Below are 72,089 nucleotides of genomic sequence, written 5' to 3'. Positions count from 1 at the left end.
TACTTCCTGAGGTACACCTGTTCCTTGATAGTAGAAGGCTGTACTGCTTCTGTAGTGTCAGGGAGGGAAGCGTCCACTGCTGCGACCATGCTCTATTCATTCCATGAAGGATGGAAGCTTGCACTAATGCCCAGGCTGTATGTGTTCCATGAGGAATGGAAGCCTGTACTGCTGATGGCCAGCTGTATGCTTTGCTGCACTTCTGTGTAAATGGGAAGCTTTTCTACTGATGCACAGTGTGTATCTATTCAATGACATAGTAAAACTTGAACTCCTAATGCCTGGCTGTGCCAGTTCTGTGAGTGAAGCTTGCACAGCTGATGATGTGCTGTACCTATTCTGTGAGGGAGGGAAGCTTGTACTCTCATGTTTCAGGAGCATTAATTATTCTCACCATGATTCTCCATCTTCTTTGAAGACCGACAGTAAGGGCTGTCACCTTTCTCAGAGAAGAATTCTCAACATTACTCTTTAAGCTGAGTTTTTGGAAGGGTTTGAAGATGGTTCTTAAATAGCAGTTTATTTAAAAGTCTCTTTATTCTTTTTCCTTAACATAGCAATTTTGTTTGCATTAAAACTACTTAGGAATAGTCTAGATAAGTCTAAAATACCTTTGACATGTTGTCATCTTGTAGTTGCTGCTTTATATGTCAAAGGAGAAAATACTGGGGGGCTTATTTATGAGCCCCTTGCTCATCCGGTGTGTCACACTGTGACATATTTACAAAGTGACTCATCTAAGCAGATGCATCACTTTGTAACCCCCTGCACTACATTATACCTGAGTCAGGTATAATGTATGCACGGTGGGCGGTTCCCAGCAAAAAAGGCTCGTAGAAGTGGCGCAGTGAAATTTATCCGATTTCACTGCACCATTAGACCACTCTGCCCTACATTTCATGAAGAGGAACTGGACTAGAGTGGACAATATAGTCCAGACTATCTCACGGTGGGCTTACATTGACTAGCCTTTCTTTTCAAAATAACTGAAAACGAACGCTGTCATTCCCACCGTCCACCAGCCTTTTCCCGCCCTGTCCAAGTAGTTGCGTATACCTCATTGTTTGTTGGGAAATCACAGACTCACACCCCCTAACATTATTGTCTAAGCTACGCCATTGTTCTCAGGGGAGACTGGAGGTACAAAAGTGCTATGGGGAGTTCCTGTTATTGAGCTTGGAGTTGCATCCAGTCTTTGAGCACTGGACTGGTCAGGCTCAGCGTCGAGAAGGAGACCATTCTGTAACCACCAGAACTTCGGAAATGCTGAATGCATTTTTTCCAAAGCTGCAGCACTTAAAGAGACCATATTAACCCCTTCCCTGCGGGGGGGTTTTCACCTCCTGTGCGGGGTGGAGAGAGGCCGCGCGCGGCGCCGCCGTGCTGGTGGCGAGCTCAGCTCGTCATGAGGTGGAGTTGCACTCATGACGAGCTCAGCTCATCACGGCCACACCCGTTTTTCGAACGTTCAGCACAGCAGAGAAATTATCCCCGCGTGCGAACGTTCCAACGGCCGTGACGAGCTCAGCTCGTCATGAGTGCATCTCAACCGTGCCTCATGACGAGCTGAGCTCGTCAGTAGCACTCAACGGGTTAAAGAAACTGTGAAAGAATGGCAAATATCTTTATTTCTCCTTGTTACTGCCTCCTTCTATGTATGCTGTATCTTGCGGCACACATAGATAGAGGAACATGCCTCTCACTGTTGTTTTTGTCCACGAAGGCTTCCTGCACAAAAACGATCTTGCATGCAACACAGAGACCCTTGCACCCTAGTGCAAGGGTGTCTGTGTCGGCTCTCGGTAGCTAAAGGGGTGGCAGCGCTGGGACAAGGATAGAAATGAGCCAACGCCTTTTAAATACGGCCCATTCCTGCCCTTTTTCTCTAACACGGTGACTGGCTGTGCTGCTTCACATTCTCATAAATATACCATTCAGTTTATTTGATACACTTGTACCTAAGCACACTACGGAGACTGCTCCTCATAACGCACTGGTCCTCAGAAAGCCAGTGTTTGTCTGGTTCAGTCAGTGTTTCCCTATGCTATGAGCACCGATGCAGTACTGAAAGAAAAGCTTGTGTGGCCCTAATTTTGTATTTGTGACTCTCCAAATCCCGACAAACCCTCTCAACCAACATTCTCTTGCATGTTGTCAAGTTCATGTTTTGGGAGTTGGGGTCTGAAGTAGGCACTTGGTAACAGAGGGGGGAGAACCAATGAGGATTCCAGGCTGCTGCAAACCACAGGTCTGACTCTGGCTATGCCCCTGCCCCAAGGGACTGACAAGCCCTTTAGAAGCCGAGTGGAGCATGGAGTGCACTGCCTCCTTCACCCCCTCTCTTGTGTAGGTCGTAAAATATTATGTCACGGACATTTGTATATCTGGGAACAGGGGTCCTGCAAAAAACACATGAACCAAATAACAAGAAACAATTCAAAGTGCATATTTCTATAGGTTCTAATTAAAAGCTTGATTGAGCCACGTTCATGTTAGTGGGTAAAATCAGAGGGAACAGTATGATATTATTCTCAGGCAAAAACAAGTGACGGAAATAACATGTTTATGTAACAATACAAATGAACTCAAAACAGCCCAATCCATTCAATACAACCAGAAGGAAGGTCTGTGTGCTGTTGTGTATTAACCCCCGGTCCCAGGAATATTGATGCACTCCCGGTCCCTATATACCTGGGGGTTTCCCCTTGTTTTGTAATAAATTGGCATTTGTATAGCACACAATCTGTGGCGCATTGCAGCGCAAAAAACAGATCGCACGCAAAATGTAGCACCCAGTTAAACAAAGGTGCATACAATTAAGTGTACAATGCTTCATTTGCTTTAAACTGTTCCATTGAAATTGTAGTGTAAATGCAGGCCCTCTTAGTAAAGGCCTCCCTACAGCCTCCAGTTCTGCCTTCAATTCCACTGTGCGCTTGTAACCTGACAGCAAGCTCCACAACACATCTGACCTCTTTGTTTTGCTGATTTATTTACCTGCCTCCACTAAGGTGCCAGGCAACTCCTGACATTGTTTGCAAAGCCTGGGGGCCCTGACACTAACATGTAAATATAGTGCTTGTCTGTCTTATGTTTGTTACCTCGAGAAAAACACTGATGCATTTTCTTTTACTTTTCTTAATTGATAATTTTAATTGTCCATGAGAACAGCTGTAATGCAATACAGAGTACTCCACAAACTACACCAATCCAACATAAAAATAGGACCAATTGAGATCCAAAGAAGGGACAAAAGAACTCTAGAAAGAATGAATGAAAATAGAAAAATAAAATGCAATAAGGGACAAAGGAGCTATCTCGTTTAACAAATACAGTGTAAGCAATGCCTATGGTAGCCTTTCCCCAGGTTTGACATACACCCCACACACAGATGAATCAAATCACTACCCTTATTTTATCCCACACTCAGATCATAGATGGAAACGCTCCAATCGCCATTGCATGGATAAGAGTATTATACCCACTTAAGAGAAAGATTGTTAGAGTTTACAAGGTTCAAAAATGGACCCCAAACCTCGTTGAATACCTGGATTTGATCTTGAACCTTGTAAATCCTGTAATCATATGTGGCTAATCGATTAAGTTCAGCTAGCCACTCTTGATGTGTGGACGCCCGCGCTGTACGACAGTGCCGTAATGTGCAGATCTGAGCCACCGTAAGAGCCACCGGCATCCATCTATGCCAATGAGAAGTCGGACTATTCAAGGTAACACAATCATGTCACAAGGCCAGCTTGTCTGACTCTTCAACAGGAATAAAAGCAGCAGAGCGAAGGGTCATCCATATATGATGCCAATATATGCCTAATGCAGGACATGACCGAAGAACAAATCACACGCAACATCTGGACACCTCCAGCATGTGCATTAGGAATCAGACGAGCCTTATATCATTTGAAAGGAGACTCGTAACAACTATGGAGGGTTTTGAAATATTTGATTGGTTTTCGGTCCACAGTGACTCCTTCAATGCACCACAGTGGCGCACATTTGTGAACTGTTCTTTGATCAATTCTCAAGAGTCAGTGTTAATCGTTCCATGCATCCCATATTGCCCTTAAGGTAGGAGGACAAAGACGGGCTGTTCAAACTCTAGTATTATATAAAATTACCAATGTTTCGATCCCCTAACGCCCAATGAGGCTGATCAGCTGCTGGAATCATCGGACATGTAAGCTGCGATAAATGTTGAGCCAGATAGTAAAGCCGCATGCCAGGAAGGCGGAGGCCACCAGATCTGGTATCCGCATACAACTTTGAAGATTTGAGACATGGTTATCTGCCTGCCCAGATAAACCTCTTTATACTCTGATTTATAGTGTGAAGGTTACGCAAAGGAACAATCAAGGGCAGCATACCAAGCACACAGTTAAATCTGGTAGTCATCACCATCCTAATCATCTGTACTGTATCCCAAAAGGAGACATGCAGAGCAGACCATCTCGTGAAATCTTGTTCCAATCTATTCATCAATGGCTGGATATTGTCAGCCACCATATATCCAGCCACTTATTTATCATCAAACCCAACAAATTGAAACCCAAGCTCTTCCATTGAGAAGCCATAAAGCTTTTTGCGGAGTTCTACAAGCCATACACGTAAGTGACAACGCGTGGCACTGCGACCAAGTCATCTTATATCGACTCGATTAAAAACATGAGTTGGTGGATTGAAGAATCTGGTTCGTGCAGAGTCAATAAGACATCATGTGCATATAACAAGATTTTGCAAGTTACAACAGGCATTTCTATTCCCGTCCTAGGAGAGACACTGGAATTGTTGCCACTAAAGGTTCAATTGCTAAAAGGGGCAGTAGTGGTGACAGCGGGCAATCCTGCCTTGTGTCCAAATTAAAGCACCACCCTCCAGTTCTTTATAAAGCCAAAAAAGAAGTGGGATCATCAACTCTCTGCTAATCTTATAAAAATCAATCGGGGGAAACCATCACCTCCTGCAGGGCCAGACAGGGAAGGAAAACTGGCCCTGGCAAAGTGCTCGCCCCCCCTCCGCCCGTATGCTGCAAAAACGGTCATCCCTTGCGGCGCACCGGGGAATTGCCCGGTGCCCGCAATGGCCATACTGGGAATAGCCTCAGACATTTCCTCTGTGATCTCCCCTTCAGCGAGCTGGCTACCATGTTCAGACAAGGAGGAAAGATGAAGACCTCTCAGAAAAGCTAGCTCAGAAGTGGTATCAAGTGGAGCCTCCGTGCTATAAAGTGTTGAAAAGAAATGTGCAAATGCTTCTGTATATGCTTGGAGTATAACCAATCCTTTTTTCTCGCTATGGATTGCTGGAATGGCAGAATTTGCCTCTCATTAGAATGATTGTGCTGCAAGTAGCCTCCCGGCTTTTTCACCCTGCTCCATAATGGCACCATTTTATGCTGAGTAGTGTATATTCTGCTTGCGTTATAAGATGTGTATAGGATCATATTTAGATTGCTCCAACCGTTGAACGTTTGTAACCTGACAGCCAGCTCCACAACACTTCTGACCTCTTTGTGTTGCTGCTTTATTTACCTGTCTCCACTAAGGTACTTGGCAACTCCTAAAATTGTTTGCAGAGCCTGGGGGCCCTGACATTAACATGTCCACATAGTGCTTGTCTGACTTATGTTTGCAGTCCTGAGAACAACAGTGATGCACTTGTAAGCTTTCCTGTTGGCAGCGTTGCTTCTCTTTTGTGTTGTAGCCACGCTGTTAGTCATAGCCCGTTGCTCAACTCTCACCTGGAAGGATCTCTCGCGCAGTGCCAGACTGACCTAGCACATAACTGTCCTGTGTTGCAAGCCAGCTCTCTGGTACATAGTGTGCATATGTATGTCCCGAGGACAACCAAACACAGCGTTCTTTTGTGTTTAACTAAATAGAGGAGAGACTATTATCTAGTGGTTCAATTGCAGATTACGGGACCTATTCCAGTGAGTAAATGTAGTACTACACCTAGGTGTAAGACTACACTTTTTTGCTAGTCACCATTTCTAAGTGCAGATTTACACCAGGATGTAGACTGAGATGTCTCCAAGCTTTAAAAATATGGTGGGGAGGCAGTGGGGTGGGGGGTGGAAGTGGGGGGGGGGGGGGGGATGCGGCCACAATGTAATTTACAAACATATGGTTACAATTAGCAAAGTTTGACCTCATTTTGCATTTCACCTTCTTGGGGTACATGTCCGCATGCGGGGCAGATCCTCTGCATGCAGAGCGGAACCTCCACCTCAGAAATGGAGAAACCCCCAACACGAAGAAGACCTCCACATGGGATGGAATAAGGAAATTGTGTACACCTCGCCTAAATCATACACATTCACTTCAAACCACACAAATACAGACCACACCCTAGGCTATGATTTTTCCTCGTTTACTTTGTGAACCTGCAGCCATTAAGAACCCCACCCTGCCTACAGGACGCAGTCAATTCTGAAGAAGAATTTTACTGAAGAGGAGACAGACCTTGTAGTGAAAATTCTGGTAAAATACTAAAAAAAATCTAGAGGGACTCTTTTCATTCGCCCTCAGTGGAACACAGAAAGCAGCTACGTGGCATGATTACTGAGTCAGTTAATGAATTATCACAGGGAAAATCTGCAATATGTTAAATATTATTGTAAATACCTTTTATATTTAAAAAAAAAAATATCGAACAAAAGAAAAATGCTGCATCACTATGCGCTTATTTTTAAATACTTTAAATGAATGAAATTAAAATAACTTTTTTAAGTTTAAATTAAAAACTAAATTCCCATCTAAAGTAAAAAATAAAAAAATATTAAAAGTGGTGTATATAATTAATAAAAATTAATTTAATTATATTTGATTAAACTGTATTCTTACATTATTTTTAGATATTTTTTAACATGAAATAATATTTTTTTCTAATTTTACTATTTTAAATAATTTAATATAACATTATTTTGTATGTGATTTTATTTTAATTCCCTACCTCGTTATTTTCTTTAGGGTGGGGGTGGGGGGTTTGCAGTATCAGTGGCTAGCCATGTGTGGTGCTGGACTAACTACTGTTTCTTTTTAGGTCGAGCCGAGCAGCAGCATACATGTGCTGTTCGCTCTGCGAGGCATTCTGTATTAGGGTATGCAGTGGAAGCCCCGCCCACTCCCCACCCATATTTGTCATTGGCAAGTGTTATTGTCCTTCCTAAATGCTGGCTTCTGATTCGAAAATAGGCTTGTTAGTTCCGTCTTGGTACTGCCTTGTCGCCATTTGTTAGCACAACAACAATAGGAGAGGTAGGGAAAATCAAGGACACTCTCTCGATCCCCAGCTAGATGCAAATAACCAAAAACAGAGAGGTCAGATTAAATTCTGCAAACCACAAAAAATGGAGTCATATAAAGTTAACACACCCACTTTGGGTGGGAAAGAAAGCCCTCACACACCGACCTAGTCAGTGTCATGCTTCATCATCGGGCCCCACCAAAGAGGCAGAGTGCCTCTTTGGTGTGCTGCGACGCCAGAAAGACTGCGGAGCTGGTTGTGTGAGAAGGGCGTGCTGTGAGGTAATAATAAATTATAAAAGTGCCTAAAAAATGTATCAAAAAGTAAATTTTAATAAGTGATCCCTAAGGCACAGAGTATTATGTGTCTGAATTTTGCTGCCAAGGTATTAGGATTGGTAAAATTCAGAAATACTTATATTAGTTATATCAGTCAACATGTTTCTGCCATATGGGTGGTTTCAATTTACCAAGGCATTCATCAGGACTAAACCCCGGCGGTATGGACTCTCTAATCGTCCACCCTAACCTGGGGACGTGAAAGTGAAAATTAAAAAAGGTGAAAAAGTGCTTAAAAGAAGAGCGGGTTGCTCATTCAAAAAAACTCCCAGAGATTTCTAGAGAGAGGATATAGCAAAGCTATTGTAAACAAGTAGAGCAAAAAGCAGATAAACTAAAATGAAGTAATTTACTAGTGCCAAAGATTAGAGAAGACAATGGACAAATCAGATGTATCACTAATTATCACTGTCAAGCATGGGAGATAAAAAAAAAGTCTCTAAAAATGTTGGGAGGTCCTGAGAACAGATGATGATCTAAAGGAACATATTGGAGAAAATCCTTCAATAACATTTAGAAAAGTGAAGTCTTTAAAAGACACTCTCGGTACATGTCTTATAAAAGAAGACAAAAAGAAAAATGAGATCCAAGGCTTCTTTATCTGCAGCCAATGTAAAGCACGCAAGTATAGTGAGAATTGCACAACACTGAAAATTTCAGTTAACAAACCCCCGCATAGAATCAGGAAACATGTCAATTGCAATACTGAATATGCTGTGTATGTCTTGAAGTGCCCATATAACACGTTTTACATAGGTAGCACTGTTCATAAGGCAAAAAAGAGTATTGGAGCACTTAAGAGCAATCAATCAATCATTGCATTTGTAAAGCGCACTACTTACCCGTGAGAATCTCAAGGTGTTGGGGGAAGGGGAATGCTGCTACTGCTTGTTTGTGCCTACGAGTACCAGAAGGCTGTGCAAGTTAACACTGAGTGACATCAGGAGTCACATGTTTGGCTTTTCACTTCTTAAAGGATGATTTAAATGTGTAATATCAACCGTGATCAAGTTATCTGTAGATAACGAAACGCGTCAGTATTTCCTTTTGAAACTGGATGCTGTTGGATAATTAAAGAAATTTGCGGTAATACAGAATCCTGAGAGTGCGTACTGTTTGTTTTCCTGCGAAGGAAGCTGCTGGTGAATTAATTACGGCGTGGCTCTGCTGAAGTTCGCACCGAGGAAAGAATCGCCAGGGGTCCGCAAAACCGAGCCTTGCTGTGGAAATATATGCATATATGTGTATATATGTATATATATGTATATTTATAATATATATGTAAATGCGTGCAGTTTGTGAGGTGCTCGGTATACATATGTATATATATATATTATATAAATATGTATATTGCTTCTACTGTCTAGTTTAACACAACATTTTAGGAAATAATATCTATTTAATGTGTTAACATGAGAAGAGTTATAAACATATGAGATAGATGCTTATTCTTGCATGGAATTATTACACATATACCATGTGAACTCACAGGCTAAATGATGTTTCTTTTCTGGATGCCCCCTTGACATCAGGTGCCAAACCAATATCCTTGAAGTTGGAGTTGTTGAGGTATCCCCTGATCCAACAGCTGGAAGGAAGAGTAATGTGAAATGAGAACTACACATTATCAGAGCTATTCACAAATATAACTTCCACTTGTGAGCAATTTCCATGTGTATGTTTACTCTTACACTATTGAGTAATTTCACTTCTTTTGGCTATTCACAAAGAGTGTAAGGTCACTGAAAGTGTAGACTTACATGTCTCCATCTCCAAAAAAGAGTGGAGCAAAATTTACAAGTGTAAGTTACTAACTTAATCAAGCATTTACAATGCAATAGGTCTCGCAATTGCAGGTTTTTGAGCTATCACCTTTGTAAATGGCAATGCCTTTTATAATACAAAAAGGCATTGTCATTTACAATGCCAGTAGTTCAAATTTGTAAAAGCAATACCTATTGTATTGCAAAGCGCGGTGTCTGTGAAGTGGGATGTTGTGTGTCGATTTAGATACCGTATATAGGTTTCCCGATTTATGCCCTTATGTAGGCACAATTAGCATTGCCCATATTTAGGCATAGAAATCCAAACCTTATTTAGGCATTTCCCATGCTAACCAAATACAGGCATGGCCACCTACATCCGTCCATCAATGTCACAGCGAGTTCTTGGAAAACCAGACTCCTAAGCCTTTAGGACTTCCCCTTGCTTGGATTGTTGATTTCTCCAAGAACTCATTTATTATGCATGAACATCTATTCCTTAGTGGTTCATTCATGACATTCCTCTGCCTTACTTTTACTGGGGTAGAACTAGCTAGAAGCATCAGATGAGTATTCACATTTTAGCCTGTGTTATTTATGAATGTATTTTTATGAATATATGTCATAGCTACAAACCATGCTATTGCAGTATTATTTTATCTTGCTGCTAATGCTGTATGTATTATACTTTGCATTCTGTCTTACGATTGTAGCAGTTCATATCTCTTGCACGAGAAATAAGACTGTTCAATAATCCCTTTTTATTGAAATGCCCGTCTATCTATTTCTGTGTAAGTCTGTAGAAACGAAGAATGCGCGATTGACTGAGTGAAACTGTTATCTATTGTTTCCATGATTGTTCCGATTCTAAGGGAAACAAAGTTGTCATTTTTATGGGGTTGTCAGAAACTAATCCCTTCTTGTTTATTCTAGAAGTTTCTAGTGACCTCTGAGTTAGCTGGCACACACACAAGTAATTAAATTTAATGTACTCGATAGAGACATACGGACCTCAGTCCTATGTCAAAACTATAGTGTATAGTATTTCAATGAGCAGAGCCTATCAGGGATATAGGAATTACACTACAGGCGTTGCGCTCACTAATATAGTTTAAAAAAATAATAATTTTAAAAGAGCGCAGTGTCCCTGAAGCAGGCTCATTAAAAAAGTTAAACCCGCAGACCCGCAAAGCTGGGGTGAAGCAAGTTCCCATCGCCGTTCCCTGAGTTTGTCTGTATACTTGTTTGTCAAATAAAAAAAAATTGTTTCTAAGACATATTAAAATCACCTCCAACAACATTTCTGTGTGCATGAGGAAGGAAAGAGACCTTCCTTTCAGGAAGTACCTGCATGCATCAACACCTAGATCGAGCGGGAAGCAGATGCATAGACTGTTTAAATCAAAACTTAATAACAGATAGTTCTTATCCCAGGTGATATAATTTACGATTCCTAAAAATCTGATTTATCTTTTACATAAGATGGCAAGGCTTGTACAAATGGCTGCAAGGCAGCGCGTAAGCGCAATCCAAAATTCAGCACCATGGAGCTGCAAACTTTGGTGGAGGAGGTGGTGAGGGTGCACACCCAGCTATATGGCAGGCAGTCCCTCACTGTTCCGGAGAGCACCAAGAGGAGGCTGTGGATCGACATCGGGGAGAAAGTGAATGCAGTTGGTGTCACCCACAGGAGCCTAGACGACCTCAAGAAGAGGTTTTATGACATCCGTGGCGTGACCAAGCGCAAACTGGCCGACCTGCACAAGCAGGCTGGACTCACTGGAGGAGGAACAAACCGTGCGCCACCCCTCACTCAGCTGGAGGAACTTGTGGCGACCACCATCGAGAGGGCCAGTGTCGTGGGAATTGGGGACCTGGATAACTCATCCCGAGCTACAGCTACAGGTAAGAAGCATGCGCAACTTGACACACCATACCAGACACCTCCCCTACAGACCCAATGCACAGCCAAACCCCAGGCCAGTACTGCTAGCAACAGACATGAGCAATGCATCTTGCCAAATGTACTCTGCAAAAGTTACCAAAAATGCCACAGCAGAAGCATGAGATAAATAACTGTAATACAGCATCAACGTGTTTGTAATGAGATGTGCAATGCTTTAATAGTTGTGACTGGAACACATTAGCACCCACTTGACAAATACTTCTTTGTACCTAGGGGCACCATCAGGCGGGGGAGCCGCATCAGCTCCAGCACCAGCTCCAGCACCAACAGCCAGTGCGGCGGTGGCAAGCACCAGTGCAGCAGCACAGGAGGAGGAGGACAACAGCTGTGCCCTGGCAAATGAGGAGGACACTGGACATTCCCTCACAACTACACACTCCCCCCGACTGTCTCAGTCTCAGTCGCCCTCATTGGTATTCTCCCCGGAGAACACACCACCACAGAGCCACCCTGCACCTGCCACTTCCCCGGCCCGGAGGAGAATAGTAGCTCCATTAGTCATCATGGAGGGGGCAGCGGGTCAGGCTCCTGCACAAGACCCCGTGACACCAGCATCACCAGAGCACACACAGCAGGGCAGCAGGATTCCATGTAGGCCACGTGCTACCAGCAGCCCAATACCAGCACCGGGAGGCAGCGTCTTCGCAGGGCTGGAGACCAGCATGGTCACGATACAGAGGATGCAGGCGAAATCCATCCTGGCCTGCCATCGCCAGTTGCGCCTGCACAACCTGCAGATGGGTGAGATGACACAGGGCTTCAAGACCTTCGTTGACAGCAACAAGGAAATAGCGACATCAATTGGCCGAATGACCACTGCCATCACCCAGCTCTGCAACAGGTTGGATGACCATGAGCTGAGTCGTCGCAGGGATGCACGAGTCACGAACAGATCACTCAACCGCCTTGCGGCTGCGACTGCCCAGCTATGCCAACGTGGGGCAAACATGGAGGCCAGCCTCACACAGAACATGTCCGAGGTCACTAGGGGCATGGGCCGTATTACAACCGCCATGGAGACACTACTCATCTCCAACACCGTAGTGAATCCCGTCCTGGGCGAGGCTGGGGACAGCAGCAGCCGCAGCAGCCCGGCCAGCGCTGCGTCAGAGCCGCGCCGGAGCACCAGGCGCTCAGCTGAGGCTGCAGGGCATTCAGAAGGGGGTGAGGCGCATCCCAGTGGGCCTGCTAAGCGCAGCAAAAAATAGGACTGCCACTGCGGGTGAGGCAACCCGGACATTGGACATTCCTACCCCTTGTTGTTTAACTTTTCTTTTGTTGCACATCAGTGCAGTAACGTTGATGCAACATTATTAAATTTAATTTCTGAAAACATACATTGACCTGTTTGTGCATCTGTACTCACTCAGAAATAGTTGTCTGTGATCTCCTGACGCCTGTATCTGCCGTCAGATGGTGCAGAGACTCCAGCAGGTAGTGGTAGTGGCACAGCATTGTCATCGTCAGGGTCCTCGTAGTCGGATAACTCTACCTCAGTGCCTTTCCTGACTGCAAGGTTGTGCAACATTGCACAGACAGCAATAATCTTGCAGCAGGTGATGGGGGTATATTGCCTTGCACCTCCGCTCTTGTGCAGACATCTGAACCTGCTCTTCCAGATGCCAAAGGTCCTTTCCACTACGTTCCTCGTGCTTTTGTGGGCACGGTTGTACCTCCTTTGGCTGGGTGTTGAGGGGTTGAGGTAAGGTGTGAGAATGAACGAGCGTAGGGCATATGCACTGTCGCCTAGAAGGAGAAGGGGTAACATTACTCACATGCATACATGTATTTCACACTGCAATTTTGGTTATGGGGGTCTGACACTGTGTCTTACCTAGGAGGTATCCTTCGCCAAATTCCCCTGCCATCAGCCGTGCATAAATTCCGCTACTCTGGAAGATATAGGAGTCATGGGTACTCCCCGGAAACTTTGCAACCAGGTCAGTGATCACACACTTGGCATTGCATATCACTTGCACATTTATGGTGTGCCGTGACTTCCGATTGCGGTATACGTATTCGGTGTCAGCAGGGGGGCAAATCGGTATGTGTGTGCCATCTATGCAGCCAATGATGTGGGGGAATCTTGCCATCTGATAGAATTCCGCTTTTGTCTGTGCCAGTTCTGCATGGGTGGAAGGGAAGGAAATGTAGTGGTCCATCCTCTGGATCATGGCATCAAGGAACTTGTGGAAGAACCTTGACAGGCTGCTCTGGGTCACCCCTCCTGCCACAGCAACTACACTTTGATAGCTGCCAGACGCCAGCAGGTGTAGGCAGCATAGCACCTGCACCTGCACAGGGATTGCGTGTGCCCTTGGGGTGGGGTGCTGCAACAGGGGATGGAGGTCCCTGATGAGGTCTCTGATGGTGTCTGCCTCCAGCCTGTACCTCTGTAGGATCTCTGGATCTGTCAGCATGCACAGGGTCACCCTCTGCCTGTACACCTGCTCCTCTCTCTGCCATTCCCTCTCTCCTTCCTGCTGTAGCCGTAGCCGTCTTGCTATGACATAGAAAGCTGCCATGTTGCAAGTAGAACTGCATTTTGGGTCCTTTTTTATAGGTTGCACCTGGTTACCACCTGATTCCAATCCATGGTAATTTCCGACTCAGAAATACCGAATTTGGAGCAAATTCGGTATTTCAGTGCTTACCTACATCTCAATCTTAGGGTTTTCGCATGGAATCGGATTTTCACCAATTCGGAATATATACCAATTCGGCGATTTTACCGATTCGGAAAGTCACCGAGTCGGTCGGATTCCGATTCGGAAAAAAGTAGGAATCGGAAAAATCTCCGATTAGGTAATCTACCGAATCGGAGATTTTTTCCGATTCCTACTTTTTTCCGATTCGGAATCCGACCGACTCGGTGACTTTCCGATTCGGTTAAATCGCCGATTTCGCAGGATTTCGGCCTCCTACATCCCGTTGTCTCTATTCCGATCGGTAACGGCCGAAAATACCGATTTTCGGCCGTTACCGACCGACCTACATCGGGCCCAAACTCGGTTAGATAATTACCATTCAGACTATCTGGGCGGGTGATGGAGACAACATTACCCCTCTTCCCCGTATCATTGAAACCTACTGTATCAATGGTTTCCAACGTCGCTTGCTTATTTATCGCTAATGACATGCAAAGTGGGCGTACCCAACCTGTTAGCGACTGAAAGCAGTCGCTAACACAGCTATCGCCTATTAGCAAGGCAGGCTGTGCGATAAAAAAATGTGCGCTAAGTGCGACTATCGCCAGAACCTAACGCTTGCTCAGACCATGACTTAACCTGTATATCCAATGGGAGGTGGATATTCAGGTTAAGTCCCCATTAGTGCTAATGCCTGAATATCGCTGGATTTCCAGCCATATTCACGCATTGAGTCGCTATCGCCAGATATTTTATCACATTAGAGATAAACGTTGCTAATAGCATGTTATCTTTGTGATAATATCTGGCGATAGGAAGCGCTAAAAAAAATTTGCTACGTGCATTTAGCGATAAATATCGCTATTTGTTGGTAATATGCCCCTCTGATCTTGATTGAACCTGTAAGATCTTATTCACAGGTTATACATATATACACGCACACACACATATATATATATATATATACACAAACATATATATATACTAGCAGCCCGTCCCGACCTTGTCCGGGAGAAATCAGGCTTCAGGGCCCCCGCCCGCCCCGGCCCCTGCCCGCCCCGACATTGTCTGTGAGTCCCCCGGAGTAGCAGCCCGTCCGACCTTGGCTTCTGGGCCCCCGCCCACACCGACATTGTCCATGGGTCCCCCGGAGCCTTACCTCATCTGCCGCACCTCCCCGCGCTCCTGAGTTCACCGGTCCGCCGCTCCTCGCCGCTCCTCGCCGTTCCTCCCCTGCCCTCCCTGCCTGTCCGCCGCTCCTCCCAGCCAGTCCGCCGCTCCTCACCGCTCATCCCCGCCTGTCCGCTGCTCCTCCCCGCCGCTCCTCCTCGTGCTCCTGGACGTCGCTCCTCCCCGCGCTTCTGATGTCAGTACGCACGTCGCGGCCGGCGCTACTTCCATGGGAGTACTTTTTTTTTCTCATACATTTTTTTAAATAACGTATATTTTTTAAATTTATATAGCCTATGTCCATCTGCACACCCTGACAATTTCAACGATGTATCGGGTGTGTGGATTGGCACTGTGGTTCCCGAGTTTACCCGCCTCAAAGGTTTAAAGTTCTTCCTTTATAATAGTAGTATAGATAAACAGACACATGTGTACACATATGTACAGCGTAGGAAGGTGGAATCTGACTATATGGTTACCCCAACTTTTTTCCTGGTGTGTTGCTGGTTTTCGACTTAGTAGGCCTGGGAAATCGCCTGGTTCCTCCCTGGTTCCTTCCTGGTCACTGGCTAGTGACCCAGACTCTGTCCCCTCTGCTTTCAGGTTCATCACATCTTCGATCCACCCTTGGATCCACCCGGACACTATTCGTCTGGTCGCCTGCAGCACTTCTTTGCAGCTCTCCATATAAAACGATGACGAAACCCGACATACAAAGACACCTATGCACCCGGCTTCCTTGGGTGAGGTAACAAGAGTACTCTGGTAGTCAATCAATCAATCAATCAATTTGTAAAGCGCGCTACTCACCCGTGAGGGTCTCAAGGTGCTGAAGGGAGGGGGGGTGCCGCCTCTGCTCGAATAGCCAGGTCTTGAGGTGTTTCCTGAAGGTGAGATGGTCCTGGGTCAGTCGTAGGTGTGCGGGGAGGGAGTTCCATGTCTTGGCTGCCAGGTAGGAGAACGATCTTCCTCCGGTGGTGGTTCTGTGAATCCGAGGGACCTGGCGAGGGTGAGGCTGGTGGAGCCGAGCTGGCGGGTGGGAGTGTAGAATGATAGGCGGTTGTTGAGGTATTCGGGGCCCGTGTCGTGGAGCGCTTTGTGTGCGTGGGTGAGCAGCCTGAACGTGATCCTCTTGCTGATGGGGAGCCAGTGCAGGTTTCTCAGGTGGGCAGATATGTGGCTGTGGTGAGGGATGTCGAGGATGAGTCGTGCGGAGGCGTTCTGTATGTGTTGAAGGCGTTTCTGATGTTTGGCTGTGGTTCCTGCGTACAGGGCGTTTCCATAGTCCAGTCGGCTGGTGACGAGGGCCTGGGTGACCGTCTTTCTGGTTTCGGTGGTGATCCACCGGAAGATCTTTCGGAGCATGCGCAGGGTGTTGAAACATGAGGACGAGACTGCATTGACTTGCTTGGTCATCGTGAGGGAGGAGTCCAGGATGAATCCCAGGTTGCGTGCGTGGTCCGTGGGTATTGGTGCGGTACCCAGCGTCGTGGGCCACCAGGAGTCGTCCCATGCGGATGGGGATTATCCGAGGAGGAGTACTCCATTCTGCGACATCTTTCATTCCGTCCTGGAAGTTAACTTTGGCGGTGAGGGGGTCTTTGGTGAAGGAGAGCATCAGTTGGGTCTCGTCGGCGTAAGAGATGATATTGATGTTGTGTTTGCGTGTCATGGCGGCAAGGGGGCTCATGTAGATGTTGAAGAGGGTAGGGCTGAGTGAGGAGCCCTGGGGTATGCCGCAGATGATCTTGGAGGCCTCGGAGCGGAAGGGTGGGAGGCGGACTCTCTGGGTTCTGTCGGAGAGGAACGATGTGATCCAGTCTAGGGCCTTTCCTTGGATCCCAGTGTTGGGGTCTGGGGTCCGAAGCTGTCGTGTATGTCTGTGATCTTGTGGTGGAAGAATGTGGCGAGTGAGTTGTAGAGGTCTTGTGACGGTGAGATGTCGTTGTTGCTGGCGCTGGGATTGGAGAGCTCTTTGACGATGCTGAAGAGTTCCTTGCTGTTGTGGGCGTTGTTGTCCAGCCTCTCTTTGAATGATGTCCTTTTGGTGGTGCGGATTATCTGGTGGTATTCGTGGGTGGCTCTCTTGAGGGCTGTCATGTTTTCTTGTGTCCGCTTGTGGCCCAGGCTTTTTTCGAGGGTTCTGCACGAGTTCTTTGCGATTTTGAGGGCGTCTGTGAACCATGCGGTTTTTCTGTTGCTAGTCTTGCCTGGGGGTTTCTTCAGAGGGGCGAGGGCGTCGGCGCAGTTGGTGATCCACTGTGCGAGGTTGTGCGCTGTGTCGTTGGTGTCGGGGGTGTCGGCAGGTGGGTTCTGGCTCAGCGGTGCGGTCAGTTGGTCTGTGGTGACTTTGCTCCAGCATCTGCGGGGGATCTGTGGTGTCTGGTGGTGGGAGGTGGTCTTTTTGAAGTTGAAGTGGATGCAGCTGTGGTCGGTCCAGTGTAGTCCGGAGGAGTGGCTGAAGGAGACGTGGTTGCTGGCAGAAAAGATGGGGTCGAGTGTGTGGCCGGCGAGGTGGGTGGGCGTGTCCACCAGTTGCTTGAGTCTCGAGGGTATTGGCCCTCCTAGTGTCTAAGTCTAAAAGGGTTCCGTCCTTGTCCTTCCGGAAGTGTCCTTAACTTGTAACTTTGTAACTTTTACGAACTTCATAGAAAGTCAATGGGAACCCGCGCCTGTGTTTAGACACTGCACGCGGCTCCCGTGGGTCCCCTACTTCCTAACCTTTGGTTGTTTATTGTAGCCCCAGCGATTCTACAGGCCCTAGGTCTGCTTTCTAACTCTCACGTGGTACTTATACCATTTTCTTAGTATATGGTAAGTGTGGCCCCCTAGGGCATAACGTATACTGTGCAACATATTGTGTATTAGCTGTGTGACTTGTATTGTATTTTTACCTCTGACCTCATAAAGAGTGCAGAGGGGTTGTGTTTAGATCAAATACATATATATATTTGATATATACCTTGTGCGGTGTCCTTTCATTTGGTATTCAAGGGATTATATATGGTAAAACAACTTGCTTAACTCGCCTACTGAAGTCTTAGCCAGTAGGTAGTTATAGTTCGGACTAAGTTTCCATAGAAAGAGCATTTTATGTTTTGCTTATAACTTTGGCGTCGTTTGATGAATCTTCATGAAATGTTCCAAACTAATTCTTTGTTCATATCAGCCCCCATGTTGAAAGTTTGGGGGTGATTTGTCAAGGGGAGGCTGAGAAAAAGGGGGGTCCCAAATTGTGTTTTCTCCATCACTCACTTATACAGTCAGTCACATACCTACTAAATAATCCCTACAGGCACGTGTAAATGCATTCATTTTTCAATACACCTAGGCATACATATATATGAAAAATATTTAGGGGCAAATTTATGAGGCCCTTGCGCCTCTTTGCGCCGCAATTGCGTCACTTAATTCGACGCAACGGCGGCGCAAACAATGCGCCCTATTTACAACGTGACGCATCCAGGAGATGCGTCACGTTGGAAAGCCCTGCGCCATAAGGAGGCGTTCCTGCGCAGGGGGGGCGTTCCTGCGCAGGAACGCCTCCTTAAAGTGGCTGAGTGAAATCTATGAGATTTCACTCAGTCACTTTCTACGTCAATTCCTTACGCCTGCTTGAAGCAGGCGTAAGGGTGACGCACCATGCATTGTAGGGGTGGCCCCTGTGCATTGCAGGAGTCATGTCGCACTTGCGACATGACTCCAGCAATGCGCCGCCCGTACGCCGAAAGATGCGTCACGCATCTTCCCTGCCTTGCACCATGGGTGGCGGAGCTGTGGCGCACTGTGGCGCACATTAACTGGCGCATCCCTGGGGATGCGCCAGTTAACATAAATCTGCCCCTTAAACTTTACAGAAACACACATTCACTGGATGATGTCATCAGTGATGTCATTTGAGATGTAATCAGTGATGTCATCAGTGATGTCACTGACCATGTCATGAGTGCTGTAAATATGTGACATGCTCAGCAATGCATTGCGGGCGCGCAAGTTATAGTTAGCTCAACTAACTATAACAGGAGAATTTTTCTGGTTTTATGAGTCAAATGTCCAACTAACAATAACGTCCCTGAAACCTATGGTTTTTTAGTGAATTTCAAAGGTTTTTTAAATGCTAATTCCTAACTATAATGTCTGTAAAACCTATGTTTTTTCAGTGAATATATATATACTACTATATTATATATATATATATGTATTCTCTGCAAAAACAAAGCTTACAGGGACGTTATGGTTAGGAAATAGAATTAAAAAAACATAGAAATTCACAGAAAAACAGAAGTTAGAGGGATCTTATAGTTAGGAAATAGAATAAGGCTCCACGTTTCCCAAGTCATGCGTGTCTTGTTACGCCAGTCTCGTTTTTTTTTAAGGTTTCTGGAACTTGTAGCGTTATTTAATTCACTATAACACCGGGATTAAAAGTCCCAGAATTCTTGGAAAACACAGTGACGGGACTAACTAATCACTCATGGAGCAGGGAAACTTGGTAGCTATGCAAATACCTGTTCTTTATTTCCTACACCTTTGCCAAGAACAGAACGTGCCCTTTGTTTTCCTTTTTGTATCCACATTTCCTCCATTCTGTAAAGGACACCCCACATTTCTCAAAAAAGCTAGGCCCTTTCAACAAATACTTTAATTCCTAAATTATTGATCTTGGTTAATTATCACTTGTACAGGTCCAGTCACTACAATCATAGTCGGCTGCTTATTCGTGTATGCTGTCTATTAAATCCTCTCAAATTGCTTCTTTTGTTTTTGGTAGTTTTTTTATTTTCTGTGATGTCTACTATTATCTATTTGACATCTCGCCTCATTTGTGTCTCCGTGTCTGATTGACGGTAGTCCTGTTCACGATGATGTAAAGCGCTCGGTTCTAACTAGCGCTATATAAAACTTATAAATAAAGAAATACATTTAAAAAACTAAAAATTCACAGAAAAAACAAAAGTTACAGGGATATTATAGTTAGGTTCAGATTTTAGACACACAAAGCCATTGAAATTCAGCAGGTATAGTTACCTGAGCTAACTATAACTTACGCTTCTGCAATGCACTGCTTATGACCTCACATTTTACATCACTCATGATATGGTCAGTGACATCAATGATGACCTCACTGATGACATCATCCAGTGAGTATAAGTGTTTGGTAAAGGTTTCTGAGACTTAAAGATATATACTAAGCTACTGCATGAGTTAATATGTCACCTGATCCATAATCCTGTTTTTAAAGCGGGTGTACTATTTATCAGTGACCTAGCCTCTACACTGACAAGTCCATTGTTAATGTATGTGAATGGTTGCATTGTGCGGCAGTCTAAGCCGTTCATTCAGACTTCACTCCACAGCGATGCACACTTACCAATTTCAGTAGACCTATCTCCTTTGTGGTGAATGACTATTCAGTACAAAACAACAACATATTTAATACAATACGTGTGTGACTGGCTGTATGGGTCTGTGAGTGGGTGTGTGAGTGGCTTTATGGATCAATGAGTGAGTGTGTGAACGATATTGTGGGTGTGTGAGTTGGTGTGTAAATGGCTGTATGGGTCGGTATGGGTTGGTGAGTGGGTGTGTGAGTGGTTTTGTTGGTGCGTTAGTGGGTGTGGAAGTGGCTGTATGGGTCTGTGAGGGGTGTGTGAGTGGATGTATTTGTCAGTGAGTGGTTGTGTCAGTGTGTGAGTGTCTGAGTGGCTGTATGGGTCTGTGAGTGGGTGTGTGAGTGGCTGTCTGGGTCAGTCAGTGGGTGTTTAAGTGGCTGTATTGGTTGGTGAGTATGTGTGTGAGTGGCTGTATGGGTGTGTGAGTGATATTGTGGGTGTGTGAGTGGAGGTGTGAATGGCTGTATGGATCTAAAAGTGGGTGCTTTAGTGGTGGTATGGGTCAGTGAGTGGGTATGTGAGTGGTGTTGTGGATGTGTGAGGGGTGTAGAAGTGGCTGTATGGATCTGCGAGTGGGTGTGTGAATTGATGTATGGGCCAGTGAGTAGGTGTACGAGTGGTCTTGTGAGTGTGTAAGCAGCTGTTTGGGTCTGTGAGTGGGTGTGTTGGTGGGTTCATTGGTCTGTGATTGTGTGTGTGAGTGGCTGTACGGGTCTGTCTGTAGGTATGTGAGTAGTTTTGTGGGTGTGGGAGTGGGTGTGTAAGTAGCTCTAGGGGTCAGTGAGTAGGTGTTTAAGTGGCTGTATGGGATGGTGAGTGGGTGTGTGAGTGGCACTATGGGTCTGCCAGTGGGTATGTGAATGACCATATGGGTCCGTGAGGGTGTGTGAGTGAGTGATTCTGTGAGTGGGTGTATGGGTGTGTGAGGGATGTATGGGTCTGGGAATGGGAGTGGTGGTGCTTTTGTGAGTGTATGAGTGGCTGTATAGGTCTGTCAGTGGGCGTGTGAGTGGTTTTCCGTGTGTGTGAGTGGGTGTGTAAGTAGCTCTAGGGGCCAGTGAGTAGGTGTTTAAGTGGCTATATGGGATGGTGAGTGGCTATATGGGTCTGTCAGTGGGTGTGTGAATGACTGTATGGGTCAGTGAGTGACTGATTCTGTGAGTGGCTGTATGAGTGTGTGAGGGGGTGTATGGGTCTGTGAGTGGGGGTAATTGTATGGGTATGTAAGTGGCTGTAAGGGTCAGTGAGTGGCTGTATGGCCCTGTGAGTGGGTGTGTGAGTGGCTGTATGGGTATGTGAATGATTTTGTGGGTGTGTGAGTACCTGTGTGGGTTCATGAGTGAGTGTGTGAGTACCTGTACGGGTCCATGAGTGTGTGTGTGAGTGATTTAATGCGTGTTTGAGTGGTTGTGTAGGTCTGTAATTGGGTGTGTGAGTGACTGAATGGTCTCTGAGTGGACATGTGATCGGCTGTGTGAGTGGCTATATGGGTATGTAAATGGGTATGTGAATGGGTGTGAGAGTGGCTGCGTGAGTGTATACGTGAGTGTGTTAGTGATTTATTGGGTGTGCGAATGGATGTGTGAGTGGCTGTATCACTCTGTTAGTAAGTATGTGAGTGATTTTGTACTGTCTGAGTGGCTGTATGGGTCTATGAGTGGGTGTATGAGTGATTTTTGGGGTGTATGAGTGGCTGTTTGGGTCTGTCTGTGGGCCTTTGAGTAGTTTTGTGGGTGTGTGAGTAGGTGTGTAAGTAGCTCTAGGGTCAGTAAACAGGTGTTTAAGTGCCTGTATGGGCTGGTGAGTGGGTGGGTGAGTGGCTATATGGGTCTGTCAGTGGGTTTGTTGGTCTGTGATTGGGCGTGTGAGTGACTGTATTGGTCAGTCAGTGGGTATGGGAGTAGTTTTGTGGTGTGTGAGTGCGTGTATAAGTAGCTCTAGGGGTCAGTGAGTAGGTGCTTAAGTGTCTGTATGGGCTGGTGAGGGGGTGTATGAGTGGCTATATTGGTCTGCCAGTGGGTTTGTTGGTCTGTGATTGGGTGTGTGAGTGGCTGTATGGGTCAGTCAGTGGGCGTGTGAGTAGTTTCGTGGGTGTATGAGTGAGGTATTAATAGCTCTAGGGGTAAGTGAGAAGCTGTTTAAATGGCTGTATAGGCTGGTGAGTGGGTGTAATATTGGTGATATGGGTCTGTCAGTGGGTGTGTGAATGGCTGTATGGGTCTGTGAGTGGGTGTGTGAGTGAGTGATTCTTTAATTGGCTGTATTGGTTTGCGAGAGGGTGTATGAGCCTGTCAGTTGGTGTCTGTGTGGTTGTATGGGTCAGTGAGTGGGTGTGTAAGTGGCTGTATGGCCGTCTAAGTGGGTGTGTTAGTGGTTTTGTGGGTTTGTGAGTGGGTGTGTGAGTGGCTGTATAGGTCTGTGAATGAATTTTGTGGGCTGTGTGGGTTCATGAGTAGGTGTGTGAGTACCTGCATGGGTCCAGGAGTGTGTGAGCGAGTGATTTAGCGGGGATGTGAGTGGTTGTGTAGGTTTGTAATTGGGTGTGTGAGTGACTGCATGCTCTGTAAGTAAACATCTGAATGATTGTGTGGGTGTGTGAGTGGCTTTATGGGTGTTTGAGTGGGTGTGTGAGTGGCTGTATGAGTGTATATGTGAGTATTTTTGTGGGTGTGCGAATGGATGTGTGAGTGGCTGTATCACTCTTTTAGTAAGTATGTGAGTGATTGTGTGCTGTCTGAGTGGATTTATGGGTCTGTGCGTAGGTGTGTGAGTGGCTGTGCAGGTCTTTGAGTGGATGTGAATGATTTTGTGGATGTGTGAGTGGCTGTAGGGGTCTATGAGTAGATATGTGATTGGCAGTATGAGTTTGTGAGTAGGTGTGTGAGTGGCCATAAGAGTGTGTGAGTGTCTGTATGGGTTGATGAGTGGGTTTGTGAGTGAGTGTATGGGTTGATGAGTGGGTTTGTGAGAGGCTGTATGGGACTTTGAGTGGGTGTGTGGTATGGCTGTGTGGGTATGTCCATGAGTGTGGAGTGTGGGAATGGGTGTGTGAGTGACTGTGAGTGTGTGTATGTAAGTATGAGTGGGTGTGTGAGTGGTAGTGTGGAATGTGAGGCAGTGTGTGAGTGTGTGTATTTTTTTTTTTTTTAGCACTGGATCTGCAGATCCATTGCAAATTCACACAGGGGGCCGCGCTGAGCACTGCCAGTGATCTTTACAGATGGGAAAATAATGTTTTTGGGCAATTTCTTTCCCATCAAGCGTCCCTCAGTGGCCCATCACATACCCATCGGGTCAGGGTACCGCTACTCTGACACCTTCTCTCCCTTTTTACTTTAGTTTTTAGGCTACGGGAGTTTGCCTTGATATCTAAAAAAGCAGCTGCAACTTTTCTGTCTGTTTGTGACCAGCCAATCACTGCATTGCATACCTCCATCAGCCCCACACTCTTCAACATCTACATGGCCCCCATAGCAAGCATCACCAGTAAACACAGACTCAGCATAGTATCATACGTGGACGACACCCAGCTTATCCTCTCCCTCACCAAGGAAGCCCAGTCACAGTTTCCAGAAAGGAATGTAAGATGTCACATCCTGAATGAGCAGCAGTTGCCTGAAGTGCAACTTGTATAAAACAGAAATCCTCATCCTCGGATCCACCCCCAGCTCATGGAATGACACCTGATAGCCCCCCACCCTCGGTAACCTTCCCACCCCCACGGACCATGCCCGCAACCTCGGTCTCATACTCGACTCCTTGCTCACCATGAACTGACAGTTCAACGCTGTGCCTTCCCCCTGCTTCGACAAATACTCAGCAATACCTTCAAATGGATCCCCTGGACTCCAGGAAGACCATCACCCAAGCACTCATCACCAGCAGGCTGGACTACGGAAACACTATACCGGAATTAAGAAATCACTCCTTCGCAAACTCCAGACCATTCAGAATGCTGCAGCCAGACTCGTCCTCAGCATCCCACGACACAACCACAACACCCAGCACCTTCGCGACCTCCACTGGCTCCCCGTCGAAAAGAGAGTTACCTTCAAGCTGCCCACACACGCCTACAAAGCTCTCCACAATACTGGACCACAATACCTCAACAAAAGAATTTCCTTCCACATCTCCAAGAGAAACCTCTGCTCTGCCTACCTAGCCCTTGCCAAAATCCCCCGCATCCACAGAGCCAGAATGGGGGGCAGATCCTTCTCCTACCTCGCGGCCAGGACCTGGAACAAACTCCCCCTCAGCATCAGGCAAAGCCCTGCTCTGCAAGCCTTCAGAAAAGATCTCAAGTCATGGGTCTTCGGATGACCTCTGAGCCGCCTAAACCCTCCTCCAGCACCTTGAGATCCCTACCAGTGAGTAGTACGCTCTATAAATCCCTGATAGATTGAATGATTGTGGTGATCCACGTCCCTAGATATTTATATTTCTTTTTTCTTTATTAACTCAGAAACTACTAAACAGATTTACACCAAAATACAAAAAGGGCTTTTTCTGGACAAAGAACTAGCTTTCTGTCAAATTTTGTCTAATTCCATTCAGAGGTTCAGGCTATAGTCGTGTTCAAAATCCCTATGAGAAATTGCGTGGGAAGAACGTGCTTGGGACCCCCCCCTTTTTCTCAGCCCCTATTTGACAAATCACCTGCAATTTTTCAGACAGCAGCTGACAGGACTGTTACACTAGTTTTGAAAATGTTGCGAAGATTTGTCAAACAGTACTAAAGATATTCGCAAAACAAAAAACGCGTTGTCAAAGGAATCTAGGTCCTAACTATAACTACCTACTAGCAACTGCCAGTAGTTAATATAAACACACACACATATATATGTATATATATGCACATATTCAGAAAACTATGCATGCTATGGAGATAGCTGTCAACCAGCCACACACACCATCTGATGACTGAGGAGCTACACTCTCACAGTCACACATTCTCAATACCTACATATGCTCTCATATTCTCATACAGACACTCCAAAACAACACACATTCATACTCCAACACCATTATTATCAGGAACTGTCACATTCATTCAGACATCAATAAAGAACAGTTTGTGAAAAATATAAACATGCATAGCCTTACATTTGGCACAATTTTAAGATACCAGTAAAAACGCAAGTGAAATAAATTCGGTGATGCAAAACACCTCTACATTTGACCCTCTTTATTTCAAATACAAAGAAATATTTAAACCTGCCAGCCAACGAGCACCAGCTATCCCCAGAAAATATAAATGTATTAGTGCAGAAAGCTGTAACGTTTCCAGCTCCTACCTCCCAAAATGAATTTTTCAGAGGCATCTCAGTGCTGCATTGCTGTATAAACAAAGGTGGATCTGAACTCAGCCTACCCACGTGTCTCCCCTCGTTAAGTACATGAAAACATCAGAATCTCTATCCTTCCCTTGGTAAACATTACTTCAAGTTCAATACCTGGCAGTCACTGGAGCAGCAGAGCAGAGTCTGCAGAGCATGAGCAGGCCCCAGCTAAGTTCAATGAGCTGGTCAGAGCAGGTGCTACACTGTCTCTGGGGCTGACAGCAGAGCAAAGCAGAGTTTGTTTATCGATAGCTGACAGAGGCCGAGCTAGCCCTCCTTCCACACCCCTACTTAGTCCTACGGCTCACCTTTTCATCTTAGAGCAACCTCATACCTTCTCTGCAACTTCCACGCCAAGGGTCAGATGTACATAGCTTCAGGTTTGCAATTACCTAACAGTGAATTTTTGTGATTCACTATTTGGTAATCACAAACAGCAATGTACAAATGTGTGTTTCACACATTTAGCAATTCCCAGATTTAGGTCGCAATTTGTTACACATTTGGAATCGGGTAAATCACAGGGAAGGTGGCCTGCTGGGGTCAGCAGACCACCATGTCTGTGATTGCTTTTAAACAAAGCAAATTTATTTTTTAATGGGATGCATTACAAGAAGTAAAATGGAAAGTTTTCTTTTCCTTGTTAAGAGTGGGCAGTGGTCCGTGGGACCACTGCCTGCTCTTAAAAAGCGGTTTTACAATCATTCACAAAGGGGAAGGGGTCCCAAGGAGACCTCTTCCTCTTTGCGAATGGGTTACCACCACCTACTTAAAGGAGGCAGTAAATGCAATTGTTTTGCGACCGCATTTCCGTTGCAAAACATTCACACATACTATTGCGAGTCGCTATGAGGGAGGGACATCCTTAGTACACCCCTTCATGATACCAAATTGCAAACCCATTTTGGGATTTGGTAATTGATTACCGATTTGCAAAATATGGTTTTGTACATTCAAACAGGCTTTGTTGCAGTTGCAAACGGTTTGTGACCTAAAAAATCTTACATAATCTGGAACTTAGTGTCCACCTTCTGCTTTTCTATTGCTCCTGCAGCTTACCCACTTGCCCTCATCTCCCTGCACCAAACCTTGCAGCTCTCCTAAAGCACTTCCTATCACATGTGTCCTCTCCCTCTGCCCACCCTTTCACCTCGGCCACAGCTCTCTCTTTCACTTCTTCTGTAGCTCTTACTTTGACTTCCATAACTACATGGCATCTCACGCTGTCACGTCTACAGTTCTTTCCCTGCCCTAACAGCTCTTTGCATTTCTCCCACCCTGTCCCTTCTTTTCCCTTAGCCCACCATTCACCATTTTGCCTCTTTTTACCTCTCTGAGTTTTCCTATGGGTCTTATTCTACACTCACTTCTCTTACTAACTATCCCAGTCACTTGTCATTGCCCTCTCACCGCTCTTTCAGAATTTGCACTACCATTTTACCTCTGTTCCAACAAGTCTCTGGGATCTGAACACCTCTCTACCTGCAACCACTTTCCTATCCATATTGTTTTGCTCTACTGATATACGCTTCACCTCTTTTGCACCTATTTCAACTCCTTCCATTCGCCCTGAAGCTGTCCACTTGGCGCTCTCCCTCCACCATCTCATTGAACATTCAAATGCCTTTTCATACCCAGCTCTCCTTTCACCCTACTGCAGGTCTCTCTCTTGCATCATCTCTCCTTTCATTTTTCCTATCACAGATTCCCCTCCACCAACTCACCCTAACTGCAGCTTTCCCAGTCTCTATTCTGTCCTGCATGTTCATCTCCAACCTCTCGCCTCGCTTCTCTGCAGCTTTGTCTCTCCCTTCATCCTCTCACTTCTCATGCTTCACTCTTGCCTATCCTGTTGATATTCCTGTCACTTCTCTCACAGGGAAATGCACACAAACAGTTAAGAAATGTCAAAATGCTCTCTCTTTTGAGATGTGGAAGCAAAATGTGAGACACCTCTGGAGTCCGGGAACCCGTTTCCCCTCATAGGACCTGGACAGGCAATCCCAAACATCCGAGGCCAAGCCTAAGAGGCAGGAACCCAGCAAGCTGAAGCTTTGTAAAGTTAGGAGCTTCTTTATGAGATCCCTGTGTCACTTTTTCACCACGTAAAGTGGTACATGTGTGACACAGGGCTCTGATAAAGATTGATGAAGCCACGCAAAGCCGACCTGCGTGGCTTTCAGTGACCACATAAATCACGAGTAGGGAGACACAGCGCAAATCGCTTTGTCCCCTTCCTCTGCACTTGGGAGACATCCCATGGTCATTGCAGTGAGGTTTCTCACACAACACCAATGGAACTTGATGCTGCCCCAGATTTACAAAGTGATGTCAACCTGGGGAACCTTCACATCTGTACGCTTTTAGAGGCGCACATTGAAAGAGGAAAATGCCTTGTAGGATTGTTTCTGTGCAGGAAGGTGCCTCTTCCTCCCAAAAACAATCCTGACTAAGTTGTCTCTAGGCGGGAAACATCCGTTACAACGCGGATGTTTCCCCGCGGTGCTGTTACGACGCGTCCGTAACAACGCAAGTCGTTACCACAACTTGCGCTGGAGGGCGCTAGAAGATTAAAAATAGTAAATTTACTATTCCAACACCTTCCCTAGTGTCCACGGGGACTGGTGTTAGAATAGTAAATTATACTATTCGACATCCGCGCCCCCAACGCAAGTCGTGGTAACGACTTGCGTTGTAAGGGACGCGTTGTAACAGCACGCGTTGTGACGGTACGCGTTGTACCGTCATACATCCCTCTAGGCTGCTAAAACTGCGCCAATCCAGGCAGAAAGGACAGGAATGCACCATGTTGCATTCTTTCCTTTACCTCTGGCATAGGGCAATGCAGAAAGGTGTCTTGCTGTGCTGCCCTACGCCAAAATGCCATAAATTACATGCTTAGGGGCAGATTTACAAGCCCCTTGCGCCACTTTTGCTTCACTTTTAACATGGGAAAAGTGACGCAAAAGTGGCGCACGGGGCTTGTAAATAAGCCCCTTAGTTCTATAAGTATCCGCATCCCTCCCTCCGACACACAACAGACAAACCTGAAAGTAAAGAAAGAGTGATGATAGGAGGAATTACAACACACAAGTAAAGTTGATGAGGTCAAATAGGAGGGATCTGAGAGGGAACAAATGTGCACCCCTGTGATTCAAATGGTTCAGTCTGCCTTCATTATGAAGCAGCCCATGTCCCAGCTGTTGCAGAACACAAAAATGAGCAAAGTTCACGTGCAGCCTGGAAGAAAGATGATCTTTATAATAAATGTCTCTCTTTTATTACAGGAAATAAGCATGCTAAGAGCTGAGCGAAATATGCAAAACCGTAAAGGGATTTGCATGCACACTGTAGCGTCCTTCCCAGTCCGGTAGCAAGTAAATCAATTACGCTACACACAAAGCTCGGTATTACACTCCTTTTTTGTCTAGAGTGTTACCGTTAACTGACACATACTGCGTCATGCATTTTATTGACCACACCCACACTTGCGTCACTAGACTACTGAGTCCACTAAGGATGATAGTGGTCCCGTGCTCTATAGTTCACAAGACAATAAATCTCCCCTTTGTTAAATAAAAAAGCACCAAAAAATATATGTATATACACAGTAGTTTCTCAAACCACTCTTACCGATCTCATAGAGAGAGGCTAAGGAAACACAGGAGAAACAACCACAGCAAGCACTGGTGGTTTAGACACTGATGTACTTCTGGGGCTTTCCTGGCCCTCTGATGACAAAGACTCACCCAGGATGTCTAGAGCCGACAGACTGGGAGGCAGGTGCTTGTATTGGACTTTCCAGAGTGGTGAGCAGTCACCATGTGCCCCTTACTAGTTACAACTTGCAATGGATTGGCATCAAATGGAGCATCAGATTTGCATTTCCGTCTCTGCTTGACAAGGACACGGTCTCCTTTCTGAAATGTAATGTGCTGAGCACATCGATGCTTGTTTGCATAAATCTTCGTTCTTGACTTGTGAGATTTTATTTATTTTATTTAGCAGTATTCATAAAGCACAAACACTCATCCCCAAGGGGATATCACAGTGCTGCGACTGAAACACGTAGTGTTTCCTGATTCACTGAGGAGAGGGACAATAAGAAATTCAATTCAAAAAGTGCTTTATTCGAGTATTACTCATAAAAGCAAGACAAACAAACATACAATTAAAAAATCAATTAAATTTACATAATCAATCAAACAAGCACATACATATTTTAGGAATTTAAAAAAAACAAGGACACATCATATATACAGGTGCAGAAATCATTACCGTCAACAAATAGAGACCAGAGGGGTAAAATTCATAATAGCAATGTAAATATCCCCAGGAGATCATATTAAAAAAGATTTCATTACAGTAAAAATCGATGATCAAGCCGATGACACATTACATAAACAGAAAATAGACGAGTGTCTAGCAGTCTCTGGTCAATTAAAAAATTTACAGAGAATAAACATTAGTTTAGCAATCTCTGACTATTCACCAAGCAATTACAGAGAATAGACAAATGTCTAGCAGTCTCTGATCGACTTAATGGCAATAATTAGTTTGCCAGCAGTCTCATCCTTAAAACCCACGCCCATCCCAGGTACTTTGCAATTGCAATATTGATCCATTCTTCAGTAGTAGATTTTATTATACGCAGTGCCACCATACTACTTTTTGTACCTAAATTCCTCCACATAGGAGCCAACCAGGCTTGCCTTGGGGCAGAATATACTGGGCAGCAAAACAGAAAATGACCTAGGGTTTCATTTCCTACCCCACAGGCTGGACATAATGCTACCCCCCCTGGTTTCCATTTAGCTGTTAGATTACAGAGGGGGAGCGAACCTACCCTCATTTGAAATAACAGTTTCCTGTCCAGGGGTTTCGTTATGTAATCCCAGTACTTTTCATAAATGGGGAACGTTTTAGCTTCTAGGTAGCCAGTGGTTATGGTCCCACTGTTGGTGTTGAGTAAGCTACTATTAGCTACGTGTTCCCAGAATATGTCTTTTAGAACAGTCTTGGAGGGAAATAAAGCCCCAGCAGGATCTGTCCATAAGGCATGAAGTCCTAAATTAAACAGTACAGTCTTTAGTATTTTAAACCACCTAATTTTGTTATAGTGATCGGCTTTGATGACATCAGAAAACCCTTCCGCGTAATGAGAGAGTTCTGGTGTAGTCCAAAGCCTGCGCCAGAATAAGATCGGGCGCAGTTTGGCCTTTTCCGTAAGCTCTCTTCTACCTAATTCGTAACGCAGGGGCAATAGTGGGCTACTCTGTGGAGTACCCGTCAACGACCTCAGAAATTTATTTTCAGATAGTTGGAGTTCGTGGAGGTTTTCATACCCCCATAACTCCGCACCATACATGGCAGAACCAATTACTTTTGCCTCGTATATTATCAGAGGTGGTTTAATAGGTTTAGTCTTTGACTTCCTATACTCCTTAATTATAGTGCCAGATAGCTGCTTATGCCTTAATGTAGCAATATTAAGGTGTTGCTGCCACTTATTGTCATTGGAGATCAAAATCCCCAAATAAGTGAAGGATTTTACAACTTCAAGAATGCGGCCACTCATGGTAATGTTCGATTTAAAATTTCTATGTGGGTTAAAAGCCATGAGTTTTGTCTTGGTCGCATTCACCTCAAGTCCGTGGTCAGTGCAGAACCCGTCAAATATTGCCAATGCTTTTTGCAAGCCACTGGGGGTTTTTGATAAACATTAAGGTGTCGTCGGCGAACATTAAAATGGGGACTTTCTCCCCAGCGAGAGAAGGGGCATCCACAGCCCGAGATTGCATGCGGGAAACGACACCATTAACAAAGAGGGTAAACAAAGTAGGAGCCATTGAACAACCCTGCCGAACCCCGCGCTCAACAGGGAATTCGGCAGTGTTGTTCCCATATCCTCCCCATCTTATTTTGGCATAGTTGCCCTCATGCAGTCGCATAATTAAAATCAACAGATCCCCTGGGACCCCTAGTGTCTCAAGCACTTCCCACAGTTTCGCCCTCGGTACCAGGTCAAAGGCAGCCCGCAAATCAACAAATGCTGCATACAGGCTGCCTCCGCCTAGCACCACGGTCTTCCACTGTATTAGTTGGAAACGGAAGACTTGATCCATGGTGCTGGTTGCCCTGCGAAATCCAGCCTGAAAGGGGGATAAAATATTTTGTTCCTCAGCCCAATCGAGCAACCTATTGACAACTACTCGGCCCACTATTTTCTGAATGGTATCTATTAAACTAATGGGGCGGTAGTTACCGGGCTGAGCCCGATCTCCTTTTTTGTATATTGGGATGATTACAGCACCCCTCCAGGTCGCTGGGATATCAGCCCCCCTGGTAATCAAATTTATCAACAGATAGATGTATCTGCACCATCTATCAGTGTCATTCAAGAAAACATCAGCCGGCACCCCGTCAATACCAGGAGCCCGCCCACTTCGAACAGTTTTTAGGGCCGCGAGTATTTCGCTCTTAGTGAAGATGTCATCCCCAGTTGATGAACCATGCGTGCACCTTCTATCCACTGCCTGTTCTCTAGAAGCATACTGCTCACTAAAGAACTTAACCCAAGCATCCTGGGGGACATTATTAGTGCATGCTTCTTCTATCCTATCATGTCCCCATTTAACTATATGCCAAAATAACCTGGAGTCCTTACGGTCACTTGCATTTTTTAGGTTATTCCAGTGTGCCTCATCCCAATCTTTTTTCGCTGTTACTATACACTGTTTGTAATGCTTCCTAGCAGATCTAATTGCTTCTAGATTTTTGTTTTTAATAGCATCACCCAAGGAGGTTCTTGCCAGCCTACATTCGTGATTGTACCAACGTGCTGGACTGTGGGCATGCATCTTTTTATTTGCCGGTTTCAGGAAATGGCCTCTAATTTCATCAAAGAGAGCTTCATGGACCTTAGTGGCATTATTTTTACTAGGAAGAAGCCCAGTTTCACCCTCAAGGGCCATGATAGCCTTGTCAGTTGCCATGCTTATTTTTTCCATAACCAGCTGATCTGATTTAACACTAGTCCACCTAAGCCTGCGTAAATCGTTTGTAGGAACAATCAACGGGGGTAAGGGAACAATAGAAGCACTGGGGGCAGTCACATCAGACAGCCACCATTTATGGAAAACGCAAAGAGGATTGTGGTCACTCTCAATCCTCTCCTTGACCTCCATATCAACAATGGATGACCATAGGGCCATACAGCATATAACATAATCAATACGACTCTTAGATCTTCCATTATCAAAGGTCATGGCTGATACTCTGTCTGACTTAGTACGACCATTCAGAGCCCTTAACCCATTATCAAGGCACATAGCATTCAGGCTTAGAATATCCTCGGTCCAGCGAGTTATTGGGGTTAAATCAAGTGCAGGGATTTCCCACATATTATCTTCCTCCGCACCTAAAAAAGCCTCACCAGTGTCAAGGGGTTCAAAAGTACGATTTAGGTCTCCTGCCAGTATGATGTTGTTCCCAGAAGAGTAAGTGTCTAGGTAACTGTACAGAGACGATAAGACCGCTGATTTACCAGCATTTCCCCCTCTAACATATAAGTTATAGATGTCAATGGGAGTAGAGGAGTCCCTCTCAAGTCTAATGAGCTGGATGTCTTTGTGATTTAGCTCTATATTTTTTACTGAGATCTTCAGGGACTGGCGGACCCATATGGTGAGACCTCCCATTGGTCTCCCTTTGGGACCTTTGATTGCCGGTACATAATAATTCAAATACCCCAAAGCATAAACAGGAACACAGGCCCATGTTTCTTGGAAAATGCAGACGTCATACTTGCTAACGAATTCAAACCACTCTCCACAGTCCATTTTGGAACATAGCCCTGCTATATTCCAAGATAGAAGGTTCCCAAAGTCATGCTCCCTGCATATTTCAGGACTGAGATCAGGCCTATTCGTATTTACATCCACATTAACATTGCCTTCAACTGTTAAATTTGTTATTCCCACTAAAGCATCTGGCGTACATAACTCATTTGGAGAGGCCATAGCTCGATTATGCCCCCCTGTTGCACACAAGGATAAGGGAGTTTGCAGCTGGGGCATACAATTAGTTATTTGTCAATCACAAGCATCTAAATTGGAAAGAGCAGAGAATCTATTTTCTAAACCTAGTCCCCACTCAGCGGAACCAAAATTCTTACAACCCCTTTTGGTTACGACGTTCCATTTTGTTCTTAAGGTGCTTGGATTGGGGCCTCTGCCCTTTCGGGGGTAAAAGAAGTCAAGGGTCAATGGTACGATAGAAGCGGAGCGTCTCTGTGGTGGAAAAATGTTAGGCAGTATGTTTGGTAATGCATCAGGGTGAGAAAGATTAAGCACAACGCAATCGCCCTTAAACTTTTTTTCACTGTTTCCAATCCACTCCACTCTTCTTGCATTTACCAGTTCCTCGGCCAGTTGCTGTTTCCCCCACGGAGATATGGCCATGTTGTTGGTTAGCCAAGATAAAGATTTATTTAAAAGCGATGCTGTTGATTCAGCTTCACCAGAAGCCAAAGGGGGCACATTTGCTAATACAAGAACTAATGGCGAGGCTTCCACCACCAGCTCACATGACCCTTTCGAGGTAATAGATTCCCAAATAAAATGGGCGGGGGGTGCAACCCCATAGCTAGTTTCCGGTAGGGTAATCAGAGGAGCCACTGGGGGGTTTGGAGTAACAGTGAGTGGCAATTTACTTGCTAGAATGTCATTAACCAGAGGTTGTACATTGGACGTAATAACTTCAGGGAGTTTCCCCACTTCACCCAGCATTTTCCCAAGGAGACCTTCCAGTTTAGTCACTTCAGCAGATAGCTTATCAATTTTGCTTATCAGAGGTTTAACTATTCCTTTGATCTTTATATCCATCAGACTGCAAAATTTCTGAAATTGAATGTTAGAGAAGGTTGCATGTGTTTCCCCCAAGGGATCATCCTCCTCCACACACGAGATTTTCCTTGGAGGTGTAGCAATTTTATTTTTAGCTGACCTTAACCCCGATCGTTTTTGTATAGCTTTTCTTTTAACCCCTGTAACCCTTGGTGCTGGAATTGGAACAATGGGAGGGGTAATAAGCTCACAGATCATAGGACTCAGAGGCACTACATCAATGTCGTTGATATCTTCAGTGCTGGCCACTATGCCACTGGGTTGAATAGTGACAGTATCTTGTGAGGGAGCTTGTGCCACTCCAGAAAAGCTAGAGTTTGTCAGGTCAAAGGGGTCCTCTGTTTCTATGTCAACTAATAAAGATTGTGTGGATGAGTCCAAACCCAATGAGGACCTTCTATCGCTGTTTATTTTCGCCACTACCTGGACTAAATAGTTCTCCATGGTGTTAGTTACAGGTATTAGCTTTTTACCAGGCATACCAGGCATGTATGCAGATAGCTTGGTAGTAACAAGACGTGAAGCGTAAAATGTAAAACAGCGTTTTACCTGGCAGACGATGAATTAGCAGCTCTATGAACGTCTGTAGATGTTTGGGCAGGATTCGTGGCCCAACCCAACCTTGTCCGACCTCGGACGGCCTCAGACGGCCCGCCCTTTGCCCGGGCTTCGCCCCGGGCGTCCCGCTCGCGTCCCGCGACGCGGGGGTGCTCCTCCTTTTCAGCGCCGCTGTTGGCGCTCTCTGGGTGCTGCCGCGTCACTCAGACGCGCCGCCGCGGTGCCTGCCGGGATTTGGAGTCTCCCGGAGCGGCGGCGCGGAGTCTGCTGTCCCTAGACTCTTGGCGGTGGCGGCGGCGTGGTCAAAGGCTTCAGCCTTCCTTGGGCGTTGAAAGAGCGGTAAGTTAATGTGACTCTCGGCGGTGGTGGCGGATTCTAAATGTTCACAATAAGAAATAAGAACAGTTAACCTGGAAAGAGCCAAGTTTTAAACTTCTTAATAAAACTGAGGTAGTCATTTGTGAGGCGGTGGTCCACGGGTAGCAGATTCCAGTTGGCTGCAGCAAGATGGGTGAAGGATTGGCCTCCAGCTCTGACTTTTTTGATATGTATGGATTTGGCTATGGCTGGACAAATCAATGACTCAAATTTTCTGAGCATCGATTGTTCTTTCAGTGGTCCACTGGAGCAGACTGATACCCATGGCTCTATCGAACATCAGAGTGGCCAGATTTCTGCCAGTTGTAGAATGGGGGGTTTGATCTGTAGGCACGAAGAGTAGAATGGAGAACGACTTGTGCTGAACAACCTTCTTAAGAGTGCTCATAAAAGGTTCAACACAGCCAATATCCTGTTTTCATAAAAGTGTGCTTTTCTGATCATTGATATTTAGATGATAGGTCATGCATGCAATTTTTAACTCAATCCTTTCTTCAAATGGGAGCCAAATTAGAGGCAGTAGATCAGAACTAATGTGGTTGTATATTTTAGATCCTATGATGAGCCTTGCATCAGAATTCAAAGAGGCCCTTCAAGGAGCCAGGGTTGATCTAGGTAGGCCACAGAGGGTTACATACCACCAGGTCTTCTGTTAAGCGCACAAATCTGGCTTCACACAAACATACGCAAAAAAGGTGGCAGGGTATGCACAGACAGGATCCCTTTCTCACTTTGCCACTGGATTCAAGCTAGCCTGGCTGATGAGGGTCCCAGGATGCTTTTTTCCGGTCCAGGGAAGACATGCAATGTAATGGTGTTTTTATGTAGCGCGGCTATCACTCCGAGGAGCATCTTGGTGCTTAGGAATGGGCCCCTGCTGGAAGGGAGGTGGTTACTGCAAGAAGCTATGGAGAGGGATCAGATCAGCGTTTTGCATAGAGTGTGGGGAGCGCTGTAGATCCAAGTTTTTAGTGCCTTGCTAAACAGGGCTGATATATTTGGCATAATTTTGGGAGAAGATTGTTCCAGGCCTTTGAGCCTAAAACCATCAGCGATTTTCCTCCCTTTGATGGCAATCTGAAAGCAGGTATTTTTAGCAGATTGGCGTTTGTTGATCTCAAGCTACGGGAGGGGACATAACGCTTGAAACCCAGTTGGAGGTATAGGGGGGCCCGAGAATGGAAGGCCCTGAAAGTAATGATAAGGACTTTGAACAATATGCTTTTGTGGATCGGTAGCCAGTGTAGGATATCAAGTGCCGCTGTTGCGGATGATCTCCTGGGCCATTTCAGTACCAGCCGTGTGGCTGCATGCTGAACCATCTGAAGCTTGTGCAGTACTGCTCTATTAGTACCTGCATATAGACTATTGCAGTAGTCTAACCTGGAGGTGATAAGGGCAATGGCAATTATTTGCCTTGCCGAGATGGGAATTAAATCAAAGAATTTCTTGAGGCTTTTTATGATGTGGAAACAGGTCCCAGCAACTGTCAGGGATTGTTGTATAAATGATAGGGTAGTGTCAAATTGTATTCCAAGGTTTCTAACCACGTTTACTGTGTTTGGTGGCGGAGTAGTATCTTCTGGCCACCAGCGCTTGGGCGAGAAAATATTTTGTGGACCTAATGGTAAGATTTCAGTTTTTTCCGAGTTGCATCTCAAGTGGTTATGGTTCATCCAACTGAAAATTGCTGTGAGACAGTTGCAGAAGGTTTTCTTCCATCTGGGTGGTGTCGTTGTCTAGCACGAGGATTAGATGCTTATCATCCGCATAAGAGCTGGTGTTTATATTGAAGGACGATATTAATTTAATTAGCGGTGACATATTGTCATTGAAGAGGGTCGGGCTAAGACTTGAGCCCTTGGGGACCACTGACAAGATTGTCTTCTCCTGAGATTTAAATTTACCTAATGTGATCACTTGACGGCATTCTTGCAGGAAGTTTTTAATCCAGTCTAGTACAGTCCCAGATATGCCATATGATGCAAGATGGTCTAGGAGAATGACATGTGAGACCATGTCGAAAGCAGCCGACAGATCTAATAACACTAAGACTGCTCTCTTTTCCTGGTCCAGGGCTTCTCTCAGAGTTTCCGTTGTGTACAGTAGTGCGGATTCTGTGGAATGTTGTGCTCTGAAACCTGATTGATTGGTGTGAAGTGCATTGGTATCTTCCAAGAAAGTTGTAAGTTGCCTATTTACACACTTTTCAGTCACTTTACACAGACTAGGAAGGAGTGAGATGGGACGTAAGTTAGAGAGAATAGTTGGATCTGCGAATTGTTTCTTTTGGAGTGGTTTGACTGCAGCAAGTTTCCACTCTACTGGGATCTTTGCTGTGGAGAGGGACGAGTTAATTATGTTATTTATGTTGGGATTTACAATGTCTATAAGAGCGTGTAATAGGTGAGGGGGGCAAGGATCTAAGGGAGATCCTGATTTAATGGACATGATCGCCGCATGTGATTCTTCCAGTGTGGTAGGCTTGAAGGTCAACATACTTTCTCTACCCGTCTCTTCGGGAATATCCTTGTCCATGGAGATGAGGGTGGGCGAAGGGAAGTCTTTAAGTAGTTTCTGCACTTTCTCTTAAAAAAAGTCAGCTATTTTATTGCAGAGGCTCTGAGAGGGGGGGATTTCTTGTCGTAGACTTTTAGGATTTGTAAAGAGATTAACTATTTTAAAAATCTCTTTTTGATTATTATTGGTAATAGCCTCCATATAATATGCTTTCTTGGAGGTTTTGATCAAGGTGTGATATTCTCTAAGAGCAGTTTTGAAATTTTTAAGCTCGTTTTCATCATAGTTTCGCCGCCACATGCGGTTTAATGATCTAACGTGTCCTTGAAGTTCTTTTAGGGATTGTGAGTACCATGGGGCAGATGGTTTCTTTTTTGTGGACCGGTGGTGTGAGACCAGAGGTATCAGCTGATCTTTCAGGGCGTTCATCCACTGTCCAAAGAGCTGGCTATCAACTGTGGGGTCCCCTAGCATGTTGGGTCTATCCATGAGGGCTTTGGGAAGGAGACTTGGGTGTCCTATTAATTCTTTCCACCTAGCCCTGTCTTGTTGTAGGGCCTTGTTATAATCCCTACTAAGGAGCCTATTATCAGTCACGATATTAAAGGCGATTAGTTTATGGTCTGTCCATGTTAGGTAAGCGGGAGAATTGACTTCAAGGGTTTCCAGGTTAGAACATATACAGTCCAATGTATGACCTGCCCTATGAGTGGCAGATGTGGAACGTTGTTCTAGGCCAAGCACGTCCATTATCTCCTTAAAACAAATAGCTCCTGGGTCATTATGAGAGTCAATGTGTAATTTAACATCACCTAGTAATGTAAAATTAGAGAACCTGAGAGCTAGCGCACTGATCAAATTCACCGATCTTCTCTAGGAAATCTTTATGCGGACCTGGGGGGCGATAAATAGTGCTCCGGCGAAGGAGAAGGAGTCATGTAACTGAATGCAGAAACTAAAACCCTCTGCTCCTTTAAGGTCCTGTAGATGGTCTATGGTGTACCTGAGAGTATCGCGATAGATAATCCCGAGGCCGCCCCCCCCCCGTTGTGACACTCTATCTACTCTCTGAATGAGATACCCGGGAGAGGACATTTGCAATGTCCGGAGTACACCAAGCCTTTAGCCAGGTTTCGGTCACAAAAAGGCAATCGAAATTCTCATTTAAATCATAAATATGCAGGGCGTGTTCGCACATTGACCTTGCATTTATAAGGCCACAGGGTAGGTCTCTATTTTGGGCCTTGTCTTTAATTGTAGGTGTCATTAGTGGGTTGAAGGTTTTTATGCAGTTTTTACAGCTAATAGGTCCCTCCCATCTGGCAGCATCCAAGAACTGGTGGCAGGTCGGAGACTCACTATTTATGGATAATTTAAAAACCCTAGTAAGTTGCAGAATTGGAGGCGAAGGAGCACCATTTCTGGCCCTAGGCCCGGTCCAGGCGCGGACGGGCGCAGATGGGCTTGACTTTGGCGCGCCTTCGGCGCGCCCGCTGCGCGTCGACGACATCCTCTGCTAAATAGTGGAGTGTCAGCAAGCCTGTCCGGAGACTAGACCGTCTCCGTGTCCAAGAAGGCTTCTCCTAATGTTCCACCGGAAGTGAGGGTTTCTAGTGAGCAGGTCCCGTTTAGAGCCTCCCTCCACTCAATCAGCACAAGCTGTGGTGGAAGGGGGAAAAAACGGCGCCCACAGAGGAAGGTGAGTGAAATTTTAAAAGCAGTTCTTTAATTAAAAAAGCAGCAGCCAAAAATCTCAATAGATCGAGTGCAGAAAGAATCGAAATCATTCAAGCCTAAAAGAATCTAATGTGCACTAAGAAAGGAGAGTGAAATTTTAAAAGCAGTTCTTTGCTTGAAAAGCAGCAGCCAAACATCACAATAGATCGGAACCATCAAGAATCGTAATCATTCAAGCCTAAGGAATCTAATGTGTGCTGTGAAATGTTGTTCAAACTATGGCTAGTGTGAGTTCCCACAGTGCCCATAATGCGTGTTCTGCAGCTCGCTCGTCTCGGTACCTGTAATGCAGCCATGGCTTGGCAGTTCGGGCTGGACTGTTTCCATGAAGTACAGGGTTAAAACTGATTTGCATATAGCTGTGTCTGAACTGGGGTGGCGAAGTGAGCTAAAGAATGATGATGGAGTCTACTCAGATCTGTGACTGGGGGTGAGTGTCTGAGAAGATTCAGCGTTCCATCCATCATCTCCTTGTGTTTGCTTTGTTTGTCCTAAGTTGGCAGGGTATGACCAGACGTGGATCCCTTGCTCACTTTGCCACTGGATTTAAGCTAGCCTGGCTGATAAGGGCTGTTAGCCCAAAACCTGTCCCAGGATGCTTGTTTCCGGTCCAGGAAAGACATGGCTTTGCAGTTCGGGCTGGACTGTTCCCATGAGGCACAGGGTCAGACTGATTTGCATATAGCTGTGTCTGAACTGGGGTGGATAAGTGAGCTACAGAATGATGATGCATTCAACTCAGATCTGTGACTAGGGGTGACTGTCTGAAAAGTTGAAGTGCTCCGTCCTCCATCCATCATCTCCTTGTGTTTGCTTTGTTCACACAAACATAAGGTATAGGTACTAAATTTCCCAGTAAAGTAGAACCACAATTCAACTTGGAGTGGTGTGCATTTAGAAAGGGAGTGTATAGTATCATATAAAAATCTATGATACCGGCTCACAATCCATATACCTGTTGTGCATTGTGTGCCACATAGTTACACATCTAACACAACTCCCTAAAATTGCAAGAGTGCTTATACTGCAGGCTTGTATGTGTGTGCAGGATTGTATTTTACCTTACAAAATGCCACATGTATGCAATATACACAGAGGTCGTGATACTATGATCGAAGTGATGGCTTGGCTTATCGTCAGTCATAACACAGAACACTTCATAACCTTTATATGTGTCACATGCCCACAATGACAAAAGTATGGGTGTGTTTTAACCCCTTGCATGCTGCTGCGATTCTGCTCCTATGCTGGACATTCCAAGCGCGGGTGTGGTCATGACGGCCCCCAGCCGTCATCAGCACACGAGCACTGTAGTGCATGACGGCTGGGGGCCATCATCAGCATGCAAGGGGTTAAAGAATACACATATTGGTTGCCATGTTTTGGATCATATGGTTATGGATGTTTCCTTGATGGTCAGTGGGGCAACATGGACTCTCAATTTACCACAACATCAAATTTCAAGTACAATCCCTATGCATCATAATGTAAATGTACTCTCAATGTTGTGCAAAATGTTAAATCTGATCAAGGTAGTAGACAATAGGCCATATTAGGGCCTCTACCTCCCTCTCATCAAAATTCATGACTCTCCCCGTACCAGACATACTACTCGCAAAGAATATCCCTATCTACAAATATAACAAAAACCACAAACACGCCGTAACGACCCTAAACAACCAGACCCCTATCCTACCACAAACAGACAGATAAATAAATGTTTAACAAGACAGAACACTTCTAAACACACAAATACACAAAGACAAAAGAAACAGACCATACTTATCACAAACTAAACAAATTTGACAAGTCACACAATCCACAAGATTCTCAAAATATGCAAGGAACTCTTCACACCTCCAACAAGCACCAAGTAAAAAAAAGAAAGTGAAAATACATTTAACACTCTCCCTAAAATGCAACAATGCCCCATTGTGTCATTTGCTGGGTGTTTCCCATCCGATACAATAGGACGCAAAGCTACTTTGCGTCCTATTGTACCACGCAAGACATATTTGTCCTGTGCAACATCCTATTTTACCATGCAGGGGCCACAGAAAATGTGTGTGTGCTCCACAGCATCCTATATTACCAAGCAGGGGCTACGCAGGACATGTTTGCGCTCCACAGCATCCTAATTTATCACTCAAGGGCCTTGCAAGACATGCTTCCTCTCCACACTTCAGGTTAATCGTTGTTGACGGCTTTTTGGAAACAGCAGGTACTGTGGAGTTATCGGGATGATGGCATCCAGCCCAGATGTTAGGAAGGATAAAAATGCCCCCTGCAATATTTCAGCCAACGTGCAATATTCCAGCCAACATTGCAGAGGTCTTCTGGAAAGATCTTGATCCTAACATGTATAAGATTCCATCAGTTTGACATGTGGTGGAGTGGCATTTGACCGTCCTATTGCTTTTTGAAGACTTGATGAAATCTTCTCCGAGTCTGTATAGCTGAATCGCATCCTCCTGCCTGAAATCAATATTGCCTGAATAGCTGCTCCTTCCTCCTTTTCTGTCGCTGTTATCATCCCACACCAACTCCTAGTAGCAAAATAAGTACCTCTGTGGCTGAGATGAGCTTTCCATAGTGTTTTAGATGGAAGATCTTCATATACATATGGCCTAAGTCATTGCATGCGTCTGTGTTGGCCATGTGTAGCGTTCTCATGCATTTCCATTGTTGCATTACACTGTGTGATGAAGTGCAGTGATGTGATAGTAAACACCACGATTACTTTTGCATTGGGATTTGATTGGGAACCCCACCTTGCATACATTTATTCCTGCATCATGCAGGTAAATTCAGCTCAGCCAAATAAAATGGCGCAGGAAGGCTCCTCTGTCACTTGATAATTCTCACTTAAGCCTCTATGTTGCATTGCATCACATTGCATGATGCAAGTGCAATGCAAGGGCTTAGTAAAATTGAGTCTTATTCTCTTTGATGGAAGTCAAAAATCTCTCGCAGGACTATATCTCTAGTTGGCTATAGCCAACAATGGCTTGACGAGGTTGGACACCTTTCTGGAACGAGCCACTAAACAGGATTTGCTGCTCTGGAGAAAAACATAGCTGGAGCTACCAAAAAGTCAGGCAGTCCAGCGATGCACCTTGGGTGGATCAGTGAGCAGGTAGGTCTTTGTCTCCTATTGGTTCTCAGGGCACTTTTTGAGTGAAAATATACTAAGTCCCACATTTTCGGCTATCTTGGCACTTTTAGCACCACTTTAGCACCACTTTCAAGGGCCCAGAAACAGGACACGCGGAGGGTCAGGACTCACTCAGGCTGGTCCAGGTGCTGGTTCAAGATAGTGGCAGCCTTTTTTGTCCCTGTGGCTCTGATCAGGAGACCAGCCATATAGCCTTTGGAGTCACTTTGGAAATCTTGGGGTCAAGTAGAGAAGTCAGCCCTCATTGTGCAGCCAAACAATCTTCTGCAGTACATAGCAATCAATCAAGGATCTTATAAAGAGCGACTACTCACCCGTGAGGTTCTCAAGGAACTGGGGGAGAGTCTGTGGTTCAGTCAAAGAACCAGTTCTTGAGATCCTTCCTGAATTGCGGCAGCCACGGTGATTGCCTGAGGTGCAGAGGCAGGGAGTTTCAGGTCTTCGCAGTGAGGAAGGAGAATGATCATCCTCCTTCCTCCAGCTGTGGTCTTGCGGATCCGTGGGATGGTGGCCAAGGCAGTTGGGCAGAGCTGAGAATTCTGGTGGTAGTGTAGAAGGAGAGGAGGTGGTTGACGTATGCAGGGTCGGTATTGTGGAGGGATTAGCAGGCATGCGTGAGAAGCTTGAAGATGATTCTCTTGTTGACAGGCAGCCACTAAATGTCTCTCAGGTGGCCGGTGATGTGGTTGTGGCATGGGATGTTCAGGATAAGTCTGACGGAGGTATTTTGGGTGGTCTGCAGTTTTTTGGGGGAGTTTCTGTGTAGGTCCGGTGTAGAAGATGTAGTGTGTGGAAGCAGGAGGATGAAACAGCATTGCTTGGGCAGTTTATTGAGTGTGATGAGTCCAGGATGATGCTATGGTTTCGTGCATGGTCTGTGGGTTTGGAGGGTATCCCAAGCACTGCGGGCCACCAAGAGTCATCCTAGGCAGAGGGGAAGGGGCCCAGGAGGAGGACGTTGGTCTTCTCTGAGTTGAGCAAGAGGCAGATGTCCTTCATCTAGGTGGAGATTGCCTTCATCCTGTCGTGGAAGTTGCTTTTGGCAGATGTGGGTTTATCGGTGAGGGAGAGAATCAGCTGGGTGTCATTTGCATTGGAGATGATGTTGAGTCTGTGGCTTCTGACGTTGGCTGCAAGCGGGCCTTGTAGATGTTGAAAAGGGTGGGGTTCAGGGAGGATCTCTGAGGCACTCTGCAGCGGATCTCTGTGGGTTCTGAGTTGAACGGTGGAAGTCTGACTCTGCGTTCCCACGTTTAGGAAAGAGTGATCCATTTTAGGGCTTTGTCGCGGATGCCGGTGGCATGGAGTCTTCTTGCCCAGAGGGTATGGTGGAAGTGGAAGATGGTGTCAAAGGCAGCTGAGAGGTCCAGGAGGATGAGTCCTGAAGTCTCGCCTCAGTCGAGGAAAGCGCAGAGGATATCTGTAGCGGTGAGGTGAGTGGTCTCAGTGCTGGGGTTGCTATTGAAGCCCAATTGGGAGAGGTCCAGGATGTTATTTCGATGAACTCGGAGCGTTGGGCATTGATGGCTTTCTTGATGACTTTGGCTTGGAGGGGGAGCAGAGAAATGGGTCTTTAGTTCTTGTGTTCCCTCAGGTTGGCAGAAGGTTTCTTCCGCTAGGGGGTTGATCTCGGCATGCTTCATGTCTTCTGGGAAGGTTGCGGACTTGATGGTGCAGTTGATGGTGTAGAGAGATCGGGTGCGATGAAGGTGCCAACTCTGTTTAAGATGTGGTGAGGGTAGGGCTCCAGGGGGCTCCAAGGGTGATGCTCCTCATGATCCTGAGGTGTCATCAGAGGTGAGGGTAGTCCAGTTGGTCATGGTCTGCTGGGGGCTGGAGCCATTGAGTGCAGTGGTCACGGGTGGGTTGAATGAGTCTTGGGCTGCAACGCTGTCATAGATCTCCTTAATCTTGCGGTGGAAGAAGGTGGCAAGGTTGTTGTAGAGGTCTTGAGACCGGGGGGATGTCTGCTGTCTCCGTGCTGGGTTTTGCAAATTCTTTGACCAATGGCGGAGAGTTATTTGCTGTTGTGCGTGTTGGCGCGTTCCTCGATGGATGCCTTCCTTGTTGTTCTGATGAGGCCATCTTTTCTCAAGTTATCTGCAGTTGCGCCTGGACTCTAGGAGGGCAGGGGAGAACCAGCTGGCTTTCTTGGAGAGCTGCTTGCTGAGGGTTGCCTTAGGGGCGCCAGCTTGTTGGCACAGTCTGAGATCCAGCGGTGGAGGTTGTGTCCTGAGGTTCTAGCATCTGAGGATGTCTATGGTGGTGTCTTGCTGAGGGAGGTGGCGAGCTGGTGTTCAATTATATTTCTTCCAGTTTCTGCGCAGATCGCAGTGGGCTTGGTGGCATATGGAGGGTTTGGTGATGAGAAATGGACAAAGTGGTGGTCGGTCCAGTGTGGCTCGTAGGTGTGGCTGACAGAGATGTTGTTGCTTGCGGAGAAGGTGGGGTCGGGCGTGTGTCCTGCTGAGTGGGTTGGAATTGTTACCAGTTGTTTGAATCCAATGGTGGCAAGGTTCTCCAGTATAGATGAGGTGTCGTGGTCTTCGGAGTTGTCCAGGTGGAAATGGAGGTCACCGCGGAAGGTGTAGTCCGTTGAGGCAAGAGAATGGTGGGTGATGAAGTTGGTTATGGCTTCACTGCAGGGGGTGCGGGGTTCGGGATGTCTGTAGATGAGGGTGCCATGGAGGGTGGCATTTGGGCTGGTTTGGATTTGGAAGCGGAGGTGCCCCATGTCGGGTGAGTCGTCGTCGTAGCTGGTTGTGAGGCAGAGATTGTCTTTGTGTATGATGGATACTCCAGGTCAGTTGACACCGCAAGTCACAGGCAGCAGGGAAGTCTTCTTAGAGTTCACTGTAGGTCCAGATGTGAACTGAAGAGTGTAGCTGAGGGTCCTAATTTTAGACCTGGTACCAGCTTTAAAGCGGAAAAAACTTCTGGGGGTTTCCCCCACAGAAGTGTCTGAAATTTCCTGCCTCCCTGTCCTGGTCCCAGGATGTCTGGAGTCACAAAAGGCTTGTGTGAAGTTATTTGTGTGTGAGCTTCGACAGGGTCTGTGAAGTGCAAGTGGGGCTGTGCCCAGGTTCGCACCCTTATCCTGTCAGGATGGGACATCCTGCCAACTCTCAGTCCCCCTATTGCGTAGCTGTATGGGAGAAATACACAAAGGCCAACTGCCAGCTAAACCTAGTCATGTGACCCCGGAACAGCCTGCAGACACCTCAAGGTTAGGTTAAGACAAGGCCAACTTTCTAAAACTGGCATTCTCAGAACTGTGACATGCTCCCAAACACAAATGATAACTTATTAAATGTAAAACGGTAACTTAATGTTATCCTATGGGAGAGGCAGGCCTGACGGTACAAAAGCTAATTTGTGAGTCATTCACTACCAGACAGGTAAAACTTAAAAGTACCTATCCCACTTTTTAAACACACTGCACCCTGCCCTATCGGCTGTTTAGGGCCTATGTTAGGGTTGACGGATATGTATTAAAAAGGGAGTTTTAGGGCTGGCAATGGGTTTATTTTGCTGGGTTGAATTGGCAGTTTAAACCTGCTCCCAGGCTGTGTTGGCAGACCTGAGACATGTTTTAAAGAGCCATTAAATGGGTGGCACAATACGTGCTACAAGCCCACTAGTAGCATTTTATTTACCGGCCCTGGTTATATGGTAGATCACTTTACAAGGGACTTATGAGTAAATTAAATATGCCAATCTTTTCCATGTTTTAGGGAATGACCACACATACTTGCGCACTGGTTAGCAGTGGTAAAGTGTACAAAGTCCTAAGGCCAACAAAAACAAATTCTGCAAAACATGAGGGTAGAAGGTGAAAGATTTGGGGAAAGACGTCCTAAGGTGGGCAGGTCTAACATATCGAATTATAAGAAACTTTTGAGATGTATTCTTCTACAACTGTTTAACTTTGCTTAATTCTCATTGGCCCACATGGTGGGAACCATGTACAACTGCTTTATTGAGAACCCTATAAAAGTGCAATTTGTTTGGAGGTGTGAGGGCCCTTTTCTCCCTGACCCCAGGAGGTGAATGTCTACTGGTTTGCGTTCCCATTTTCTACTTTTATATCTTGCTGTCCTGAAATTTACTAAATTCTTTGATTGGCTTTTGTATTCTGACTGAGCTATGCATTCTAATCTAGTGGTTTATTGATTTGGCTATATTATGTGGTATATTGTACAACTAAAAATCTGAAAATAAACCTTTACGTTTTAAGCTTACTCTGCCATTTTTGTGAAACCATATGGGTTTCACGTGTAAATTTTAACTGTCGTTTAAAATGCCAAAAGAGAACCAGTTTCAGTCTAGAACACCAAAATCCTACACGGATTAACCCTTCTCCCGGGCCATCTGGCGCGCAAATAGAAGCAGGTGAAGAGTTGGCCCGAGAGGTCAGTGTGTGCGCTGAATTTTTGGGGTGTTTGTGTGCCTGTTTTAGGTTTGCTGGGCGGGTTTTTACTTTACTTTCTCTGACAATGCCACACACATTGCCTCAAGCAAACACAAACACATGCAGCCCTACCTTGCAAAACACGTATACAGCGTGCCTTTACAAGTTCATGTCCTTACAAGTGACTTTACGAGCAGTGTCCCTGCAGGTTACTTTTTTAAACTATTGATTCGCTAGTGGGCTGCGGTTTTATTTTGGTGCCCGAGTTATTTTCTGTCCCAGCTAGGGTTGCCACCTTTCTAAGAGAAACATTTCTTCCATTTGATGTCTTCAAAGGCCGAGACATAATACTAAATATGACTTTAAACAAAATTGTACGTATTGATTTATAACATCACTTTTCTGTCGTTGTTCACTTTTATTAATAACACTTTTAAAAGAGCTTCCTATTGATATCTGCGGTTTGAAGTATGCACAAATAAAGGCAAAAAATACCGGCTTCAGGTGCCTTTGTTTATTTTTGTACGGGCTGGGACCTTAAAATACCTGTGGTGCGGTAGAAAACCGGTCGGGTGGCAGCCATAACCCCAGCCTGACCCTGCCTGACTCCCAGTAGCCCAGGCGACATCTAGACCAGGGTTTGTGACTCCTCTTCAAACTGAATTTTCTTTCAGCTCATAAAAAGAGATGAAAAATGGCAAATCGAGAGTTCACTGTATCTCAACAGTAAACCCACTGTGAAGGGAAAGCTAGGCCCCACTTCCTGTTTTTGCAGCAGCAGGTGCTGTGTGAAGGGCGGGGCACCTGCTCTTCAGCTGGTGTCTGCCTCCCACTGGCTGTTGTCAAGTGATAATGAACTATTCACTCTGCTGACATAACTGCCACGTTTCCAGATTGCCTATGTGTGACATTTTCAAGGCTTGAGTGTGTGTGTATGAGTGACATTGTACTGCCAAAGGTTGACATTTTTGAGTGACACTTTCACGTAAATGTAATTGTAACTTGTACAGCGCACTAATACCCCAACTGGGGTGTCCTGGCGCTGTAATGCATACTCCTGTGGAACCCTTTCTGGCTTTTCCCTGTGAAATGTCCACTCCTGGCATCCCCAAGGTGAAGCCAGGCATCCTAGCGTTGTGGGGGCCGTTGTGGAGATTAAGCAAGCTATTGCCCAGAGTTGTGGAGTGGGGCAAGCTATTGCCCAGAGTTGCGGAGTGGGGCCTGTGATTAGAATAGGCACCGAGGCGAGAATTATCAGGTCCGAGGAAATTGAGCCCAAGACCCTGCCGAGGTGGGAATTGAACCCTGGTCCCGGGCCAGACCTCTGCATCAGGGTCTGCCGCTCTAACCATTGAGCCACACTTCTTCACAAGGGTAAATCCTTTGAATAACCATCATTTAGATGCCTCTCTGTTAGTTTTGTTATTGCATCTACAGGTATCACATAACAACGAGTATATACAAAATATAATTCTGGCCTGGTGGTGTTGCCACTGCTTGTTAGCACTATTAGTTGCAGCTTCTCAAGCGTCACTGCACTGCTAGCAGGCGCTAGTTTCTCTCTCCCTGCCAGTGACGTCAAGGCCGCCCTTGCCCTAGGAGGAGTCCAGGCAAGTGAGGGCACTTTTAAAGTAACAGGCTCTAACATCAGGCTGCTCCGTTTGGGGGCTGCCAAGGAAGAGACAGAGGAGCAGCAGCGGCCAGCACAGACAGGTAAGCGCAGTGGGGCGGGGAAGGGCGCGGCTGGGTGGGAAGCCGACAGACCACAGAAAATGTGTTATTTATTTATTTAATTATACCTATTCAGTCATCTGTCAACTTCCCACTGCTCCCACCCTGACCCACCACGTTCACCAGTGCTGATCGCTTCTGCAGAGGAGGCTGGCAGTAAAGTGTCCTAGCCAGCTGTTCCAGAGGTGTCAGTGTTGGCAGGGGTGCAGCAGGTCGTAGCCCAATACCCCAATGAGCAGCCCGCCCATGCTGGAAGTTCCAGCAGCCGCAGTGTCTCTCAGGGAGGCCGGTGGGGCAGGAAGAAGGAGCACAATCTTTTTTTGAGCATGGAAAAACAAAATGGTCGAGCTTTACCAGACTGTCACGCAGCGCAGTGCAGCAGCCGCAAATGCTGCGCAGCGTGAGAAGGCGAGAGCAGAAGAGCGCCATATATACAGAAATATGGCACTCTCCTCCTCTTTCTCTAGCACCGGCGCAGAAATGTGCTGCCATACCATAGTTCAAGGGTGTCTGCATGAGCCTAGCATAGGTATTGTACTGGAAGGATAGCCTTTCAGGACAAAATACTATGCTTATACTAACTTCAAATCTTATCCCATCGTGTATGTGTGATGTACAGTGCAGCCCACATGCAAAAGCAGGACGGAAAGGAGAAATACAAGTATTTTTCCGTGATAGCGCCTTTAATGTTTTGTTCTTCGCTTGTGGTTAATCATTAATAACCACCACAAATTTGATAAAGGATATTTACAAATGTGCCTTCCGGATTGGGTATGTGAAACAACTCTCTTTTCAGGGTAAGTGCTCCTCACTGTGCATGGTCCATTCTCCTGAGGTTCTATGTCTTCTGTAGTGTTGTTCTTTGATATATTTAGCATTACGGTTTCTTCTTTTAGCAAGTACGTAAAGTTGACAGACCCCCAAATGGTAGACCATGCAGATGTAATCCCATTCATCTGGTTGCACCTCTATAAATAACAAACAGACTGGTTTCCACCTGAAGGCAGTGGTGGCCGGCAGTGGGTGTGGCAGGGCGAGGGGCCCTCGGGAGCAAGGGGGTAAATCAAAAATAAAATTAAACATACATCCTCTCCGCATCGATGCGTTCTCCTCGTCGCGTCTCTCCACTCTTTCCTCCGGCCGGAACAGGAAGCACCCAGGATTCCCTGAGCCAATCACAACGCTGCAATGCAGCGTTGTGATTGGTCTGAGTGCCGAACCACAGCGCTCAGACAGGGTTGGGGATGTTCTCCACCCAGGCTGTAATGCAACCTGGGTCGAGAACATGCTATGTACGCATGAATGTTTGGCCAAACCACGACGGCCTGCCAAACATTCATGCACGCATAGGGAGCGAAAACCACTCCTCCCATGCTCTTTCAGCAGAGTAGCTGCACCCCGCAAAGCAGCCGTGCCCGCAAGAAGAAAACATTCAATGATAACATTGAGTTATTATCATTTTATTTTTCCTTACACTTCTGAAAAGCAGTGGGGAGACCTTCCTCCACCTTAGCGGAGGCGGCGCTGCTGCTCAAAGGGTGTTGAGTTGTCGGGAATTGGGATCTGGAATAACATGAGGGAGGAAGCAGATTCCAAGGGCGTGGCTGCGCTCCTCCTTCATTGGACACTGTAGACCATCCGCTATAGATCCAAAGACTGTTTGAAACTGAAGGCCCAGGCTCCACTCTTACCAGGATTGAAAGCTACCCTGCAGAAAGAGCCTAAACAAGCATGCTTCTTCTACTCTGTGCACCACTATTTCTTCACCAAGTAGGCGTCCCTGAAGTCTCAATGATCGTTCCTCCTACTCTACCTGTCCACACTCTCAGAAATCATCAAGACTTGCAACAACTATTTTAACCACACCTGGATCATGCATGACCAGTGCATGAGGGCAAGAGACAAATGGATGCAGATGAGTCAACTGAAGCTTAATATCCTCACTTGAAGCACATAACCTGCTGTAGGTGTGACAGGCAGGAAAGCAGGTAACCAAAGCTGAGCATTCAGGTGAAGCAAAAGTGATTTATTCCGTAAAGATGAAGGAGAACCACTGAAGTGAGAACCAGATGTCAGTACCACTGAACCATAGTAAACAATCACACCACAGTAGCAGCTCAGGAGGACATAAACAAAGGTCTTGTGACACATTATAAGCCTGCATTTCAGGCAGGATTATTTTTTGTAGGAAGAGATACCTTCCTACACAAAACAATCCAAAGAGACAGTTTCATCTTTCTATGCAGAATGCATCACATGTAGAAAGAGGGAATAACAAGGAGAAACAAAGATTTTTCTCCTCATTACGCCATCCTCTGAGAGACGTACCAATTTCACACATTGCTAGGTTTACAGTAGGCCTGGGCGTAGGACTACACTACGCTTGCGTAGTTTGCGCAACCACGCGCTACGCAAATTGCACGCAGCACAGTGCAAAAACGCGTAACGTAGCGGGCATTTTTTGGTTTGCTCGTGGTTCTCAACATCAAATTGCCAACCGCGAGCGAGCAAAATAACATCCCGGCGAGACTTTTTCCTCGTTCGCGATCAGCAACATCAAGTTGCCAATCGCGAGCGTGGAAAATAAACCTCCCGGCGAGATTCTCAAAGCGGGGAGGTGGGGTTTCTCATTGCGAGTGGTCGCGTAGGCTCGCGACCACTCGCAATGAGAAACTAACAGTCCGCGTTGAGAACGCTGTCGCTGGAGTACAAATCTACCCGAGTGGCAGAAAACGACCGCTTGCACTGTGCAAGATGTGGTTTGCACTAATTGCACAGTGTGTACAAGCATCCGGCACTGCGCAATGAGTGCATACAGCATTTTGCATAGTGCACTGCGCACTTCGCGTAGCTTGCGTAGGGCGAAATGAACTTTGCATAGCTACGCGTAGTACTACTATGCGAACTACGCCCAGGGTTAGTTTACATACCCTTGCATATCTGTTATTGCATTAAATCCATGGTTAGATGCATGGGAACACTCATGCTCCAGTTAGGGAGCACCTATCAGCTCGAAATGTAATGTAACACAGCACAAGCCACTGCTTTGTATTACCTGTGCGGCTTATTAATTCCTATTGAGGCTTTTGCGTTGTCTTTGCGTCGTCATGCACGATGCAAGGACAATGAAAATCCTTAATCAATCTAGCCGCATAGTCCAACACCACACAGTTCAACCTTGCTCACAACATCCTCAAGCACTTTGGCTGATGTATCAGAAACTCTATGCAGAGAAATTTTTCTAATCGTTGACTTGCATCTTTTCACTTCCTTTCCAGTAGATTCATCGGCTATAAACCCACAATGAGCATTATCACAGACCATATCTCTTAGGAACTTGACTTGCATACCTTTAAAAAGCACCTGATTACATTTAGACCATCACCAGTCACCACTGAGCTGAACAGACTCATTTTAGCATGTTAAGTCTTTTTACCTGGGCCCTTCAAATGCCAAAACAGCTTTGTACTTCTTTACAGTTATCCCTTTCAGCAATACCCAATAACTAGCTTTAATACTCCTCTCTCTGATATAAACATGTTTGTCACAATAAGTTTTCATTTGCACGTGTCTGAATTTTCCTTCACGGGTTAATCATTCATGGTTTTGCAGGCCACACATGTAGCATAAACAGCCAGTCAGGAACCAATCTAGTTATCCCTTCTCTTCTTTTCAACAACTTGAATGGTGTTCCACCCATTGTGGTATGTGGAGTGTTATGATAGTCCAGAATTAGCACACATGTCAACAAAGACTTAACTTCCTCTTTTCTATTAGCCTGTTCCATATGCCAACTGGACTGGGGGTTATACAAAGATACAGTGTAGAGTTTCACATTGTTGCCTTTCAAAAACCGCCTCCATCATCTCAGACACACGTTGCACAGCTTTGTAGGATACAAGTTCACAGGGTCTCCCTTCCAATGCAAAGATGTAACCTCAAAAGCCAATGGCAACATCTGTGGTGGCTGTGCGTACGAACGAAAAGTGTATCCACCTAAAAGTAGTAGTCAACACAGAAAGCATTTGTCTTCAGGCAAATCAACCATAGAGTTGAAAATGTTTTTTCCAAGACCCAATAGGTAATGGGAAAGAACTAAGCGGAGCATTGCCAATGGCTGTTTGAAAGAACACATTCTTTGCTTCTATGAAAAGAAAACTCTCACTCTGCCTGTCTATGCCAGTCCACCAGAATCGCCAGATCAAACCCTTTCTGGTGAAAGAACTGCTCAAATGCCCCATGAGCTAAAGAAATAATGCAACTTCTCAATCCAGCTTGAGAACAAATGCGTTAGCTCTTAATAAAACACCACCTTCTCACCTCAATTCCATTGCTTCTCTGGCAAAACTATGTAAATATTCAACAAGATGCTTCAAACTAGGCCAGTCACTCACAACACACTTTCCTCAAAACTAAGTCATCCTTGTAACCTCCTTCCCCCTTTGTATCATCTGAGGGCATCTACTGTGGCAACTATACATTTATAGTCATTTGCATCCAACACCCCATTTCTGCACAGAATTGGTGACTTTGACTGACAGTCTGCACAGACATTGGCACACCTGATAGATGTTTAATTTATATGTTATATTTTTGTAACTGTAAAAGTAACATTCTTAATCTAGCGAAAGGTTTGTCCATACCATGCTCTCTCATCATATACTCTAGGGGCCTTATGATGTGTACATAGTGTGCAGCTCACAGGTAAAATCATTTTTTTCCATGAGCTAGGAGCATGGAGCCTCATTTATGAAAAGTGACGCATCGCTGCGTGAAGACAGCGATGCGTCACTTTTCACTGCGCCCTTCTTGCATAACCAATGACGCGTCATATTTACAGTATGAAGCATCATGGCGCAAGGAGTTACAGATACGTCAGTATTTCTGACGTACCTGTATGGAGCAAAAGTGATGCATTGCTGGAGTGTGTCACAAAAGTGACGCAACTCCAGCAATGTGTCCTTTCACATGGGGCCAGCCCCAGGTGAAAGTGCCTGGGTCAGTCTTACGCCTGCTGTGAGGCAGGAGTGAGAAAGTGACGCATTTGTGTCCTAGATTTCACTGCGTCACTTCTATGGCCCTTTCTTGCGTCAGAACACCCCCCTGCATACATTATACCTGGCGGAGGTATAATGTAATGCAGGGGTTTACAAAGTGACGCATCTACCTAGATGCTTCACTTTGTAAATATGGTGCAACAAGGCACATTTTTTACGCTGCTGGTGCGTCACAAAAAGTGACGCACCGGCGGCGTAAAAGTGTCGCACGGCCTCATAAATGAGGCCCATGGAGTACTCTCCTAGTAGTGGAACGTCTCACTGCAAATTTCTGTTTTTTTAAGAAAAAGTGACTGTGTTCTCCCTGCCTTTCACCCACTGACTCAGCACAGCTCCCAACCTGTGCGCTAATATCCACAGGGACAACACACTCTGTACCAAAACAAACTGTTTTAATGCAGGCACTGTAACTACAGCTCAAAAAGGGTGTTTTTCTCTGCCATGTCAGGCATGCCTTCAGTGGTTCCATCAGCAGGTCATAACCTCCAATGAACCTCCTATAATAATCACTAGACCTATGAATGACCTCAACTGATGTTTGCTGGAGCCGGAGCTTCCGTGAGTCATTGTTCATTTTAATACTCTCTGGAGTGATGCAATGCCGCAAGTATTCCGCAGCAGCATGGGATTCTGTAATCCTTGTATAAATGCATGTCTCTAATTTCTTTATAATCGATGACTAGTGACGCACTCAGTCGCTGATTACAAAAAAAAGATGTCAGAACTTGACTATTATACGTTATTACAGTCGAGTTCTAACGTCACAATGCCTGCTGTCAGCAGCCAAGGTGACAGAAACTTTTCTTTTCTTTGTTCTGCTCTATTTCAATAGCTTATAATGACAAGCAGACACATGTTTATTTTTTGCACTCTTTAGAGAGAGAAAAGCTCGAAACTTTCTGCATGTTTCTACACATTCTAAGCTACTTTGAAACTTTGTTTTTTTTTAAAAACGGATTTGTATTAAACAGTTTCTAATATCTGTTTGCAACAGATATGTAACACATTTATGATGAGTTTATTTTTAGAGGTTTTATTTGTATTCTTCATATTTGCAAACATGCTCGCTCTTTCATATAAAATGTACCAAAGTTATAAGTGGTTTGTGGGAAAGGGGATGGTGCCACCATGTACTATATGGGTGAAAGTACCCCCTGGCAAACATGCAAAGGATATTGCAAGTCACCTCATAGTTTCATAGTCTTATAAAGGGACTTCGCCTCGGCCTTGTTCCTTTATATAGTCACTAGCAGCCCCGCACCCGACGTTGTCCGGGTATGAATTGCTGCCGGCCAGTAGTATATTGTTTTGTAGGATTGCATTTTGATAGCATTTCTTATCTGTGACAGGCCTGTGAAACGCTCCGATTCACAGTGCACTGCTGATGCACTTAAGAGTGCGCGTTCAGTAGTGTGTGAACTCGAGTTTCCCTATTTTACTTAACTGTGGCGGGAGGAGTGTCTAAAAGTGTATGTCGTGCTGGCCATCAATGAGAGAGACCTGTGCATTTTTCAAATGGGTGGTGAAAAAATATGAGTATGTTGCTGGAGATGTGGGCCGCCGTGCCACCAATGTACTTACCGGGGGAGGGTAAACACCCATTATTCCACAACTTTCTCTCCGCATACCATCACTCCGCATACTTTCATTACGAAAGTACCATGACTCCGCAATGCCATTATAACGCATGGCATTACATTTTATATGCTTTTACCACGCATACATTTACAACGAAATTCGTTGTAAATGCATGAATGGTAAAAGCATGTTTTTTTTTATGTTTGGTTAAGGTAAGTATGGGTATAGGTGTAAATGTTTTGGGGTACTGAGGTATATGTTTTGGGGTGTTTGGGTATTTTAAGGGTTGAGATATAGTTTTGGGTTATGGGGTACAGGGGTAGTTTTAGGGTTTAGGGATAGGTATGGGTTTTGGGGTACAGGGCTATTTTTAGGGTTCAGGGCTAGGTTTGGGTTTTGGAGTATAGGGGTATTTTTAGGGTTCAGGGCTAGGTTTGGGTTTTGGGGTACAGGGGTATTTTAAGGGTTCAGGGCTAGGTTTGGGTTTTGGGGTACAGGGGTATTTTTAGGGTTCAGGACTAGGTTTGGGTTTTGGGGTACAGGGGTATTTTAGGGTTCAGGGGTAGGTTTAGGTTTTGGGGTACAGGGTTATTTTTAGGGTTCAGGGCTAGGTTTGGGTTTTGGGGTACAGGGGTATTTTTAGGGTTCAGGGGTAGGTTTAGGTTTTGGGGTACAGGGGTATTTTAAGGGTTCAGGGCTAGGTTTGGGTTTTGGGGTACAGGGGTATTTTAGGGTTCAGCGGTAGGTTTGGGTTTTGGGGTACAGTGGTATTTTTAGGGTTCAGGGGTAGATTTGGGTTTTGAGGTACAGGGGTATTTATAGGGTTCAGTGCTAAGTTTGGGTTTTGGGGTACAGGGGTATTTTTAGGGTTTAGGGATAGGTTTGGGTTTTGGGATACAGGGTGTATTTATAGGGTTAAGATGGGTTAGTGTCCAAGGGTGTTGGGGTATTTTAAGGAGTAAGGGTGGGTTATGATTATGGGGTGCAGGGGTATTTAAAAGGAGCAGGGTGGGATTAGCACACGATATGAGACATGGTATGAAGGGCGGAACGTACCACACGCCCCCAGAGTTTGTCACGCCCCAGCACACGCCCACAGCACAATGCAGACACACCCACAAGGGACTACTTTGCTGGCACGGTTCTTTTACATTTTAAATGTATATGGTGGGCGTCTGCATAGCCTATGTCCTTCTGCTGCAACTGCCCTTTCCAACGCTGTATTGGGTGTTGTGATTGGTGCTGTGGTTTCTGAGATTACCCGCCTCAAAGGTTTGGGCTCTCTCTTTATTATATTAGTGTAGATGAAACTCCTTGGTGACTAGCAATATCCTCATAATGTACAGCAGGGGGTGCTTTATCCATTATATGCATGTATATGGTGTTTCTGTAGGGCAAACCTATCCAGAAGATGGCAGAACACTGTACAGGGTAAAAGAAAATCATGAAGTCAACAAGTGATAAGAAAGATAACTGGATTATAGATCATTAATGCACTGTGGTGTAGTATTCTTTAAAGAGAGGAGTCTTGACTTTGTTCTTAAAGTTGAGTAGCGTTGGGTGGGGATTCTGTTCCAGATTCAGGGTGCGTAGATGGAAAGGCCCTGCTACCTTCTTTTCTCTTTTTACACTTTTTAGTCTGTAGTCTAATTGTGTCCTGGTCACGGGTGTGCTGAGATGGTTAGCTAGTCTGCAAGATGAGCGGGGTACTGATGGTGATGGTTTTGTAAAAGATGCAGCTAGTTTAGAAGATGGTGCGGACAGGCAAGGTGAGCCAATGGAGTTCTATCAGGATGTGGGTGATGTGATGATATTCCTTTCGGCTGTGGATGAGGCATGCTGCAACTTGTAGGAGGCCCTTAAGGGGTGCCAGTGTGGAGTCTGGGAAACCATGGAGCTTGGTATAACCATCTAGTTGTAAGAATAGGAGGCTTGAAAAGCAGAAACTGGAACTGGAAGAAACTGTTTCAATTTCTTTACAAGAGACAGCTGATACAAGGCTGTCTTTCTATTTTTTGACAGTGTGTCAATTGAGTGTGAGGTTGATGGCCAGTGTGAATCCAAGTGACTTAAAATTAATTGAAAATTTGGGTTCATATGACGAAACCAATGTTGTACCATTTCATGTTTGTGGTTCTTGGCAAACAAAAATAATGCTGTCTTTGTTGGGTTGATCTTCAGGTGGGCAATAGATATCAAGGTCTGCATGCAGTGTTTGAGGCATTGGATGTATGAAGCAGCGAGGACATTCAAGTAGGGCTGTGTATCATCGGAATATTGGTGAATCTCGATGCTGTTATCTGTGAGTAGTAAAGTATACAGAAATCCATTGTTATTTTGCCCACCTTGTCATTTCTGTTTGGACCCAGCTGTATGCAAATCAGGCTTGACTGTGCTCCAATCAGAACAGTTCTGCCTGAACTAACAATCAACCCAGGACTGGTTTTGCCCTAGTTAGAGACTCATCAGCCCAGTATAGCTTGGTTCCAGTGACACAGTGTACATGGGACCCACGTCTGGGCAAACGCATCCCACTTAGGGCCACTAAAGTATGAGTAGAGCCCCAAGCAGCTCTATGTAGATGGTGAAGATGACAGGAAGGAGTATGGAACCCGGGCAATTGCTGCAGGTGATACAGGATCTTTTATGACCTGGAGGTGCCAATGTGAACAAACTGGTGCTGGCTGTCAAACGTAGAAAGAGACCCAGTGAAGGACATTGCTGGTGAATCCGTCTTGAGGCTCCAGGGTGCAAATTATGGTAGAATGGTCGACTTTGTCAAAGGCAGCTGAGCGATCCAGCAGTATCAGGAGGCATGGGTCATCTACGATGTGAAAGGTATTTGTTCACCAGGTCCCATATAGGGCATCTACAACTAACTCTCCATCCAATCATGCATTCCAGGTGACCCTGGAACTCAATGCAAGCCAGAGAACTTTACAACCTTGCAAGTGGTTTGAAGCACTATATAAATGATAAACAAAGGAGGAGTTACTTACTTGACTACTCAGAACGTGGTTTGGGCCTTGCAAAGGGTAGGAAATTCCTGTTCTATTACAATTCAGGGCCAAACTCCTTCAGCCATTGCCTGTAGTAGGTGCTGTAATGCCACGCTCTCCTCTCAGCACCAAAAACACACGGGCACACTACTTATTAATAGTGGGAATCAGAAAGTGCTGAGGTATGGGATGTTTGTGTCTTTACTGAATATCTAACATCACACAGGATACCAAGCACCTCAAGAAACCAGGTGAGCCGAATCTCAATGGTTAGGTATCCGCATGCGAAACACTCAAATTCTCCAACAAATAAAGCAAAAGAAACATGTGGGAGCATAGGGAAATTAGTATGAGAGAGCTCTCTTGGACGTACCCACTATATTTCTCAAATATCATTCAGTTGTAAACTTGTAGTACTTGATGTGCAATCAAGTACTTAATCGATGGGCCTTTTCCAAGTTGATTGATTCTCTTGAAATAACAGTATTCTGATATTTTTAATGTTAAAATTGCATTTGTGCCATTTTTTAATTCTACTAGGAGTATTTTATAAAGAAAAAACTGTTTTAATAAAATTATTTTGTAATACTAGTTGTTGGGCCCGATTCACAGAATGAACTTAAGACTCAATCCTAAATTTACTACTATTTTGGTATTCACAGAATGCACTTACTACTTTTGGCATTCACAGAATGAACTTACTACTTTTGGTATTCACAGAAGTTAGGATTTTGTCTTAAGACAAACTTAAGACAGACTTAAGACAGACTTAAGACAGACTTAAGACAGACTTAAGATAAAATCCTAACTTCTGTGAATACCAAAAGTAGTAAGTTCATTCTGTGAATACCAAAATAGTAGTAAGTTTAGGATTGAGTCTTAAGTTCATTCTGTGAATCGGGCCCATAGTCTCTATCTAAGTGTTTATAATTGTTCTCTGGGCCCGTGTTTGTGATCATTGTAAGGTATTTGAATGTTTCGATGGTGGTGATAAGTTTACAGCTGAATGATATTTGAGAAATATAGTGTGTGGGTCCAAGAGAGCTCTCTCACACTAATCACCTGTGGTACCCTGTCCCTTGGTCAGTGGGGGCTCTCCCTTTTTCTTCACAGAACATAGGGAAAAACAAAAACATTGTTTTACTTCACAAAGTATCTGCAATGCTGAGAAGGAGTCAGCTTAGCTTTCCTTCAGTATCTTGGGTGCTCAGATCTGCTGGTCTGAGAAGATAGTGCTGAAGGCTTGAGGAGTCACGAGCTGAGTGCCTCAAAGGAGACCACCTTCCAGGGACAGGGCTAGCTCATGCCTGGCATTGTGGGAGGGCGTGAGGATTTGACGATCCCCTGGAGTGTGAGTGGACCAGTTTGACATTAAAGACATCCACTGCCCACTGTGGGTCACATGAATGGCTAATTGCAAGCAGTCATCTTCAGCAATGGAGCTACATATAACCTCATGGGACATGAGTAGCGGGCTGGCAAGGTCTACAATTAATCTGATTTATTCTGCAGTCTGAATGGTACTCTGCATATTAGCCGGGGTGGCTGGTCACAGGTAGCTCGACAGGTAGCCTGCTGAGTTTTGCATCATTGGTTAATATGCCACAGAGTATGTGTATTCTTGCACTGAAAGAGCCGCTTCTCCATTTGTGGTGGAGCTTTAGCGATGACCACTAGAACAGTAAGACCAATGGTTGATGGTCAGTGTTGACCTGAGATTAGTGTCAATACAAACAGAGGTTGCAGTGCCGCAACTCCAATGAACCAAAATCGACACCATCTCAATATGGAGTAGTGTTCCACTCTCCTACAGGACATTCTGAGTCCTGTAGGACTGGCATCAATTGCCATCTTGGAGGGGGCGTAGCTAAGCCAGCAATGGAGAACGATGTGCTTGGGTAGAGCTCCGTCGGACGCTCCCTGCCCCGGCTTCATTTCTCCATCAAATCCAAGCTGCAGAGATCGTGACTTAGCGGGCTCAATATTGAGACTGCCCTGAAGCTTCTGAAGCTCAGAGGCAACTGTGAGGAAAATCAGAGACCTCATCCCGTAAAGCGGTCTCTGGCCCTGCACGGCGCCTGGTGGACCTTCAGCACCACAGGGCTGCACTTCACGCAAGCCAGGAGTCCAGCCCCGCCCACAAGGCCGCAACAAATGGCGTACTCGCTTCACTTGCACATTGTGTAGCGGGGCTGCAGCCGCTTCGTGCAGGGGTGAGCTTGAGTTGCCCTGCACTTCCATACAGCAGACCTAAGGCGAGAACGCGCCGATGCTCCGGTGGTAGCGCTCCAGACTACTACCGCTACCAGAAGCTGCCCACGCTACAGAGCCAAGCGGGTGACCACGACCACGTGGAACGCCCTAGACCCTTGAGGCGGGGGTATGCGTGGGACAACGAGGGCCTGAGCGCGTCCACTGCGGTGCCAGAGCCTCTGGGGAGACACGCACAAGAGGATTGAGGAGGGTTAGCCACGTCTGAATTGAAAAAACAACAATTGATGGACGGAATGTTGCACAATGGCAAAACATTCACCCCAGTCACAGATCTGGGTTAAATTCATCGTTATTTTGCTCACCAAACCACCCCAGTTCAGACATGGCCATATGCAAATAAGTCTTGACCCTGTGCCTCATGAGAACAGTCCAGCCCGAACTGCCAAGTCATGTCTTCCCTGGACCGGAATCAAACATCCTAGGACCGGTTTCTGGCTATCAGCCTTCATCAGGCAGGATAGCTTGATTCCAGTGGCATGGAGAGCACAGGACTCACGTCTGAGCATACCCGTCCCACTCGGGGTGACAAATGCAAAAACAATTGATGGACGGAATGTTGCACAATGGCAAAACATTCACCCCAGTCACAGATCTGGGTTTAATCCAACGTTATTTTGCTCACCAAACCACCCCAGTTCAAACATGGCCATATGCAAATCAGTCTTGACCCTGTGCCTCATGGGAACAGTCCAGCCCGAACTGCAAAGTCATGTCTTCCCTGGACCGGAATCAAGCATCCTAGGACCGGTTTCTGGCTATCAGCCGTCATCAGCCAGGATAGCTTGATTTCAGTGGCATGGCGAGCACGTCTGAATTGAAGGTCCATTGCCGGCGGTGAGGGGGATGCGGTGCGACCAGCTGAGTGGGAGATCTTGACAAAAACGGTTCACTTGCGGTTCCACGGGCTGTCCCGCGCTCCAGCTTCATCATCGTTGGCCTGCACCATGCCTCATCCCAGCTTGAAACGGATGTCCCCTGGTCGGTGCTTGGTGGTGGATCTTCTCTGCCCCTCCATTGGAACTGACACAGCCTCACTGACCTGGGGGGTTTCTGCATTGAACTGTGAATGGGCCCTGCCTGTTATGTTGAGATGACTGTCTTGCCGGCTGTGCTGTGAAGTGGCAGCGTTCTTCTGGGGTGACCCCTACCGGCGGCAGCTGCGTTTTCCACCAGTGGCTCAGCACCCAAAAAACGATTAAACGCAACCACAGCTCGCACTTCAAGTCCTCATGAGGCCCAAGCGGTGTATGCAGGTATCCGAGTGGAGTGAACCGTCGCCCACCTTGTCATTCATAGCAAGAGCAAAAGCCGCTGACGCTTATTACAGAGGTCAGGACTGAATCTCTCTCATAAGGTGCACAATCGACGTGGTCACGGTCCACTGCCCCACCGATCTACAACGCCCAACCAGCCCCTGAGACTACATAGTGTCTTGCACGATTGAGGAGGCTACTAGGGGAGAGGCGGTGTTTTGTGGACACGAGTTAATTGGCAGTGGCGGCGTCAATATACTTAGTGATACGAGCACCTCAGTGCAGGGGCAAAACTGTTGGTGGGGATACATCCGCCACTGGCACCGTCATCCTTAACGCCTCTGGCATCATACTGGATTGCATTTGCGAGAGTGTGCTTATAGGGAAAGAAGACAGTGCACATCTCACCAGGTCAGTGTGCTTTCCATGTGAGAGACCCAAACCTAATGTCGCAAGGGCCCCGTGCAAAAATAGGAGCAGGAGGAACCCTCGTACCACCACTATCATCCAAACCCAAACAAGGTAAAATGGCGGAGGAGGCATTTGCTGACCCAACCTCCAGTAAGTTAGACGCAGTGCTTGCAGCAGTAGAGAAACTGGTAGAAATGATCAACCAAACCCGTACTTCATTGGAAAATAAAATAGATAAAGTAGCAATCGACCGTACGCATCTGCAAGTGGACCACCGTAAATTAACAGAACGTACTACTGCGGTGGAAACTGTCATAGCTGAAATGACTCCATAGGTGACTGCAACAGACAAGCACGTACAAAATCTGCTCAACTGAGTGAAATGTCGGAAAAATAGGGCCGAGGACGCTGAAGGATGGGCAAGACGGAACAACGTGCACATGGTGGGATTGCCAGAGGGGAAGGAAGGCAGAGATCCGGTTACATATGCTGAAACCTGGCTTCGCTCCCTGCTGCCGGAAAGAGCGCTCTCGCCCTACTTCATAGTGGAGCGGGCACATAGGGTACCAACAAGGCCCCCGCCTACAGAGACAGAGACACCGTGCTGCAAGAGACCAGGAAATTACAGGACATTCACGTTGATAATCATAGAATAATGTCCTTTCCAGATTAAACAGTACAGGTTCAGAAACAGAGGTTCTCTTTCATGGCAGTTAAAAAGTGTCTCCGTCAACACGACCTTAAATACTCTCTGCTATTCTTGAAAAGTGCTCTATAGAATCAGGAGGAGTCGGGGAGGGATAATGAATAGAGATAGAGCCAAGAAGAAAAAACAAATTAAACCAGGGTGTCCTGGGACAGCAATTGGGTACCTGCTGACACTGGGGCAGAGAAGTCCGTGCAGGGAGGGCGGGAGCAGGAAACCATGAGTCTGGACCTGCGGTGAAAGGAATAGGGGTAGGGCATGGGAACACGACGTGAAAAGGTAGGTAAATCTCAGCCAAGAGATTACCTGTAGCGAGTAAATCCGAGGTGGCTGGGCGGCGAATGATTCGATCCAGTCTACATCAAAGGAGGCAGCTGATGCGAAGTGGGACTGCAATCTGGGAGTAGGGATGACAAACGGCCCGGGGTAACTACCAGCGCGTATGGCAGAAGCACACGGGAAAGTACTGGCTGGGGCATTGTAAGCTTACCTAGGAGAAGGTTCTAATCAGCAGCAGGGATGCCGATGTCTGCAGGACGGGGAAGAAATCCGATCAGGCCCTGCAAGGTAGTGTTTCAAGGGTCCGGTAGCGAGACCAGTAATGCGTCACACTCTTACTAATCAACGGTTCCATGTTACATGGAAACCTGCAAGGGGAGGGTGGGGTCACGTGGGTGTAAGGGGACATGACGCGTGGGAGGAAAAGGAGCTGGTGCATGCTCGCTCAGGGTCGTCAAGGGCATGTGTGTGCATGCAATCCACTGCACATCCAGGAGACACGGACAGCGGGAGGGGGGCAGGAACGGCACACGGACAGCGGGAGGGGGGGCGGGAACGGGCACACAGACAGCGGGAGGGGGGGCGGGAACAGCCACACAGACAGCGGGAGGGGGAGCTTCATGATGTGCTCTCTGAACTGCGCATGAGCATTTCGCTGAACAAGGTACTTAAGACATACTTGATATGGTCGCCTGTCTGTGCTTCAACGCAAGGATGGTCTGTCTATGCCACGTACGCAATGATGGATCACAATCACCCCCTCTTGATACAGCCCACCAGCCCGAGGCTTGCCGTTGCATCTGCCTTGTGTACCCCGTTCTGTAGCCATATTAACAAGGGTCGGTAGCTGTTCGAATACGAAGCTACTGCCCGGGCGCCATCTTCGGAGAAATTACCAAAACAAACCTTTAAAAAGAAAATAAAAAAAACACCGCCCACCACCGTATGACGTTCTAAAAGGGGCGGAGCTAGGAAAAAATCACCGGAACGCCCACGAATCTGCCCCAACATTTACTGGCACATCTCTCTTCCAATGGCTAGCCTCCATTGATGGAGCTAGCCAATGGAAAACAGAGGTGGATTAAAGCCCCGTACTGAAGAACAAAAGATTTCACCTGCGCGACACTGCTGCGCCGTGGACGCCAGGCGAAACCTAAAAACAGGTGCATAGGGTCTATGGAGACTGACGAAAACACATCACGGTTCAATCAGGCTGGGGTACCCTCCTTTCAGATGAGCCAAACCCTGCTGCTGATGATACTGTGTCTGAAACTGTGAATACAATATGAAGTGTAGATGTGTGCAGGCATCAGTCTGCACCAGTTTAAAAGTCTGAGGACCTCATTTATGTGTTTTTGCCGTAGGGCAGCGCAACAGGCCTTCCTGCTGCGCTGCCCAACGATAAAAGAAAAGGCCAGAATTCCTGTGCATTCCTGTCCTTTTCCCCTGCGAACAATAGGCCGTTGTGCGCCAAAGCAGGCACCTTTGCATTATGGTGCAAGGGTGCCTGCATTAAGGGGATGATTGTATTTGTGCAGGAAGGCAAACCTTCCCGCACAAAAACAATCACAAGAGACTTTTTCTTTTTTCTATGTGCTGCAGAATGCAGCACATAGAAAAAGGAAAACAAGGAGAAAAAAAGATATTTCTCCTCGTTGTGCCTCGCTTACACCTCCCCTGTGGAGGCATACGTTTTTGGCACTGTCTCAGATTCACGATTTCTCATAAATCTGGGGCAGTGTCAAAATGCCATGCATGCCCCTTTAACGCAAAAAACTGCGCTAAAGGGGACAATATTTATGAGGCAGCATTAAGGCAAAAAAGTGGCTTTGTGCTGCCTAGGAAATATGGAGCAAGCTCCTGCGCCATTGAACATCACAAAAAGTGACTTTCTGACTGTGCAACTGGGCCCTGAGGGTTCCAGAGACAAGCATCTACAAAGTCTTTCCTCATTCACAAGAAGGTGACTGATTCACTTGGCTGCAGGGGGGATGAGGTAAAGACCTTGTATTGGCACCCACAGAAGGCCACGTGCAGGATCGTATGTCCACTCACAACTTGTGAGGTGACGTCAGCAGCATCTGTCTGCAGAGGATTATATAATGGCGACAGACCTTCAACGGTGCCACCTTCGGTGATGTCAGGGCATGCAGAGTGCGGGCAGTCACCACACTGGGAGACCGGGGTCCAGGTACCAGGTGATGAGTGGTGAGGGTGTAGGCACAGGGTCATGTCTGTCCTTTTAGTCAGGGCTTTAAGTGGAGTGAAGAAACTGGGGGGAAGGGTCGCTAAAAGGGGTGTGGCCTGTGTAATTAAGGGTGCGGCTTTAACATTTAAAGTAAAATTCCGTGCTTTCCGTACAGTGCCACCTGACTGGTATGTTGCTGCTTCTCTTTGTTTTCTTTTACTGCATCTAGATATATAACACAGCTGACATACACCTAAAACAATCCAGGACTAATATTGACGTTGTCAATTGCTACCTGTATATGACAAAGGTGTAACAACAATGATGTTGTAAATTATATTAGAAATGTTTCTAATCTGAAATTATAAAACTGTAAAATTAAACATTACTGAGGTCTGTGAAAGGGGCAGCTGTCTTCGGACTGTCTCAGTCACCCCAGTTCTTCCCTTCATACTGCAGTCCTCTTCTTTCTGAAGTCCTCCATCTGCATATCTCACTCCTCTTCTCTTTCCTCTTCAGCACATTCTTTCACTCTCCTCTCCCCATGCACTTCCTCACCTCTCCTTCTCCCCCACCTCCAGCATTCAAGGCTCTCACTGACCTGTGAGCAATGTATTTTTATTTCGCCTTGACAATATTTTGACCACTGTTTATCTCCTTTACATGTATTTGCATAGAATCACAGTTGCATCTGGAGTAAGTGACCATTGCCCTGTGCACTCTGCAGAGAGGCCAAGGATTGAATGTCCATGTACTCTGACCAACTTTTTTACCCAATGACAGCTCCTGCGCGAAACTCTCACTGCCTCCACCCTCAAGAACAAAACTCTCAACCGTGGCCTGAGCTGATAGTTCAAAGTGTGCACTATACAGGAGTAATGTGGAGAAGTGTGGCTCACTGGTTAGAGGAGGCAGACCTGGAAGCAGATGTCAGCCAGGGACCAGGGTTCAATTCCCGACGCGGCAGGGTCTTGAGTCCTAAAATGTCCATGGACTCGACAATTCTCGCTCTGGTGCCTACTCAATTCATGGGTTCACACTCTGCGACTCTGGGCAATAGCTTGCTTAATCTCCACAACGGCTCCTCGCGGTGGGATGCCTGGCTTTCACCTTGCGGATACCCTACCGGGGTTATCTCACAGGTGAATACCAGGACGGGTTCCCTAAGCAAGCGCTTAGAAACCGCTCGGTGATTTGCGCTATATAAATTCCTGTACATTTACATTTACAATATGCTTCACAAAGTGGAAGATAATGTAAGATATAAACAGGAACTAAATGTCTGATGTGTTTTACCTTAACGTGTTTTTCATTCATTGTTCAGAAATCGACCCCTGTTTTGGTTTGTAAAGTTAAAGATATGATTAGAGGGCCTGATAAGGACGCTTTTAAATGTTAGCTTTAATTTGCTCTCAAGTGTGAGACACGGAAGGACCGGCCCACTTAAAGCCCTGCCCGTCGCCAGCGTAATGGCGTAGGACCCTCTCAGAATTAAACACACATGGGCACATTAGGCATGGAACACAGGTGTTTTTATTGAAAACTTTGCATTAGACAGTGCAGAATCATAAAAACAGGCTCTCAGCTGTGCCGTGAGCCGGTGCACCTGTTCATGGTAGAGCTCCTGTTAGATACAGCTTGTCTGTTTCAGTCTCATCAACAGTGGTTGAAGTGGGGAGGAGATCTGTAGAGCACAATGTACCCATATTTGGGGCCTATTTACAAGCCCTTTGAGTCACCATTGCTTCACTTTTTTTGATGCAACGGCGGCGCAAACAATGCAGCCGATTTACAAAGTGACGCATCTAGGGAGATGCATCACGTTGTAAAGCCCTCAGTCATATTATACCTGCGCCAGGTATAATGTATGCAAGCTAGGCATTCTCATACAAAAAGCCATATAGAACTGATGCCGTGAAATGTACAACATTTCACTCAGTCACTCTGCGCCTTCACTGCGTGAAAATCCCTATGCCTGCTCTGACCAGGCGTAAGGAATGACGCAGGGCTTTTTGTATGGGACTCACCTATCTATTGTGGCACATTACTGGAGTTGCTTCACTTTCATGAGCAATTCCAGCAATGTGTCACTTTTGTGTCAACAGATGCGTCAGTATTTCTGACGCATTTGTTAATCCTTGCGCCATGGAGCACTGTATTTTAAAGACAGCACAAACATGGTGGTGCAAGGACATTTGGCACTGGCGCAAGGAAACTGACGCGTCTCTGCAGATGCGACAGTTCCTTGTAAATCTGCCCCTTTATTTTTAGAAAAAAACTTTACCTTACTTTTTCGGAAAATCCAGAAACGGTTGATTCCAACACTTGAAATGCTTCAGCTGAAGTATAAGGCAGGGAGTCTCCTGTGCTCTGAAACAAAGGAAGGGAAAGACAGCTACAGAAACGTCTTGTCTGGGTGCCTGCGTAAATGTGCCCTACTGGTCAATCTGCAAATGTAAATGTGCCTGGAAGTCGGTATTGGCTTTAATTGATGGACTCTCTTGAAGCTTCCTAATGACACACATTCATTTTATTTCTTTGAAAGGTATTGTAAGGGAGCTCCCAGCTAAGCCAGTTAAAGTCTACGCCTGGGTCCGGGGGCCATTTGCATCCCTCCTGACCGTCACATACATCACCCTGCAGAACGACCGCACTGGGCTGCTTACTAAAGTGAGCACTAACTTTCAGAAAGATGTTAAATAAATGGGCAAACATTTCTTTACAAGGTAGCTGAAGGTAAAGAAGCAAAAGAAAGGTATGCTGCACCACTTAACTTTAGGAAAACATTAATTTTTAAGACATCTTGCAACAAGCATGTATAAACATGAAAAGTTTCTTCAAAATTCAAAAAGTGTATTGACTAACACAAAGAAGTGTTTCACCATTAGGACATTAGATTATATCAGTGAATTTTGAAGTATATTTAAAAAATTAACATAGAAACTTTCATGCCTCCTCCCACTCTGACAACAATGCCAATAATGAACTAAGAGGTTGTCTCATCGAACCTTCTGGGTGGCCTGGGTTGTAATTATACATGGGTAACATTATAGTTTATTAAATCAAACACAAAAGAAGGTTTAATAAAACAATTGCCTGTATTGCACAATTTGGTAAAGTGGGGAAACAGGGATGGATCGTTGATCTTTGCTTTCACATTGTGCAATCCTATTTCATTCCAATTCAATAATGGAGATACTTCTTTTTTAACACTTGACTCTCCTGAGCTAGTGATAGCAAGTAGCGTATGCTGGTAGAGGGATAGCGATATTGCCAAATCTAGGGCTGTAGGAGACTAGGGGGCATATTATCAAGGGGGGTGATAGGGAATTATCGCCACTTTAGCAGCCGTTTTTGTCCGCTAAGCGGCGATAATTCTATCGCCCTATTAGCAAGCTGTCGCTAACAGCAGTTAGCGACAGCTTGTAGGCGATAGCGAGCGGTTTGGGGCCCGCTTTGCATGTCAGCGATATTTATCGCTAATGACATGCAAAGTGGGCGTACCCAACCTGTTAGCGACTGAAAGCAGTCGCTAACATCGCAATCGCCTATTACCAACACAGGCGTAGCGATGGAAATATTAACGCTTAGCGCAAATATCTCCAAAAACTAACGCCTGCTCAGACCAGTTCTTAGCCATTATATCCAATGGGAGGTGGATATAATGGCTAAGACCCTGTTAGCAATAATGCGTGAATATCGCTGTATTCTCAGCGATATTCACGCATTTTGCCGCTATCGCTGGGAATTTTATCGCTTTTGAGATAAACGTTGCTACTAGCACGTTATCTCAGCGATAAAATCCGGTGATGCTCGGCGATAAAAAAATCGCCGCTAAGACTACTTAGCGATAAATATCGCTATTTGTTGGTAATATGCCCGCAGGTGATTTATTTAGAGAGCAGTGTGGAATGAAACCCTTAAAATAACTCCATGTCCATGCTTCGCTTCCCCGACACCCACCTTACACCCCACCTCACTGGCATCAGTGCGGCTCTCGGGCACACCACAGACCATATTTTGTTTCCCCTGAGAAAATGCACCTGCCTGATATCAATTCTATGCTAGAATGTATCCATCGCATACCTGGAGAAGTGTCGCTCAATGGTTAGAGCGGCAGACCCTGATGCAGAGGTCTAGCTCAGGACCAGGGACCAGGGTTCAATTCCCGCCTCAGCGGGTCTTGGACTCAATTTCCTCTGACCTGATAATTCTCGCCTCGGTGCCTATTCTAATTCATGGGTCCCACTCTGCAACTCTGTCCAATAGCTTGCTTAATCTCCACAACGGCCCCAAAAACGCTAGGATGCCTGGCTTCAACTTGGGGGTGCCCAGGAGTGGGCACTTCACAGGGAAAAGCCAGGAAGTGTTCCACAGCGGTATGCGTACAAGTGCCGAGATGCCTCATGGGTGATTCGTGCGCTATGCAAGTACTACTACATTTACATACCACGGATGCATGGTAGTGTTGGTGGGAACTTGGTGTAATAAGGGCCTGCTCAATAAAGAGAGAATTGCAGGGAATTGCAATAGAAATTTCAAACTTTAGGCCAGAGTAGCCGAGCTAGAAGAATTCACCAATGCAGCTGAATAGGAGAAATGTTTCAACTCAGCTACTTTGGCCTTAAGTTTGAAATTCCTGTCTAATTTTCCTGCATTTGTCTGTTCATTGAGTAGACCCTAAAATCTGCATTATATGAAGGAGGAGTCAACTTATGCTAATTATGTGGAGTGGGCGGAGCATTTGGGGAGTGGAAGTGGTACATTTTCAAGTAAGTAATTGATAGTTGTGCTGGAACACGTCCCTGGAACTTGTTTTCAAATGTTGGCAACTATGCTCTATTTGTCAATGGACTGCGAGTACCCATGAGCTAATCTGTGAAGCGTGCAATTTTAAAAGACATTTAGGCACTGTGTACAGTCTGGGTATTACTAAAATCTATATTTTTGAAGCACTTTTTTATCTTAAATCTTTTTTCTCATTTTGTAGCAGCCTATTTTATACTGTGTGTAATGCAAGTTTAAAATTATGAATTTCCTATTCACAGTGCTTTCTGTCACAGACTGGGTCCTTGTAGCACTAAATGCACAAACATCACTATTCTCCACTGCACCAACCAGGATCGAGTTCTGTGGCTCTCTGCACCTCTGCAGTGCTTTAACGAATAGAGCATAGGTGCAAACATTTGAAAATAAGTTCCAGATTATGTGATTTGCCCAGGATCACAGGATGCGGAGCTAAGACCGCGGCTCGAACCTTGTTGTATTGTAGTTCCCAGCCAGACCATGTACATGAACCCACCTGACCTGACATTCTATATGCTGCATCTGATGGTGTAGTTCCCCCTGATACAACAAAAATGTTCACTGCACAAATATGATAAAGGCCTGTGCTAGATTTACGACCTGCAAAGAAATTCTCAAATACATTTAATTCCACCACTGCAGGCTTAAAGAAGACCCTCACTCAGATCTCCGTTTGGTGAATACAATCTCTGAAAATTCCTCCATGTTCACAAATGCTTGTTTCCCAGAGACAAGTGCCTCTTCCGGCGACCTAAGGAACCCCGGTGTAAATAAAGTCCACATTTGTAAAGCGCACAATCACCCGTAAGGGTCTCTAGGCGCTGGGGGCCCGGGGGGCCGTCGGGGAGATTAAGCGAGCTATTGCCCAGAGTCACATGGTGCTGGGCTAACCTGCCGCCGGAGCCGGGGATCGAACCGTGGTCCCCAGATTCCAGCGTCAGTCGCCCTGGCCGCGGCGCCACACACTGCAGAAATATTTTTTTCAACAATAGGCGGTCTTGGTTTTGCTTACTGTCACGATCGATTACATATAAATGCGGTATTTATGTCTTTCAATCCTGCTTCAGTAGTATAATATTTTTACATCACACCCACGTCACACCACTCTTAACGTCTGTTATCAGGTCGAGGTGTCAGAAGTCCTGAGTCAGTAATGCAGCTAAATATTTGTAGCTCAGCCACTGACGTCCTCTATACCCGCTAAACCCGGTACACAAGAAGCCTGCTGTTCAGTGCCGATAGGGG

Source organism: Lissotriton helveticus, chromosome 7 (assembly GCF_964261635.1).
Source record: "Lissotriton helveticus chromosome 7, aLisHel1.1, whole genome shotgun sequence".
NCBI lineage: Eukaryota > Metazoa > Chordata > Amphibia > Caudata > Salamandridae > Lissotriton > Lissotriton helveticus.
Note: the sequence above shows the minus strand (reverse complement) of the source record.